The following is a 57,376-nucleotide window of genomic DNA, read 5'->3' as shown; positions in this document are numbered from 1 at the left end:
CATGTCGTTCTTGGAAAAAACCTTCAGGTTCATGTTTTTCCCAGACCCTGGTGGTTAGAGGTCCAGTGTACTGAGATATTTAGAAGAAAGAGCTGCCTCTCTCCAAAACATCTGATGTGGCATTGACAGCCTGTTGGCCATGGGGTCTGTCACTGCCAATCAGTCTCATGTCATGTTTTTCCCCCACATATTTATAGGGAATTCCCATTGAGCTTATTAGGCCAAAGATGTGGATATTTAATCATGTCTGTCTGTCTGTCTGTCTATCTGTCTGTCTGTCTATCTGTCTGTCTGTCTGTCCTGGGATTTTCATGCACAACAGTCTCTAGAGTGTATAGAGCAACTACCGAGCGGCAGTTCTGTGGATAAAAATGCCTTGTTGATGTCAGAGGTCAATGGAGAACGGCCAGACTGGTTCATGCTTACAGAATAGTTATAGTGACTCAGATAACACCTCTGTACAATCGTAGTGAGCAGAATATCATCTCAGAATGCACAACATGTCGAACCTTGAGGCAAATGGGCTACAACAACAGAAGACCATGTTGGGATCCACTTCTGTCAGCCAACAACAGCAAACCGAGGCTGCAGTGGGCCTACCATTTGTGTACCTCAGCAGAAATCCAAATTTGTCAGACCCAGTCAATGCTTTTCCATTCCTCTACTGTCCAGTTTTGGTGAGCCTGTGTCCACTTCAGACTCAGTTTCCTGTTCTTTGCTGACAGTAGTGGTACCCGGAGTGGTCTTCTGCTGCTGTAGCCCATTCGCCTCAATGTTCGTGTTGTATGCTTTTATGCATAGCATTGTTGAAACGTGTGTTTATTTGTGTTACTCTCATCTTCCTGTCAGTTTGAACAGTTTGTCCATTCTTCTCTGACCTCTGCCATTAACAAGTCGTTTTCATCCACAGAACTGCCGCTCACTGGATGTCTTTTGTTTTTCGCACCATTCTGTTTACATTCTAGAGACTGTTGTGCATGAAAATCCCAGTAGATCAGCAGTTACAGACATATTCAAACCAGCCCCTCTGGCACCAACAATCATGCCACAGTCAAAATCACTGAGATCACATTTTCCCCCATTGTGTATTACTGTAGAATATACCGAACAATTTGATATTCAGTATATTGATATAATTTAATATTTAGAGCACATTAGGAGATATATATATATATATATATATATATATATATATATATATATATATATATATATAGAATAGAATCCTTTATTTTGGTCACACATTATACACACAGTTTTTTGCATATATACAGTGAAATTTATTAGTTTTCACATATCCCAGCTAAGCTGGGGTCAGAGTGCAGGGTCAGCCATGGTACGGCGCCCCTGGAGCAGATAGGGTTAAGGGCCTTGCTCAAGGGCCCAACAGTTGCATCTTGGTGGTGCTGGGGCTTGAACCCCCAACCTTCTGGTCAGTAACTCAGAGCCTTAACCACAGAGCCACCACTATATATATATATATATGTATATATGAAATTGGTACTTTAATTCACCAAAGTCATGACATTACTGATGTAAAAAACAGCACCATCATTATTTGAAAAAAGTAATTTTGGATCAAATCTAGACAGTCCCCATTTCCAGCAGCCATCACTACAACACCGTATCCTTTTGTAATCATGCTAAATTGCTAATTTGGTTCTTCTCACTTGCTATTATGTCAAATACAGCTGAAAGCTATTTGGTTTGTGAAATGAAGCTTAACATTGTCTTTGTGTTTGTTTTGAGTTGCTACAATATGCAATAGACTGGAATGTCTTAAGGTCAATATTAGGTCAGAAATGGCCAAAAAGAAACAGCTTTCTCTAGAAACTCATCAGTCAATCATTGTTTTGAGGAATGAACAACAGTAAAAGAGAAGACTCTGGTGCAGACCATATGGGAAGAATTGAAACAGAAAAACAAAAAGAAAAGGTTAGAGTGGGCAAAGAAACACAGACATTGGACAACAGATAATTAACTATAATGGACTACTGTAACTCTCTAATTCCAGGCCTTCCTGCATGTGCAATTAGACCTCTGCAAATGATCCAGAATGCAGCAGCACGTCTGGTCTTTAATGAACCAAAGAGAGCGCATGTTACACCACTCTTTGTCTCTCTCCACTGGCTGCCGGTTGATGCATGTATTAAATTCAAGGCTCTGATGCTGGCATAAAAAACACTCTCTGCTCTGCACTCTCAGAAATGAAAAATCATTTCTGCAGAACTACACGCCCACCAGAAGCCTGCGGTCGGCTAAAGAACGTCACCTTGTCATACCAAAACAAAGAGGCACCAAAACACATTCCTGGACTTTCAGTTTTATTTACATTTATGCAAATGGAAGATGCTTTTATCCGAAGCGATTTACAGTGCATTTATTACAGGGACAATCCCCCCAGAAAAACCTGGAGTTAAGTGCCTTGCTCAAGGACGAAATGGTGGTGAGTGGGGCGATCGAACCATCAGCCTTCTGCTTACCAGTTCTGTGCTTTAGCCCACCACGCCACCACCACTCCAGTTTCATCATACCATGTTGGTGGAATGACCTTCCCAACTCCATCTGTGAAGCTGATTCACTCTCTGTCTTCTAAAAACGACTTAAAACACATCTTTTCCATAAGCACTTAACAGTCACTAAAACAAAAATGTATAATAATAAAAATAAATAAATAAAATTCTTGTTGCATTTTAATCTGTTTTGAATACTATTCTGATGCTAGTGAAACATTGTAGTATGGCACTTTTCGTATTACTGTCTCCTTAAGATGATTTGCTCTTTTGTAAGTCGCACCTGCCAAATGAGTAAATGTAAATTGGAAAAGAGTGTTATGGATCTTAACCCCATTGATCTTTTGTGGGATCAGCTAGACTGTAAAGTGTGTGTGAAGTGCCCAACAAAACAGCCAAATCTATGGCAAGTGCTACAGGAAGTGTGGGGTGAAATGTCACCTGAGTATCTGGACAAACTGACAGCTAGAGGATCTGCAAAGCTGTCATTGCTGCACGTGGAGGATTTTTTGATGTGAACTCAAGTAGTTTAAGTTTTTTTTAATTGTAATAGTAATTTTTCACATTATTTATGTCTTGACTATACATTGTGATCAGTTGAATGCCACTTTGGTGAATACAAGTACAAATTTCTTTCCATAAGAGCAAAATCTGTACATTATTCCAAACGTTTGACTGCCAGTGTATATATATGATTTAATATCCATATCTTTGGCCTCAGGTGCCATGTAAATTCCCTATAAATGTGAGACACATAAATTGGTCATTAAGTTGTTTACGGTAATTCCAGGTCCATGACCTTTTCCTGACTAACACAATTAACTTTAAATGTAACATCTTAATTTCTTTTCTAGCTACAAATGCTGTATGAGGCAGACTTTGAACAGTAATAGCCTAGAGTTTGTTGCTTGGAGAATGGTGACCCTCAATTTGGTTGCTTACTATTTTCTATAGAGGTGCAATTGCCTTGAGCCCAAAGCAGTGCTGCTTTTATGTTTGAAATGTATACTTGCAAAGTGACTTTTTGAACTGACCCTGAAAATGTCTGTGCTGTTCCTCTTGGGTCAGTACTTCATCCACTGATTTCCTTGGGATGAAAGAAAATAATTTCCAGCCCTGGACAAACTTCAGTAGCTTGATGGATAATGTTATAATTCTGTAGTGCCAGAAGATAGTGTAATTTGTAATCTTTTATTTAACCTATATGGTGAAATGAATATAATCACTTTATTTTTCAAGTATAAGATTGACAGCAGTAAGTTTACTAAACAATCAGCTGCACAGGTCAAATCTAAAGGTTAAAAAGTTAAATCTTTCTATATTTGCACGGCTGAAGCAGTTCTTAATTACTCACATGCTGTAAACAGTTAAAACTTTTGTTAATTTTAGAAAATAAGACACATACAGTGCCACTCGTTTTGCTGTACTGAACTGCTGACCTGCCTCTTTCAAGATTGGTTGATATTCCTGTACAAGTCTTCATAGCTTCAAAAGTTCAGCACCTTTATGTGTGTCTGATTTTCTTTTTTAAGTCATTTATGATGATCTAGTGACAGGGAATGAGTTGCTTTGATTCTAAACAGACTAACAAGTTATAAAGAAGTGTTTTGTAATCAGATTACAAAGTAGTTAAAGTCATTTAAGTTACTGTAATCTTTTAGTCAAAAAGGTTTACATTTCAAAAAGAGAAAACACTATGTGTACTACAATGGTATCAAAAAATGATAGACACTGGTGCTCAAAAGGAGTAACAAAAATTCTTGAAAAATAGAAAAATACATGGCACTCATGTGGTATGAATTTAAAAAGCCTTTATTTAACCTTTGATTTATATACAAGCCTTTTTTATATTATATTTCAAATTTGTGTAATTAGATTACAGTTAATGGCTTGCAATGAATTTAGTCACTTTTAAGTACATTAAAGGGTTACACAGATTTCTAAAATATTTGTGTATAAAAAATTAATTATTAATAAAATACATTTATAAATGTATAAATAGTTTGTGTTTCTGTGACAGCTGAAGAGTCACTAATAAGTCATTTTAAAGGAGAAACATGCGGTGCTGACTGCAGGACTTGTGCAACAGTGAACAATGAGGAAATCTATACATTATTTTGTGGAAAGTCTTTTAGAAAGTAAAGTAAAAGTTTCTAATGATTGAATTAGAATTTTAGAGACGTATTTAGTCATTTGGAGTGGATTACTATTAATTTACCCATTACTGATAATAAAAGCTCTTTTATTTACCAATTAAGACTTATAATCAATGTTAAATATCAACTTTAGATTAGATCATTAGAAGAAATATACAATATATGTCAATGTTATTTTAAAACAAAGATAATGAAAAAATAATCAAATAAATATTAAAAAAACCTGCTATTTTTAATCTGGTTTAGTCTGTTGTTTTCATTAATTCTAATATAATATATTAATATGATCTTACGTTATATTTATGTTTGTTGCACCTTATTCATTATTTATTATTATTCATTATATGATTATTCGTTTTTTGTTATTTTGCAAAGTTTTCAATTGCTGCATTTTACAACACCAGCAGTTGCTATTTTCTGTTGTTGTTTTCAATTAGGCTCCAGTCTTTAAAATGTCCTTTCCCATTTAAACCTGCTGATGGAGTCCCGGTTCTCCCTATGGCCAGTCCGACCCTGCATGATTGATATTTGATTGCTGCCAACATGGATGTGATTGTGGCCTCTGGGATTCCCCCAAAGAATAAACACACCATTATTATTATCTCTCTAAGGTTGCACCACCTGAATTTTTCACAACAGAGCATTGCTTGCCAACGGCAAGAGTTTTTAAAGTGTCATGTTTTAACAAGATAGGGGGGAAAACGGGCCTTTTCTTGTCATCTATTAGCATTTGCCCAGGGTAAAATGTTAAATATTAAGAATAAATGTTTGAATTCTAAAAATTGTACACGTGATCAAGGAAACATAATTTTGAATGGGGTGTGAGACAAAATAAAGATTAAATATGCCTCTTATAACCAAGATAACCCACTATAAAGACAGCTTTGCAGATGCTTGCATGTTAAAAAAATGCATGTTAAATTTATTACTGTAAATTACGGTAGTGTGCAATACACAACTCTTTAAAATATTAATTTATTTGATGAGGAAATGTGATCTTTATCTCATCACTTTCACTGGCCAATACACAAAAAAGCAAGAGAATGAGAGAGAACAAATTTGACTTCAAGTTACACACAACTGTCTATTAATCTTCTGCGTCTAATGGGTCAATGTATAGTCAGTTTGCTTTTGACATATGTGACGATGTTGGTTGGGGTCTCTGCACAATACTTATTTACACACCGTCACACATATGTGATGCTGTAATTGTGCTAATCTAATCAGGCAGCAATTTATAGGTATAAACTTAAATCATGTTGCTCCAGTTTCCAACATAATAATAAAATAAATGTTCTGGAAACTCTAAAAAATCTGCTAAACTAGTGTAGAATAAATGTTCCCTCTTTACATTAAATGTAATTACCATTTAATGCCAGAATATCTTGAAAATTACAGTGAGAGTCTTACTGAATTATTAGGGCAAGGAAGAAAACAGTGACTAATGGGTTCATTAGCAATACGTACAGTTTACTTCAGAGAGTTTTCTAGATCTTCAGGGAGCAGTCCAGTGTTATTTCACAAAGCAAAATATAAATACATTGGCAAACCTGCAGTGCAATATGCAAATAAAGCGAATGAATAGAATGGGTTGCTCTTAGATTTTGTCTTCATTGCAAACAGATTTGTTCGTAATGAGGAGCAGATTATGTCACAATTCTGGTCTGAATTAAACAGCAGGCGTTAAGAGCTGAGAGAAGCAGAAACTAATATGTCTTACTGTATTACTAGAAGGTTTTATGTGTCTCTGCAATAAATCATTTCTAATGAGAAAATTAGATTAATATTTTCACATATTTCCCACATGTCAGAGTTCAGAAAAAAAATACAAAAAATAAGGGCTTTATTTTTAGTGACACTAAGGGTGCTATCAATATGCTTCAGTTTTAAGGAGAAGACAAATCTTCAGACAAATAACATTCCACGGTATTTCTTGCAGTACTGTGTCTTTGAAATAATCCATTGTGTTGTAACCAATCAATAATAATTCACAGTGGTTTCTATAAATGCTGTTCCAATTAGTGATAATTGCCCCTTAATAGGATACAGCTGAACATATGCTTCAGATTTATTTTCTAAGCTTTACAACATAGATGTTCTTAATAAATATTTAGGTTGGATTTTTCCACTGGGCACTTGCAAGTGATGTTCTACATGACAGGAGAGTGAGGCTTGAGATGAATAGATCTGAGGTAATACTGAAATGCTTTTCACATTAATAAATGAATGAACTGCAGCTTTAAATATATAACTGGATAAAAGTATTCATGCCCATTAGCCCTGATTTGGCAATAATAAACTACCTAAACTATTGTATTTAGAGAAAAATAATTACACTGAATGACAATCAAATAAAAATAATAATAATAAATAACAAATAAATAATAGAAAATATCAGCAAAGTTTAACTCCACAAGGTTTTATGCCTTGATGGAGAATGCCAAATAATTGGTATACCAAAAAATTATAAATAATAATAAAAAATAAATAAATCTATCATAGTTTGCACACTCTCATGTCAACCTGAATCTTCTGTGGAAAGAAAGAAAGAAAGAAAGAAAGAAAGAAAGAAAGAAAGAAAGAAAGCAAAGAGATATTTTGAAGAATCATCACACAGATCTTTTCCATACTGCAACAGTTTATAGTGACCATGGCTCCAAAATGACAAAAAGCACCATAAACTAGCCGATATGAATAATTCACTATATATATCCAAGTATTCTGAAGCCATATGATTGGTCTGTGTGAGGAACAAACCGAAATTGAAGTAATTATTCACTGGTAATCTTTCCTTCCAATGAACTTAACATGTTAACTGTTGCAACATGATTGTGTGTTAACATCCAGTTGATAACTATTTAATGTCAACACAAAAAAAGTAGCTTTTACACGTCATTTGAAATGATTGGGATAGCTCTGCTTTTGACGTCAAAACAGACATTCGAATAATACTGAATATGCCAGACCAGTGTTCATATCCAGAATAAAATTGTGGAAATGGGTAAAAATGTACCTTTCCCCGATAAAGGAAACTGTTTAAGGTGTTTACATGACCTTACACACAATCTGTGTAAGAAAGATTAATTCAGTAATAGATCCTGTTCATTACGGAGCGCACTAACATGCATGTGCGCAGTAGTGAAAAGGATCCATTAGTGAATTCATCTTTCTTTTGAGTTGGTTCATTTATACTTGTTCACAAATGTTTCTGAACTATTCATTCAAAGTTTATATACTTGGCATCTTTTGTCATTTTTGGAGCTTTGCTGACATGGTCACAATGAACTGTCATTGTATGGAAAATCCCTGCATGCGAATTCTACTAAATATGTCATTAATGTTCCACAGTAAATCAGTCATACGGGTTCAGAATGACATAAGCGCATGTAAATAATGACAGCAATTTTATTTTTATCTGTACTAGACCATTATTAGACGTTCCAAAGCTGAGGTTTTTGCAAACCACCTCTTTGACTTGTGTGCCCCCTTGGGGACAAAAATTACACAGCAAGCAAGCCCAAACACATGAGCAAAACATAAAGGTGCAAAAGGCTTTAACTGCTGACCACCTTTATTAGTTTACCAAAACAGGACGATTGTTTTTGCATCACATGGCAGTCACAAGCAGGGATGTCTCCCAGGAATCTTCCACGTGTTGCCTTGTCATAGTCTCTGAGCACCTCCTCCATTTTATCATGTTCACTATGAATTTAGTCTGTAAAACTACAGAGCAGCTTCATGTACAAGTGATTAGTATATCACACTGCATCCATAGGAAATAAGACCATCAGGTACCAGTGCCCCCATTTCTTGGGATAATATTTTTTTTTTAAAGTGATAAGTTTGGCATAAATGCAATTTACTTTTTATTAAGATTTTTGGAATAACATGCAATGCTGAATTGTGCAAAAATAAGAAAATAAACATGTATTAAAAAGGAAATAGGATGAATTATGTTTTGTTATGCTTACTTTAATTGTCATTAATTGAGAGTACATTTGTGTGTGTGTATGACTATAAATACAATTTGAAAGAAATGTATTCGGACACATGGCAGGCCCCATTAGTATTATTGTTTATAATAGAACTTGCATATACCTTCAGTGGATTTTTATACTGAATACATCTATATTAACAAATGCTCCCAGACAGACACTTTGCACTTCAGAAAAAAGTTTTATTTAAAAGCCATTATAAACAAGGACTTTAAAAGTAATATAACACAACTTCTGTCTTTTAAAAACATCCTGATTTTGTGAGATAATATAGTTTAAATTACAATTGACTGCACTCAGTTATAACTGAATGACAGCTTTTACAACTTCGGTTTTTCAGTGTTTAAAGTCAACAACCATTACACAAGATCAGGTGACTATATGTAGACTCACACTGACAGTGCAACATTTGTAATTAGTAACATGTTGTAAATGACAGGTTACAATGTATCAACTCAAGATACAAAAATGTCTGTTTGTAAAAACATTTATTCTGTTCAGTAAATTGTATGAAGAGAAAAAGTGTCAGACATAATTCTCTCACATATGAAAAAAATTATTATGCATTAAATATAGCTTCTTGATACAAACCACTTAAGTGTTTTACAAGGTGAACTGTACAATTCTTGGAACTTTGGTCCCATTTAAAGCAAGTATCTACATCAGAGGTGGTAACACTGGCTTTAAAGGGATAGTTCACTCAAAAATGAAACTTCATTTACTCACCATGCCATCCCAGATGTGTTTGTCTTTCTTTCTTCTGCAGAACACAAAGACTTTTTATAAGAATATTTCAGCTCTGTAGGTCCATTCAATGCAAGTGAATGGTGACCAGAATGGTGACTAAAAAGCACATAAAGGCAGCATAAAAGTAATCCTTAAGAGTCCAGTAGTTAAATCTGTCTCTTCAGAATATTTAATTACTTTTTTTTACCATAAATTCTCCTACCTGCCATTAGGTGGCGATATGCACGATGTGAACCACCAAAAAACGAAAGAATGTGGAAGTGAAAGTAGAGATTGATAGTAAAAAAATTACTTAAATATTTATCTGTTTCTAACCCACATCTGTCATATAGCTTCAAAGGACATGGATTTGACCACTTGAGTTATATAGATTACTTTTATGCTGCTTTTATGTGCTTATTGGAGCTTCAAAGTTCTGTCCACCATTCACTTGCATTGAATGGACCAACAGAGCAGAGATATTCTTCTAAAAATCTTTTTTTGTGTTCAGCGGAAAAAAGAAAGTCACACACATCTGGGATGGAATAAGGGTGAGTGTATATGATGAGAGAATTTTCATTTTTGGGTGAACTATCCCTTTTAATCCCTGATTAAAATGTCAGCTCTTCCCTTTTCTGAATTCCCTTATAGGTCAGCAAGATGGATTCCTTTTGATTATGACACGCAATGATGCATTCATCATAACTTGTGCGTCCTACTGCATTATAAACTAGTGATAACGTTTTCATAGCAGGTGGATACATATTTTCCCTTAAATTTCCAAGTTTGATTTAAATAATTGTTAACTAAATATTAATGTTTTATATTTATAAATCATATATAGTATTGTCTGAAAAGAAATAATATAGTGCGTAATAAAGTTAGTCCCTTTATAAAGTGTCTGTTTTGAGCAGACTGCTCGGTTAAATGATAACTAAGGAATGAGAATCCATAATAGAAATGATGAGAGATATTAACGAATGATAGACCTAACATGAACTTACCACAACTTTGGCACTGAGTGTGCATAAGACATCAGCATCTGTAAAACCACTTTCACAACACAAAATTGTCCCACATGTCAAGATTGGACAGCTCTTCGGGCTTTCCGAAAAACTGAAACTGGCTTGCGTGAAAGATCATTCTAAACCAAAACCTGAATTAAAGTCAGCCAAAAGGTTTCGGCATCAGAACTGACGATCTGTGGAGGCTGGCTGTTTTTCCCTTTCGAATGTTCAGTTGATTGAAGGCTGCTCAGAGCTCTCAGAGTCTTCTCCATCACTCCCCATAATGCCAGTCACTTCAGGCAGATGTACAAAAACAGAAGGGAGTCAAAATATATGAATTTTTCCAATTTGAAATGATACATTGATAAACAAGACTTGCATTTCCTAAAGGAAATACCTGTGATTGCAAGGCAGCAAAAGAATAGTGTTAAGGTTTTGCTTCTGTGCATTAATCATCAAACATCTTCTGATTGACTGTGCTTGTGCTGTGTCCCGCAGAAGTTTAAAGTTCAGTGTGGACAGACAATTTAAGTGTCACTGGAATCAAACTACAGTGTATCTGTTTAGGACTTGGTGTACAGTGTCTATTCAATAAATGGTTAAATATATGCAACAAAGACAAGACCATTCCCAAATCAGTATGCAAAAACGATGACATCGAAGTCAATTACATTTTGAATGCTAAAAATAAAGTCAATGGGAGACTGGGAGGAGCATTTCACACCTAAAACTGAAATTATTTACAAAACTAAATTTGAATGGACTGGTTAAGCAGTTTTGATTGAATTACTAGCAGAAATGTCATATTTAGGGTTAGGCGTTTAGAACGAATCTCTAACCTGCATGTTTGAGGAATATCAATACAATGCTGCCTTGCAAGCACAGCCAAATGTGAATGCAATCAACTTTTTATCATCTGCAAGACAATCACTTTAAAAAGTTAATTTTTAATCTTTTATAAAAGGCGTAAGAGGCAGCTGATTGACCGTACTGATAATGTATTACTCGTTTGTTGATCCAAATCATTTACTTTTGATTCCTGATTGTTATTTGTGAGACCCTCACCCTTATAGTCACTGCTGTTTACTGAACCATTATGACCTCGCTCAGACACTGAAATACAAAACAGCAGTGCATAAGGAAGTAAAACTCAGTTAAACTAGAGTAAAAATCAGGCCCTGTTTCCAGCTGGTATTAAAATGCATTTTTTATTAAACTATAACAAGTGGTCAGCGCCAAATACAGGTGCATTGTCTTACCAAGCAGAAACAAGAATGCATCTCGGTTGACCACATGTGATTGGAATCATGGCAAATGCATCTTAAAAACAGGGCTAATTAAACACAGATTTCTTAACACATAAAAGTGAGAGACTAGGTCAATGAGGAAGTGGTTGTATGTAAAGTGAGAAAGACAAAGATGTGTTGCGTTTCTTACGGTGAACAATCTTTATGGGCCAGATAAAGATTGTGCAGAGGCCAAGAGCTGCTAAAATGGCCACTCCACCAGTGACAATGACCATTACATAGTGGTAATACCATACGCAGGCTGGACAGCATACTATCGTGCTGAATGAGAAAAATAACATGCACACACAAATTGTATTACTCAAAGCATCAATTGAAACAGTTAACAGACTCCATCTTCACACTCTAGTATCAATACAAGTAGGCAAGTATACACACTTACCGGCACGGGTGCAGGGCTTGGATGATCATCACTCCCAAACCATTAGCAACCTTGTCTGTGAAGCTCATAGCACCATACACAAAAGCCCCACTTTGCTGTCAGGGGAAACATTTATTGATTCAGAATTATATGCACAATTTAAGAGCATGTTGATTTTGTTTCTTAAACTTCCTGAGACACCGTTTTTCATGCATTACTGTTAAAGTTGTTCATACTGTGCTCTGGAGCCCTGATGTATGAAGGACTAAATATTAGGGCGGTCAACTGATTACATTTTAATTAATCACAATTAATTGTATATATTCAAATATATTATAGTTTCAAAAATTCTAACAAAATGTAACATAAAACAAAGGCAATCCAAGTAAACACAAAATACAGTTTTTAAATGATAATGTAATTTATTGAAGCAAAACCGTGATCCAATACCAACTGGGCCAGTGTGAAAAAGTATCTGCCATTAGTTACTAAATGGCCAAATCTATGAAACTGCATTCATAATGGGGTTCAGCTGGACTAGCAACACCCAAACCTGTTCAATCAAATCAACACCTAAATAGAACTTTTTCAGCAGCATGAAGTTGGCTAAAAGGTCTCACCCAGTAGCACACTATCAAGGTCCAATGAAATTCCAGAAATGATGAGGAAATAGGTGATTGAAATACATCAGTCTGGGAAAGGTTAAAAAGCTATTTCACATGTTCTGGGACTCCAAAGAACACAGTGAGAGCCATTATCTCCAAATGGAAAAAACACTTGACACAGTATTGAACCTTCCCAGAAGTGGCCAACCTTCCAAAATTCCTCCAAGATCACAGCGACGACTGATCCAGGAAGACACAAAAATGCCAAGGACAACATCCAAGGAACTGCAGGCGCTCTTGCATCAATAAAGGTCACTGTTCATGACTCCACTATCAGAAAGAAACTGGCCAAAAATGGCATCCAAGGAAGAGTGGCGAGGCGAAAACCACTGCTAACCAAGAAGAACATTACGGCTAATCTGAATTTTGCCAAAACACACCTTGATGATCCTAAAAGATTTTGGGAGAATGTTCTGTGGACTGATGAGTCGAAAGTGGAACTATTTGGAAGACAGGGGTCCAGTTACATCTGGCGTATATCAAACACAGAATTCCACAAAAAGAACATCATACCTGTGGTCATAAGCATGGCGGTGGTAGTAGTGTGATGTGTGGAGATGCTTTACTGCATCAGGGCTAAGGTAACATGCAATAATTGAGGGAAACGTGAATTCTGCTCTCTACCAGAAAATCCAAAAGGAGATTGTCCGGTCATCAGTCTGTGAGTTGAAGCTCAAGCACAACTGGATTATGCAGCAAGACAATGATCCAAAGCATAGGAGTAAGTCCACCTCTGAATGGCTCAAAAGAAGCTAAATTAAAGTTTTTGAGTGGCCTAGTCAAATTAATGACTTGAACCAGTGTTATTATAATTAACGAAAACAAAATAAAAACGAACAAACCATTTTCGTTAACAAAAAAAAGAAATAAAATAAAAATGATCTCGAATTCATTTCAGTTTTATTTTAATTTTAGTTTTGGGCAAAGTACGACACTTTTGGAAATTGTACATTTCTTGGCACTTTAAACTATGATCCAAACACACATAAATTGACATTATACCTTTAAAGAAAACTTAGGATGTCTTCTACCTTAGACAAAAGAAAAATGATGAAATTCTTAAGACTGAGAAGTAGAAGACCCTTGTTTGACCAAACCATAGAGGAAAAATTAATTGTCTAGAAAATATCTACAAAGTATTTAGCATTTTTTTTTTATATTTTAGAACACCTTTACATCATAAATCATAATGTAACATTTACAAACATCACACCTAAAATTTCTGTTATTTTCTTTAGCGTTGCTTTTCCCAGAGAGTGGTCATGAAATTAGATCTGCCACACATCCCAATGTAAAAATCATCAATTTAAAACCTCAAAAAGGTAAAAATAAAGAGACATTTTGCCCAAAAACTATAATTATCTTATTATTTACTCACCTTCATGCCATCCCTGAGGTGTTTGACATTCTACTGCTGAACACAACAATTTTATAATAATATTTCAGCTCTGTAGGTCCATATAACACGAGTCAACAGGGTCCAAAGCTTTGAAGCTCTAAAAAGCAAATAAAAGCAACATAAAGCAATCCTTTAGTAAATTAATTAATGTCTTCTGAAGAAATCTAATCAGTTTTGGGTGAGAACAGACCAAAATGTGACTAACTTTTCACTACAAATCTTGCAAATGCAGTCTACAGGAAAGATCGCCAATGAGAATGCTGATGTTACAGTAAAAAAGGATGCAGAACTTCAAGGTTTTGTACAGTGATGACTTGCATTGTATGGAACTACAGAGCTGAAATATTTATTTTAAAATCTTTGTGTTCTGTAGAAGAAAGAAAGTCATACACATCTGGGATGGCATGAGGGTTAATAAATGATGAGAATTTTCATTTTTGGGTGAACTATCCCTTTAATTGTTTACTTCCCAAAGATTAAGAAATTATTTAGAATCATCTAGGGAAATTCATATGGATACAATGGGAATCAACAACGCAAAATCAAAGACTGCCCTGAGAAAAGTAATGATGTTAGACATTTTTAAATGATACCAGTAAATGATTCTGCATTGGCAGCCATGAAAAATAAAAACTAACTAAACTGAAAAAACTAAAACAGACAAACTGTGAAAACTAACAAAAACTAATTTGGAATGACAGATTGATACAAAATAGAAATAAAAACTAAATTAAAAACATAAACTTATAAAAACACTGACTTGAACCAGATAGAGATGCTGTTGCAGGACCATAAACGGGCAGTATATGCTTGAAAACCCCCCAATGTGGCTGAACTAAAGCACTTCTGCAAAAAGAAGTGAGCACTACTCTCAAAAGTGTTTGGTTGCAGATTTTGCTGCTAAAGTTGGCACAACCAGCTATTAAGTTTAAGGGATCAATTGATTTTTCACATGGTGATATAGGTGTTGGATAACTTTTTGCTTCAATTAAAAATATATATATATATATATATATATATATATATATATATTGAAGACTGTATTTTGTTTTTACTCAGATTTTGCCATTGTTTTATGTTACATCTCGTTTGAAGATCTAAAAAAATGTGGTATGAAAAATACACAAAAACAAAAGAAATCAGGATGGGAGCAAATACTTTTCCACAGCAGTGTAAATGGCACTGAATTAACCCATTAAATCCACAGCCCTACTAAATATACAACATAAAACACTCACTGTCTGATCTCCTATGAGTTCAGCGGTCATGGCAAGTGACATCACTAGGATGGTGGCGGACCCCACCCCTAATAATACAGCTGCCCCATACACCTTGTCTCCCATATGTGTGTCCAGAAGCACCCAATAGGAGAATGCAAGAATCAGCAGCAGTCCCAAAAAATAGGTAATCTATAAAGAAGGAAAAAGGAAACATTCATGGAAATAAAGTTCCAAGACCTCCATTCTATTAAACAGGCCCCCAATACTTTGAATTGTCTAATGTTTTGATTTTCATTTCAATAATTTTAAATTATCTTCTGACAACTGGATGGACAAGAACAGAACAGACAAAGAAGCCATCTTTTTTATTATCAAGATCAGGGCTATTGGGAGGTCCTTGGTAGGTTATTTTATACCCAAGTGGTAAAATAGCAAAGCAATTAAAGGAATAGTTCTCCAAACATTTTAAATATTGTGCTTTTTATACCTTTTGGAGCTTGACAGACCCAGTCTCAAAAAAAATAAAATAATAATAATAATAATAATAATGTGTGTTTCACAGAGGAGAGGAACAACATGCGGGTAAGTAAATGACAACAATTTTCATTTTTGGGTGAAGTATAACTTTGGGTAGTCAAAAACGTTGAGTAGTCAACAAGTATATAAATTATTGAATCTCTTGGTACATCATTAGGCTCCTCAAACGATGCAAGTTTGAAAGTGACAGTAAAATGCAAAGTCATACTTACACATTTCCCTATCAGTTGGCTTAGAGGCTTCATGATAAATGAGGAAGCAAAGCCACTCACATACATAACCAGGGGAATAGTGGCAATGTACTTCTGCAAGACAGAACGGGAAACAGATATCACTGAGAAAAACTAAAAAAAATGTGTGTTGAACTGTATGAGTATCACTATGGACCTTATTAAAGGTAGCACCATATCTAATTTTTTACTGGTGTGAAAGCAAGGCTTTGAGGGACAGAAATACAGACGTTTTAATATGTCGTACTATTATTAAAACTGGTGGATCATCCAGCTGAAGATACATTGAGAAAAAACATTTCTAAAAAAATTCAGTAGACACAAAAATTAAGAAAAGAAAATAAGATGTGATCTAGGACATTTCTACACATAGAGACATTTCTACACATAGTTTTCTCACGTCAACATTTAAATATGATGCTACTCTGAATAAGGTCTACCTTTGCTGTCTTACCTTTGGCAGCAGTAGTGTATAGGTGAGGTACATGGAAATGTATGTCTGTGACAGGTTCACTATCAGTCTGGTTGACATGTAAAGCACAGCCACCTGAATAACGGAATAGGTTATAAAAAAATTACATGAGATATTAACTTCAAAATTGGGTTCTGACAGCTAGTTATAATATATATTTTATTCCTTTCTCTGTAAACATTACTATTGTCAAACCACTGTGATTTAGTGATAGCTTCGATGCCCTATGCAGATAAGCTTAGACTAGTATAAAATTACATTTAAAGTATTAATTACATGCATATTGACTAACAGTTAAACTCACCTGGTAGAATGAAGGCTGTCTCAGCCAATGTTGCCATTGCAGCAGATTGGTGGGAGGGGCCACAGTGGAGTTCTTAAGAAGAGGCTGGCGCTCACCAGAACTGGACCCATCCTCCTCCTGACTGGGACGTGCTCCCTTCTCCCGTGTGCCCAGGTGAAACAGCAGCGAGAACAGTGCTCCAATGCCCACCACTATGAAACTTAAATTCTGTGTGAAGAGATAACATATTACTGAGCCAGTCAGAGATATTTTACTAGGTTTGACCAGGCCTACATTATGCAACCTGCTAGGTAACCCTCAATAGGAGTAGAGTCAGGAATCAATCGTCAACCATAAGCCCTTGATTACATGTAGCAAAAAGTGAATACAAAAGCAAACCTCACCCTCTTCAAAACCACCAAAATCCCCTGAAACATGGCATCACCTCTTCTTTAGAGGAATAGAAGGGGAATATTTGTGTACAATACTTTGAAGAACGCAGTTTTCTTTTCTGTGTTTACAAATCCCCTCAAAACAGGAAGTTGAGGCTGGACATACTGAAGATCTTGTCAGTTTTGTTATTAAATAGCCAACAGACTTTAGTTCATGCCACAGCCCAACAAAAATCTAGAATTATGAATTATGGTGAGGGGACATTCTCAATCTAGAGAGCCTTTTAGTGGACAATTTCTTTTTTTAAATGCCCTCAGTGCACAAGATGAGCCATCAACATTTTCCTAGAGGAGACCGTCAGATTTAAAGGAATAGTTCACAGAAAAAAGATCCTTCTCTCTTCCTTTACTCACCTTTAAGCAGTCTCAAACTTTTAGAAATTAGTTTCTTCTGTTGAACACAAACTAATACATTTTCAAAAAATGTATGATGTGTTTAGATCCATACAATGCAAGTCAATGGGGTCCAAAATTTCAAAGTGTACACAGCGCTTCGTGCACACATCTAGAGCAAGAAAGTGTAACTGAGCTTCTCTCATAAACATGCCAAGTAATCTGCAGATGTCAAGATTTATAGTGAAAAAAAAAAAGTTACTGATGGGTCAGCAAAAACCAATCATATTGCTTAAGAAGACATTGATTAAAGCACTTGAGTTGTATGGATTATCTTTATGCTGCCTTTGTGCTTTGTGGAGCATTTAAATTTTGGACACATTTGACTTGCATCATATGGATATAAAGACATCATACTCACAGTGGCCAACATATATTATCTTTGTGTTCTTCTGAAAAAGTCATAAGAGATTGTGTATATCTACTTGTTTGTCAACTTTAAGGAGTACAAGAACATGCAGATGGTCTCAAAGCTAAAAGACATGAACAAAACAAACCTATTTAAACCCATTTTGATTTTATTGGATCTATAAATATGTATTTTTAAAATGAATGATGAAATGACCAGAGGTTTGATTCAGTACAATTAAAGGAAGACAATGCCACTTTTTGCTTATTAAAGATGTTTTAATTTTTTTTTTTTTACTATTTATCTTTTTTTATGTACCTTTTTCTCCCAATCTGGAACGCCATATTCCCACTACTTAGTAGGTCCTTGAGGTGGCGCGGTTACTCATCTCAATCCGGGTGGTGGTGGACACGTCTCAGTTGCCTCCGCTTCTGAGACTGTCAATCAGCGCATCTTATCACGTGGCTCACTCTGCATGACATCACGGAGACTCACAGCATGTGGAGGCTTATGCTACTCTCCGTGACCCACGCACAACTTACCACATGCCCCACTGAGAGCAAGAACCACTAATCACGGCCACGAGGAGGTTACCCTATGTGACTATGCCCTCCCTAGCAACCGGGACAATTTGGTTGCTTAGGAGACCTGGCTGGAGTCACTCAGCTCACCCTAGATTCGAACTCGTGACTCCAGGGGTGGTAGTCAGCATCTTTACTCGCTGAGCTACCCGGGCCCATTAAAAAAAACTACTAATAAATCAGCTTCTCACAATGCACCATTGAGGATCTTTTTGCAGCTTACACCAAATATTTTGAAGAATACTGCACATTGACCCATTTTATGATCATTTTTAGTGAAGTTGTTTTGTTGCTATAGTCATTTAATTTTGGTCCTTGACATCCCCAGTCCTCATTCACTTAAATAGCATAAATGAAAAAGAGTGGCTAAATATTCTTTTAAAATTCCCCCTCTGTGTTCTAAAGTAGAAAGAAAAGACATACAGGTTTGGGAATGTTATGTATGTGAATAAACGACAGAATTTTTTGTATATCCCTTTTAGTAACTGAACCTACAGTTTGTTAAAAGAAGAAAAAAAAAAATTAATAAAATCAGTCTAGCAGCACTCACTCTGAAAACAGAGATGTCAGCAGGGCCGAGGTTGTCTGTAAGGGTGGGGTCATCCCCTTGAAAATGAAACATCAGCCAGGCAATGGCATACACTGTGATGTTGGCTATAACTGTGAAGGCATACCTGAGGGATAAAATCAAAATACATTTAAAAGCCAAGACAAAATCATTAACTATATAGATCTAAGCCCTGGCAAAGTCCTCCAAGCACTTCCATCACGAGACTGATTGATCATTACATGATGTGCACCAGCACGAGTTTACCTGTATGCAGTGAGCTCCACTTTTTCATGCTCACAGGACACCAGCTCGGGAATGAGGGACAGATGGGAAATCTGGGTGGCCGCCCAGCCAAACTGGAAGATCACAATGAAGGGGGTGAAGTAGGTGAGACTGACCCACTGTGGTGTGTTCAGATCACAGCCCAGGCACTGGTTAAATACAAAGGGGAAGGACAGCAAGACGCTAAAAGTTCCTATGTGGGAAAAGACATGTAGAATAGGTGAAAATGCATTGACCTACAATGTGCATAATTTCAATCTTAAGTTCTAGGTCACTTACCAACTAAATGCCACGTCTTTCTCTTTCCATAAGAGCCACAGCCGGGTGTCTTATCAGACTCGTAGCCGATGAGCGGTGTACACACTCCATCTGCTATCTGCCCCACCAGCAACAACACACCGGCATTCGTGTTCTGAAAGCCCAACACTGAGTGATAAAACACCAGCAGGTATGTAAACCACATAGAGGCACACAGGTCATTGAGAAAGTGCCCCACCGCGTAACTCAACTGCCTGGTAGCGGGTAACGAGTTTTCGGAAGTGTCCGACATGACACAACAATACAATGAATTTCCAGTCGGCTAAATGTACATATCTTTGTGTATTCACTTCAGCATCCCGTCCTCTCCAGCTTCCTCATGACAGGAAGAATACGTCGTGTGTGAAGCTCAAAGCTCGGTCCATCATTTTCGCAGATCCTCAGGGTTTGACCCAAAGTCAGCTGACTTTGTAAATGAGTCACCATGGAGGAGGGGGGAATTGAAACTCCATGAATCCTCACTTACCCCGTCTGGTGATGTTTACCTTACAATTGTAAATATTAGGCACAACATGGTTTATGTGGGAGATTTTGCAGCATACATAACGCTGGAGTTGTCGACTGTCTTGTTATTGTGGAGCCATTTGTGATGACGTATTTATTAAGCCCCGCCTCATACAATCCACAAGATTCCCATCCACACGCGTATCTGTGTTAAAGCAATAGTTTACTCAAAAATGAAAATTCTCTCATCATTAACTCACCCTCATGCCATCCCAGATGCATGACTTACTTTCTTCTGAAGAACACATCCTTCCTGAAGAATATTTCAGCTCTGTTGTTCCACACAATGCAAGTGAATATGACCAGAAATTTGAAGCTCCAAAAAGCATATAAATGCAGCATAAAAGTAATCCATAAGACTCCATTGGTTAAGTGTATTACTTCTGAAGGAATTTGATAAGTGTGGGTGAGAAACAAATCAATATTTAAGTCCTTTTTGTTTTTTAATATAAAGTATCCTCCCTGCCCACTAGGTGGCGATATGCACGAAAGATGTTGCCAAAAACAAAATAATAATGTGAAAGTGGACCCTGTAGTAAAAAAAATATCTTAAAGGGATAGTTCATCACAAACAATTAAAATCCTTTCATCATTTACTCATCCTCATGCCATCCCAGATGGGTATGACTTTCTTCAGCAGGATACCTCAGCTCTGTTGGTCCATACAATGCAAGTGAATGGTGATCAAACCTTTTTAGCTTCAATTGATTTTCTTAAGCCATCTTTACACAGCAAAGTTGTACATACACAGCCTGTTTAATGCTGCTCAGAGCACCATAAATGCATTTACACAGCAGTTACATGTCTAATGTTCTAAGATGAATATTTTAACTATACAATTATGAATACTGCACGATTAAATGAATGACAATATGAAGTTATACTTTAAAATATGAAACAAAATTATGAACTATAAGCTCTATCATCATAACAACAAAGTACAAGGCTGCTCTGATGCTGCATTTCATTTTCACAGAACAAAAGCAGCATCAGAACTAGGGGATGAGGTGGGACAGAGCAGGAATAATTTAGTCTGGCTTTTATGCAGTATTGCTTCTTTACACAGAATTTTGAACCAGCACAGAAGAGACTTAACTCGACTGTGTAAAGATGCCTCAAGTAGAATGGTTAAATTAGATTGTGTACCGCTAATACATTCACCTTAACACCACATCAATACCTATACACAACCTTATTGTTAAAAAAAAACAGCCCATTCATGTTTTCTGACTGTCTGTTTTAAAGAGGTTAATGATTGAATAATCACAGGATATGACCAGAGTAAGGATCAAAATATTCTGTTCCTACACTATACAATAAAACAGTTATTGTTCAAAGCGTGAAATAAGGTTGTCCCACCTGCTTTTATGCCTTTGTTTTCTGTAAATTGTATTATTCAGTCTTTCAAATGTAATAAAAGCATTTTTTAAGGCACTTGATCTGTAGCTTTGCAGATCTGATCTATGTCACCACATCCTGGCAACTTATTGTAACTGCCTCTGTTTTCTAGGTCATGTCACTTAATGCTGACACAAAGGTTGAGAGTTGAGGATAATACACCACAACAAACAAACTCAATATAGTGATTGTGCATACATAAACAAATGTAACATCTTATGAAGCATAGAAGAAAAGCAACATTTAATAGGTATGTAAATCAATACACATCCTCACCCTCTGTTACTGCGTATTAACCCATAGACTCATGTCTTGTGGATCTTTGCTATGATACACTTTACAACAGTGAAAAGAAATCTTAGCAATGCCAATGGACTCCATTAGAAATGGAGCACACAGTAGAGAATAAACCATCTGAGAGGGCCATCGACAGCTCGACCTGGATAGGAATTTTAAAAGGGACACATTAGTGTTAAATTAATTACTTGGAAAGGCACAAACTATGTTTCCCAGGTAACTTAATTTAATGCAAAAAAATAAAAAGCATTTTTTATGCTGGCCCCCCCATTGGGAGAGACCAGCCTGCTGTATAAATGATCCCATATCTGTCTTTATTTCTGTTACTTTGTTCATTTCAATGCCAGACGGTTTCCTTTTTCCCCCCAAAAAGTGCAATAAAAAGAGGAGAGATCCCATATAATTATCTTCATCTCCCACAGTACCTGAGACCAGCCACTGTGCTACATCATCATCCACATTGACAGAAAAAAAAAAAAAAAAAGAGGAAGTAAAAAACTAAAATAAAGAGCATTTAAAAAATGATCACACATTCTACAACATGAGTAAAACTGTCCAACTCAGGGAGAACAGATCTCGAAAACAACTTATTTTAAATTGCAAAAAAAAGAGGCAGAATTTACATTGGTTGTTTGATTCTGGTGAACATTTCTCAATACGTCAGTCAGCAGGCTTTCCCCACTTATTTTGACCCCATCAAACAAAACACCATGGGAGATCACGCACTCATTCAGCCAATGTGTCGAAGTGAATGGATGTGTGTGTATGGAGCTTCTGGTTGCCTTTTAGTTCTCAAATATTGGTTTTGCATTTCATCTAAAGCACAAGTTCAAACAGTCCATCTGGGTTTAAGTCACATAACATATATCATATTATGTACGACCATTTAAGTCTCTTCTGGTGTCCCACGTTGTACAAATATATTTATTTGTTCCACTGAATTGTTTCCTTACAAAGAGTGTCAGAGCCCAGAGTACTGAGGTGTGTCCTCTCTGAGCAGATGCCAAAAGTGAGGCAGTGAGTTTGTGTTCTGAGGTGGAGCACAGCACTCAGAGCACAGATAGAAATGGAGGGTGCTCCACATTTCATATCGAGTCCTTTGATTTATTTATTTTTCTTTAAACGCACCAGTGACTCTTAATGTTTCAAACATGTTCTTCCTCACTTGTGCCGCTGGAGTGTTTTCCTCTTCCTCCTCTTGAAAAAACAACAGCACCTGAAACAAGCACAGAAGTTAAGATGACTTTGCAGTCTCCTTCCCTCAGTCTCGAACTAGTTAAGCACAGCCTATTTTAGATAGAAATTAACGCTATAACTGCATGTGTATCAAATATGATACACAATGTTTGACAGCTCCTGTTTCATTGTCTGTTCAAGCTGAAAAGACACACACACGCATGGTATACGATATGTAAGTTTCACCTGTTTATGGCACCATCTAGTGGTTATTTGTGAAAATAGAGGTTTCAATGTTTATATTGATCTATTTAAAATGGTGGCGGATGTTGGGATAAATCAAAGCTTATTTTAATAAAGTAAAAGTGACAGTAATGATTATATTGTTACTGATATTTTAAAATGAGTATTTGCTGAATATAAGCAACTTATGCTTGGTTACAATTTTGTATATAAATTTATTGAAAAAGCATATTGAAAAATACATGTATCAAATATGATACAACAGGCTTTTGAGGTATATCTCTCAATCACCATTACATTACATTCATGCCCACCACCACACAAACACACACACACAAAAAAAATGGAGTGTCTACTTGCACCCCGGTGTAAACAGCAACTGCCACACAGTGTAGCTATATGCACCCCAAAAGTCAAACTAACCAGTAGATGTCACTGCAGTGCTGCAGGGAGTAAAGACAGTGTGAGAATGTCCTATCAACAGTGATTTGAATCGGCCTTTATATTTAAAATGATAGTTAAAAATGAATATAAATGTTGATGTCATCATAGTGATTTGGTTACGGCAAATGTCGAGGAGTGCAGAGAAGGGTTTGATCCGGAGGCGGGGTCTGTTGATCACACTGGTTCCCGCCTGAAACCATGGTTACTGTAGTAAAACCAAGGTTGTTTTTTCTAAGGTAAGGTTAGGTTTAAGGGTAGGGGTTAATGTAGTGTGTCTGTGGGATACTAAATAAACAATGCAGTGATGCCCATACTGATATGTTAGTATTTAAATACGCAATTAGTATCTACCATTATTTGCACCAGGATTGGGGTGAAAATAATATCTGCCACTATTTGCACTGGAGTGTAAATAGCATAAACCATTATTTTGCACCAGGGTGCAAATAGCATCAAAGAGCTTTAAACATTATGATATATACACTGATCAGCCACAACATTAAAACCACCTACACAATACTGTGTAGGACCCCCACCAAAACAGCCCAAACCCGCATCTTAGAATAGCATTCTGATATTCTTCTCACCACAAATGTACAGAGCGGTTATTAAGTTACCATTGACTTTGCAAGTTCGAACTATTCTGGCAATCTCTGTTGACCTCTCTTATCAACAAGGCATTTCCATCCGCAAAACTGCCACTTACTGGATTTAAATTTTTTTCCCAGGAGATCAACAGTTAAAGAAATACTTAAACCAGCCCATCTGGCACCAACAATCATGCCACAGTCCAAATCACGCAGATAAAAAAAATTCCCCATTTTGATGATTGATGTGAACATTCACTGAAGCTTTTGACCTGTATCTGCATGATTTTATGCACTGCTGCCACAAGATTGGATGACTAGATAATCGCATGGATGATTGTTGGTGCCAGACGGGCTGGTTTCAGTTATTCTGTACCTGGTGATCTCCTGGGATTTTTATTCACAACAGTCTCTAGTATTTACTCAGAATGGTGGCAAAAAAAAAAAAAAAGAAAACATCCAGAGAGGGGCAGTTCTGCAGATGCCTTGTTGATGAGAGAGGTCAACAGAGAATGGCCAGACTGAAAGTGAACTGAAAGTCTACAGTAACTCAGATAACCGCTCTGTACAATTGTGGTGAGCAGAATAGCATCTCAGAATACTATTCTGAGATGCGGGTTGGTGCTGTTTTGGCAACACGAGGGTTGATGCTTTTAATGTGGCTGACTGGTATAAAGGTCTCATTATTTTACATTACAAGCTATTATGATGTCATCTTATCATAAGTTCCTGAGACCCAGCAAAAAAGTTTTAAACTTTCCCTTTTTTAATTGTCAATATAGTGTTTGGTGCATAAAATACATATGATCAAAATTATTTATTGAAAAATAATATTTTATACATATTGTATTTGATGCGCTGAATTGAACTGTGATACATTTCAATCCATATTTATAGACCAAGGAGATGACACTGTCATGGCCAAACTCTCGAACATTTGGCATCTCTGAAAAGCCCTCAAATAATACCCCAAGATTTACCACTGTAGCATGTATGAGCTAATAAAACTTAAGTAAAAACCATCCTATACATAAATTAATTGCAGGGCCTCAGGAGGATAATGACATTTAAAGCCTAATGTATCAAATATGATACATAAAGACATTTTTTGTGAACGATATAATATTTTGTATAATGGTACTAAAAACAGTTTAACGTAAAATAAAATGACCAATTCTTTCATATGCTATACAGGGTTAAAATAAATAAAGCAATAAGCCAAGAGAGGCTGTGCATTACAGACATTTTACTGCAGATAAGGGGTGTTTTAAGGCACAATGCAAAGTGGAGTGCTTAAAACCCCCTTATACATTGTAAAATCACTGTAATGCACAGACTTGAGTGACTTATTACATTTATTTATTAATAATCATCATAACAATAATAATAATTCCTTGCATTTATATAGCGCTTTTCTAGGCACTCAAAGCGCGTTACATAGTATAGGGGGAATCTCCTCAACCACCACCAGTGTGCAGCATCCACCTGGATGATGCGACGGCAGCCATAGTGCGCCAGAATGCCCACCACACACCAGCTATTGGTGGAGAGGAGAGAGTATAGTTATGTATCCAATTCAGGGATGGAGATTAATACGATGCCATGGTAGATAGGGGCCAATGGGGGGTATTTGACCAGGACACCGGGGTTACACCCCTACTCTTTACGAGAAGTGTCCTGGGATTTTTTAACGACCACTGAGAGTCAGGACCTCGGTTTAACATCTCATCCGAAGGACGGTGCCTTTTTACAGTATAGTGTCCCCGTCACTATACTGGGGCATTAGGACCCACACAGACAGTAGGGTGAGCACCCCCTGCTGGCCTCCCTAATACCACTTCCAGCAGCAACCTTGGTTTTCCCAAGAGGTCTCCCATCCAGGTACTAGCCAGGCTCAACCCTGCTTAGCTTTAGTGGGCAACCAGAAAAGCGATGCAGGCTGATATGTATGAATCATAACAAACAATTATCCCATTAAGTAATGTAATTCATTATCCATAACTGTAAACTATGGCCAAGCAATGCATTATTTTAAATGTGCCACATTAATATAAAATGTGCAGTCACAGGTGTGAGTTTGCAATCATTTAAAAAAAGCTTCGAACACAGGTTCATCCAATCAAAACTATTCTTTTTATAAGCGAATTTAAAGAAACAACTTTGAATTTGGCACAACCATCTGTAACTGGTAATTCTGCAACAAATACATTAGACATAAATGCAATACAAGTGCTTTAAAGGGGTCATGACATGAGAAACCAAATTTGCCTTGATCTTTTGGTATATAAGAGGTCTTTGTATCATTAAAACGTCCTGCAAGTTTAATATTTTAAGACGTCCTCCCCATTCTAAACGAATCATTTATTTAATCAAGCTCAAAATACAGCTCGTTCTGGATTCATGGTTAGAAGTGACGTGTCGGTTAGAAGTGACGTAACAGCGTTTGCATATGACCGCCTCCAGCACAAGATAACTACGCTTTAAGCGCAAGACAGCTACGCTCATTTCAGTATCGCCGTCGCCTCACAAGTGTTCGGTCGATGGACAGCGAGCTCTGACAGAGACTACTTGTGCACAAGAAAATTACGATGCCACACAGATGTGCTGTTCCTGGCTGCGGTCAAACAAAACCTCTGAATAAGCTGCCGAAAGATCCAGACGTCAGGGAAAAATGGATGCAGTTTATTTTTTGCGGACGTTCCAGTCACGGCAGTGTTAACTTAAGCGTTTGTTCTGTACATTTTAAGGATGACTGTTTTGAGAACAAATCTCAATATGATGTTGGCTTTGCCAGAAAACTGTTGCTCAAAGATAAGTCCGTGCCGACTATTCTGGGAACAACGACGACGCAAACTGTAAGTAGGCTATTTATTTTAAACTTTAAACTACTTTTTAAAGCGCAATTTCATTCATTATGAATAATCACAGTGTTTTTACTTAGTTTACTTGCATATTGTTCTGGCTGGGGGCGTCAATAATTGATACATAGGCACTGACGTTAGCCAATCATAACAGTGGGCGTTAACACTGAAGTCTTAAATGGAAAACGCCCCCAAAACAGACTGTTTGAATCAGAGGATGAGAAACAGGGTGGGAAAAGGTCATAAATCACTAGATTTTAAAAGTTTTTCTTAAAATAAAATATATTAATACTATAATTGCACCTAAGGGAACATAATAATACAATAAAAAAAACCATGTCATGACCCCTTTAAGACTTTATAAAAAATTCCTTACTTTGTATCATCGGCCACCTCCACCTCAGCAGGTGCAGTAATGGGAGCGTTGGAGTGTCCCGCCGTGGGATCATCTGTATTCACTTCTCCATTGGTCGAGCTCATAACCTGAAGAACAATTGAAGGCAGCAGGCAATGTGCTTTTAATATAGACTGGCAAAAATTAACTTTAATATCAAAACCACAGTAAACGGTGACATATACATTTTTCTTTGTTTGGTACTTCACGTTCAACAGTTCTTGCAACTCTATGACAACTGGTTGGGGCTTAGTAACCTATTAAGGACACTTTGTATTAAATTGTTTAAAAAACAAGTTGCTTAGCACCAACCAGGGTAAGTTAAGAAGAAAGGGAAAAAGTAAAATGACAGTTTGGGAGGGCTAATGAATTACGCACAAACCAACCTAACAGAGCACAAACATTTTTTCCATATGGATTTGATAAACTCATCATAAAAGGGTTCTAAGCCATGAACCAAACCAATCAGCTACAAGGTGAATCACAACTTTACAAACTTTGAAGCAAAAAGTATTTGAAAATAGGACAAAAAGACAAAGGTGCAAGATTGTGTACTTAACGTCTTTAATGAAAGAATGAACTACAATCCCATGAAGCATTGCAATTGACACAAATGCCAAAAAAAAAAAAAGAAAAAAGTAGATGACACTTTTGATTTTAAGTTGTTGAGTGCAAGTATAGAAACAAAATGTTTAAAGTTTATTGCTAATTAAACTTTGTGTCATGGGAGTGGGCTATTGCTACTAGGCTAGTTTGCAGCATGTCAGATAGGTGGATCTTTCTTTTCAGGATTCATAGGTAGTATAGCTATTTACCACAATTTCCACAATTGAACACGTTTATTTAAAAACCAAGTTGGAATAATGCAACTTCTATTGATGATTTCAATAGAAGCTTACACCGTCGATAAACATCATCTGAGGGTCTGTATTTAAAGGTTAAAAATATTTAAAAATCAATTCGCCTATGGAAAGAAAAACATTTATGGAATTTTTACTTCCAGAACACTCTTGGGAATAACAGCATGATTTTGAAATCCTAAAATGGTGAAAATCACAAAGTTACATCCTGGATTAATAAAACCCCTAAGATCCTGAAGTATATACACAAACAAATATCCATTTTGTTTAACTCATTTAAAAGCAGTATTTTCACACTGAAGTCACCAGATCCCGATCATAACCATCACGGGCGTGCAAGTGCGATGTGTGTTAGACAAGGGCGAAGAGAGGAAAAGACTGTTTAACCATTCACAGCTGGAAAATGAACAGAGATGTCTCGAGTGACAGGACGAGAGGGACAGAAAGACACTTAAACCATGCAGTACTGCGCAAACACCCAGTACCTGGACAGATCCCCCCAACCTATCGGCTGTGAGGTGCGACCCCAGGAGCTCCCTGTTGGTCACGGGAGTGGGCTGAGACTCACTTCCTTTGGGTTCTGGCGACTGGCATGACAGCAGTGGGTGGAAGGGGGAGGGTGGCAGAAGGTATAAGGGATGTATTTGAAAGGAGGTGAGGGTGTAAAGAAAAAAAGAACAGAACGAGTTTAAAGAGGAACGTCTTCCATGCACAAGCAGACTTCTCTAGCTAACAGGACAGAGGTGGAAAAACAAGTGTGAGTGAAGAAAAAAAAAACAAAAAAAAAAAAAAAAAAGAGCATGTGACATGCAGAGATGGAGAGAGGGAAGCTAAGCTCTTATCTTTCAGAAACCGCTGCAGCAGATCTTTTCAAAATGTATAGGCCTAAACGTAATTTAAATTTACTTCTACAGAAATACTCAGTTTCAAGGAACTGTGACCAAGTCATGGTAATTCCATCATCTAAAATACTGAAATTTAGACTACCAAAAGCTATTTTGGCTGCAGGAGAGCAAGATGTCTTGTGTTTGTTGATGACTTGGACAAAAAAGTAGACACATGCACTGCTTCTAGGAGTTAAAGAGAATCATGAAATTCTGTGATAACATAAAAAGTTACAATGCATAAAGCAGTTAGGGTTCCACAAAACAACCAGAGTAAAGAAAACAAACAAGGGAAGCTGGTACTTCAATGTAATATCTGTGACCCATTCTTCCTTGTTTACATCAACAAGGATATAACTGTAAAACTGAAAGTGAATTTTGTCAAATAATTCAATAGTTACATGATACTGGAATTCATGAAACTGGTATCCATGCAATGACACCTAAACCTATATTTTTCATTGACTGTACACTCCATAAACTGCATAAAAGATATACAGTAATATAGGATGTGTATTAGACAAACATCTAATTTACATTTGTATAGACAGTATAAGGGTGCATTTTCCCTATATATATGCGTGTTTATCTCACCTGGTTTTTGGTCTGTGGTTGTGCTTTGTCTCTGCTGCTGGATTGCAGAGGTGTGTCACCAGGCGTGGGTCCTATTGGAGTTGGCTGTACAGACATGAAAAAAAACTCAACACTTGCTTATTTTGGTACATAATACACAGGAGGTTAATGCTATGACTTCCAACTGAGACTTACCAGCGGCTTGCCGACCCAGTCGTATTCATAGTCAAAGACATAGCCATTTCTGTCAAAGAGGTCTGTAAAGAGTTTCCTTAAGTAGTCATAATCCGGTTTTTCAAAGAAATCCAGTCTCCGCACATAGCGCAGGTAGGTGGCCATCTCTTCTGTCAGATGAGGTCAGTTAATGGTATGCACATAAGTCAGGGTAAGAGAAATGTATCTGACCTTTTGAAAGCAACCGGCACGTTTACCTGGAAAACTCTCACAGAGCACTTCTATAGGGGTTGCCCTTTTGGTATCTCCAATTTTCTGGTAGCGCTCCTTAAGTGTGTCAGCCTTAACAAATAAAATGGAAAACTTAAAAAATAATTTTTTAAATATTTATAATGCTTTTGGGAAACACAGCCAAGTGCATTTGGTTCTATCAAGAAATGTGTATAATAAATGGCTTTCTTATGCAATTGCGTCTTTAAGCTTATAGGCCAAATTATGATTTGTTTGCATATATATATATATATATATAATTATTTAAAGTTGCATAGATAATGAATACAAAATAAATATACTGCTTAAAATCGTTTTAGATGGAGTATAGCATGCCACAACCACAGGACAAGTTTCATGTCAACTACCCATGTATCATTCAACAGGAAAGTCACAAAAAACAAATAAAGCTGTAAACACATTTGAGTTCTTTTAAGTCTTCTAAATAGGTCAGCCTATCTAGGCTGTTTAGCAATCAGTTATTTTGCTGACTTTCCATGATAGTGACTGATAGTGGAGCACGGCAGTTTCGGATATTAGCTAAGTGAGATAAGACTCTCAGACCAGAAGAATATCATCAAAACAGAGTGTGAACTGAATGGACCGGAGATGAAAGAGATACCTTTGTATTTCACCTTATTTGCAGTCTCTTGGGACAAAAACACTCTAGAGCTGATAAACCACACTAGAGTACCATGTAATAACCTCTAATAAATACCCTTAATTGTACTACTTTTATTAAAGGAATAGTTCACCCAAAAATGGAAATGTGCTGATGATTTATTTACCCTCAGGCAGTCCAAGACTTATCAGAGTTTCTTTCTTAAGCAAAACTTAATTTAAGATTTTTAGAATTCCAGTCGACAAATAAAGTTAATCTGAACCCAAACGATTGATTATTTTTAGAAATAAACTATACTTGTATACTTTTTAACTACAAATGTTCACTTCCGTACATCTCTGTGACGTGTGCTCATGAGACAGATGACGTAAGCTCGTTGGTAAGGTCATGAGTCACGTGGAGGAAGCAGGAAGTGCATCATTGTTTACAAGAGCAGCAGCACTGAACAAAAGTTAAATTGTCTTTGCTGTAGATTTGTATTTGTATAAATGTATTGTTCATAATGTTCATTTGGGCGTGTGTATCCTGGATGCTTCAACCTTTAGTAGTCCCAAAGAAAATGCATGCCGGGAAAAATATTAACTTTTCATCGATTGCCTATACATGATCATGAGCGATTGAAGCTATGGCTTATTGTGCTGAACCTGGATGTCAGTACACCTCTACATTCTCTCAAATATTGGAGGGTGTGTGCAGTGAACATTTTACCCCTGAGGATTTCAGACCATCGAAAGAAACAAAGGGTCGATATTTGAATTCATCGGCTGTGCCCATGCTGTTTTTCAAGCGAACTCATGTATGTGTGAAAACTTTGTCATTGTCATGCCTCCATCGAGCTCTGCACCTCCCTCAGCACTCTGCTCCTCATCACCCGATTTCTAATTCACCACACCTGCACTCAATTCACTCGCTCATTACTGCCTGCATAAATAACTCACCTTCACACCACTTCACTGTCAAGTCTCACAAAAGGACTATCAATGTTTATTTACCTGTTTGTATTTGCTCTTGATCTTTGTCGATATCGGTTTAATGTTTACCCTGCCGTTTCGCCTGTAATCTCTTCTTCAGCTTCTCTTCTGTGATATCACCTGTACTCACTCACTCACACTAAACACTCTCACACTTGGTTTCACTAACTACAACTTGTGTGGCTTGAATTACTGACAGTCATATAGCCTATATATTTCTGCTAAAGAAAAAGCACAAGTAAATAACGCAACGGCATTGCTCCGAAATAAAGTATGGTTATTTACTGCAGTCATTTTTTATTACATAATAAATGTTTTATTTTATATTGTTTTGAAATAGTTTTGGACTGTTTTGGTTTGTAAACGGCGCTTGGTCTGTAGTCTGTGCAAGCTTCTCTTGTAAACAATGACGCACTTCATGCTTCCTCCACGTGACACGTGACCTTACCAAAGAGCTTATGTCACAGAGATGTACAGAAGCGAACATTTGTAGTTAAAAAGTATAGAAGTATTGTTTTGTTTCTAAAAATAATCAATTGTTTGGGTTCAGAAGAAATGTATTTGTTGACTGGAGTCGTGTGGATTATTTTGATGCACCCTAAATATAAATTTTGGACCAAAAAAAAAAAAAACAGAACATTCACATGCATTGTTTAAAGGAGGAGGTCTGAAATGAAATCCTAAATTTTTTTAATTCAGTTTTGATTAAGAAAGAAACTCTTGGATGGCCAGAAGGTGAATAAATTATAAGCAAATTTTCATTTTTGGGTGAACTATTCCTTTAAATCTTGTTTATCTAAAATGTTATCCTTAAACACAAAACAGTTTATATTCATAGTTTTCAAGATAAACCCTTAAATAAAATCCATGAAAACATTTATTTCACTCTAACCAATGCAATACCTTCAGGCCTTGCCAGGGCAGACTGCCTCGTAGGAAGTACATGAACATATGACCAAGAGCCTCCAAATCATCCCGCCTGCTTTGCTCTGTAAAAGAAAAAATTATGAAACTGCTAGCTAGACTAAGAACAGTCTTTGGTCATATAAGTTTTATTCCACTGTGTAACCCCTGCATTTTCAACAAGTATAAAACAAGTTTTATCCTTAATAAAATTGTAGTTCTTTTATCCTTGATATGCTGAATCTTTCCAGTGTCTCAGGTAAAATGTTATCCAGGTGCAGATTCTTACCCTTCCCCAGGTGTGTGTTGATGCTCATGTAACGAGCTGTGCCTGTTAAGCTCTTGTGCTCCCTGTAAGGGATGTGTTTTTTGGTCTCAGGGTCAATGTATTCTTTGGCCAACCCAAAGTCAATGATGTGGATCGTATGCTGCCTCTTGGTCCCCGGCCGGCCCACCAAGAAGTTCTCAGGCTTAACATCCCTGTAGATAAGACTTCTTGTGTGCACATACTCCATCCGTGTGATCTATAACAAAAGGATGAGATCCTTAAAAGGAACTACCTACCATTCTAATTAATTTTGTTGAATCACAAACCAAATTTTAATTCTATATTAACATATTTGTTTCCTCTCTCACATTTGAGCAATTACACTAACCAGCTGAATTGCAATCATGAGGACGGTCTTGAGCGAAAAGGTTCGATCGCAGAGGTCAAACAGGTCCTCCAGACTGGGCCCCAACAGCTCCAGCACCATGGCATTGTATTTCCCACAAGGACCAAAGTAGTACACCTGAGGAACGCCCTCTGCTAAAACATATATAAATGCAGTTCAGTAATGCAAATACAAACTGGCAATTCAGTACAGCTTTTACTAACAAATAATTTTCAGAATCAAGAAGATTACTTGAGAAAGCAGGCGAACAATTAATCTTTTGTTATATGGTTTTGGGCAATCTTACATTTTATGGGAACAATTGTCAAAAACATAGGTAGAGTGGTGTAACGATATTTTGTGCCACAATATAGCGAAATACAAAATGCTATGAACCGCATCGTGGGTTTAAAAAAAATAAATAGATCGCCAAGTAAAAACTTTTGGCCAACTAAAAGTTTGAACAACCGAGGGTGTAGTCAGCATAGGCCTTTGCATCATTTGTTGGTATGATAAATGATGCATCACTGCCTTAAATAACCATAATGTGTAACAGGCATATTAAATTATAAAGATTTTAATTGAAGTACAAAGCTCCATTTCTTGTTCACCATGAGGATTCAGATAAATCGCAGATGATTGATTTTCTCCCCTTTTTCTCCCCAAGTCCACGTGGTGGTGTAGACTCGCCTCAATCTGGGTGGTGGAGGACGAATCTCAGTTGCCTCCGCTTCAGAGACAGTCAACCCACGCATCCGATCACGTTGCTTGTTGAGCGCATTACTGCGGAGACATAGCACGTGTGGAGGCTTCACGCTATTCTCCGTGGCATCCAAGCACAACTCACCACGTGCCCCACCGAGAGCGAACCACATTATAGCGACCACAAGGAGGTTAGCCAATGTGACTATACCCTCCCTAGCAACCTGGCCAATTTGGATGCTTAGGAGACATGGCTGTATTCACTCACGCTGATTTTCTCTTTAACATGATACAGGTTTACTGCATTTATAGCTAACATTTGACAAGGGACCATTTTGACACACTTTGCAATTAGAACTGCACTATGGAAACATTGATCATCTAATCTAAATGTTCACATTCAAAGCTACTTCTGAAAGGTAGACTCTGAACATACTGGCCCCAATGAGCAACAATGACCAGTATCCATTCTAAAGCGGTGCAAAATGTTTGTGAATATCACAATAATGTTGTATATAACTAAAATTATATAGTTCTTCCTTTTCATTCATTAACAAAGTGGAAAACATGCCTTAATTGCATTTCACTTTTTTGCATTAAGCATTCTGAATCTATTTGCAACAATAGATGTTTGATAAAAGAAAAAATATATATATATATATATACACATTGAATATTGTAAAAAGGCTGAAATTTATATCGATCTAAATGATGACATTGAGATATAATTTTTTAGCTACATCACCCAGCCCTAGTCTGGCCTGATACTAACGTGCATAAAGTAGATCACACAGTAACCTGAAAATAAGCACACAAAAAAACACAAACAAGCCCATTACCAGATTCTGTGTGACATAACACAACTTCAGCACAGAGGAATGAGTGAAAATAAGTTCTAAACATGAAAAATGTATGGCAGAATTTAAAGGGCCTGAAGCCTAAATGTAGGGAACAGAAATCTCCTCTGGCTCAAAATTAGCAAGAAATACAATGCTTGGGTCCGAAGCCAGCAACTATAAGCTTTATGACATCTGAGCAAAAGATAATGAACAGTATATGAATATCTCATATCCTCCATATCAGCTATACATTAATGTCACAACCTTCAATATTACTAAGTTAACCTCTTTCTGTTCTACAAGTCTTTTTCAAAGTTGTGTGGGAAGAGCACAGTAAGTAGAACAATCGATGCACAGCGACCACAGTTTGTGCTGATGAAAATTATTCCTCCATACTGAAGAGAGGATGTGAACAGGACAGGCTAAAGCAACTCACGATTGTAAATAGCTGTGGACAGCATACACTCTAGTACAGGGGTGCCCACACTTTTTTGTGTGATGATCTACTTTTAAAATGACCAACTCAATAAGATCTACCAACTAAAAAAAACACAGTTTCATTTAAAATAAGAAAATGCTCGTTGGGACTACTGCATGAATCCCTAAATGGAATTAATCTTCTAATTAATAACAAAATATATAATAATATTCAATGTTGATATCATTCAGTTTTAAAACTAAACCCAAAACACCTACAGCACAATAGATTACAATAGCCAGGGCATTTACCTTATTCTGATGACTTGCACTGAACGGAATCAGACAGTTTTGCCTAATCCGGGAAGTAACATCACAATTTCGCGCTCTGTTCTCAGAAGTCCTTGGAAGGCGCGTATGCGCAAACTTAGTTGTCATGGCAACTGAATAAACAAAACCTCGCCTGGTCAATATTTACTCGTCAAGTGCAAGTCAGACAGAAACTAAAAGGAAAGACATTAGATTTATTTGTATTAAAATTTTGCGTAAGTACATTTAAATTTTGTGCGATCTACCAGCATTGCCTTTGCAATCGACTGGTAGATCGCGATCGACGTATTGGGCACCCCTGCTCTAGTAGAATATAAAATAAACTGGCACCAAACTATGGCCAAAAAAAATATGTATAAATATGTGTTAAATTGTAAATTCAAAGGATTTATGGTAAATAAATTAGTAATGTATGGAAGACAATATAAGAGAAATGGCAAGAAACACAAACAATTGCTTACCTGAGTTTCCCAACTGTTTATAAAACCTGTACTCAAGGTGGAGCTGAGGTGCTCTGGATTTGATTGGCTCCTATAAATGAGAAAAAATGTAATGATATATGAAAATGGCAACGAGGACATAAAAACGTTTTGGTAACCCTCTTAACATTAAAAATCCAGTTAGCTTGCATTATTTAAAGTAACAAACCAGTCAGATAAATGATGTGGTACGTATTTGTGGACGCTGGGCAGCTAGATAATGACTTATAATGAACATATTGCTCAGCATAGTATGTTCAGGTTATGACATCCCAAAGGGATCAAAACAAGGTAGTCCATTGAACTTAATATTGGTGTTTACATAAATAATGTGAGTGAGTGAAAGTGTGTGTGTACAGTTAAGTGCAAGATCGGCCCAAGTTAAAAATGTGGCACCAGCAGTTCTGAGCATTTGTAGGAAGAGCTGCCAAGTGAAAGGCATAATTTAAGAGCCAGATAAATAAATAAATATAGCCAAGCAAATTGCATAAAGGGCCACAGGATGTATTAAAACAACTAGCTGGAGAGTGACATGTACAACAACTTTATTCGTTTAAAAATCAGAGTCTATTTCCAACATGACACAACCATTGTATAGTGTTTCTCAGTCAGATCAGCTCACAACCAGGAGCAACATCAAGGAATCATCCAATCAGTATTAATATTAGCAGCAATTAGGTATTAGACCATTAACAATAACAAAGAATTTAGAACACAACTGACATATTACCGTATCCTTTAAATAAGGCTCTGGGTTAACATATTTTCGCAAAGAACATGAAACCTTTACCTGAAGTGACTTATCCAGATGTGTTGCTGATACTGAGCATCTAGGCGATGATATTGTGTCATAGTTTAGATGCTCACACTTATTTCCTCAGCGCAGAGCTCGGGAATTTGATCGCTCCGATCATAATCAATGAAGCCGTTCAATGAAGCAGTCTGTGTGACCTGCGGACAAGGATTTCTTTTTTTTGTGTTCCTAATTTGTAAGTCGTTTTGGATAAAACGTCTGCAAAATGACTAAATGTAATTGTAAATTACTTGAGCATCTTCATTTATTATAATGGGAGCAATCTATAGTCACTTTTAGAGCTCTACCTCTCAACCTTACAATTAGTTGGCAAAAATATAGTTCAGCTACCAGAGATAAGATGTGTGCTACAGTTGTTTATACAGCACGTCTTCAGCCATCTCGCTTATTGCAGCGATACATGTGTCCATTTGTCGCCACTTTTACGGAGATTTAAACCATTTGATTTCCATTAGTTCTAGGCATTAAGGGAGCATCCAGTAACCAAATAACATGGTCCATATTTTAATAATGACATTTTATTTCAATCATGTTAATATTATGTGTTGTTTGTTCATTTATCAAAGATGTCACTTCCTTAAACCAATGAATAGTCAGAAAAGAATATATCATGCCCTGCAGCTATCTTTGTGTTCTCTAGCTGTGTTCCTCAAAAGACCTATAAGCTACAGTAAATTTAGTTCTGTCATTCTTTCACTTGCTAACTCTTATCATTAAATGTAGTGGTGGGTGATATACAGGTATACATGATAAACTGGTAGAAATATGGAAATCGGTATACATTTTAGATTATCGCCTGTACCGTATTAACGCAAAATCACCACTGCGTGACAAGACATTTGCGCCTCATTCTATTCACGTCACATGTATGCGGTATACATTCTGTTGGAGAAATAGAGGGTGGAGCAGCTTCAGTTGAGACTAAGTGAATTGAAAAAAACAGGGTTCGGTTTCATTCCTACTGACCGCCAGAGGCAGTGTTAAGCACTAATGGATAATCGCAGCGCCAGCTAGATAGGTCGAGAAAAACAACAAAGTCATGATGTGACAAAGACTGAGCAAGAATATAATCCGCAGTAGCCCGTTTCTCAGTCTCTTTCGCTTTCTCGCTCTATGATAGGTCGTTTCTCCACGCTGTTCAGTGCAGCTTACCCGAGTAGCGAAGACTCAGTAGCTGTGACAGCGTGCTCTTCACTATTTACCTGGACTTCATCTTGAAGTGCATATTATTTCATTTTCTGATTGTTAGTGCTGGAGATACACTGCTCTTCACAATACTATCCGAAGGCTGGTATCTGACCGCGCTACGGTAACGGTTGTCCTGTAACCTATATTATTTTTCGATTCATCAGCCATCACATGGTAATTTCCAGTGATAAATTATTGTGGGTCATACGGTGCTATCTGACGGCCGGTTATTTCATTCTCTTATGTCTCTGGCTTGCTTGTCATTCAGAACCAAAAAGAGTAAGTTGTATCCAAAGATATAATTGAAAGTCTTTTTACTGATTATCTTGGCTGTCTGATTCCCTACGGTCCTAACAGAGGGTGTGCAATAATCGGCTAACTCATGGCTCACAGCTCCATTGTTACCAGCTTCCCGCTGAGTTGTAAGCTGTGCCCGAACACATTTCTACCTGATGACGGACACGACCGTTGCCCATCGCGTTTAGGAATCCAGCCTTTAAGAGAAGCTTTAACAGATCCGTGTTTGCACTTTAGTATGCTGCCCATGTCAGAAAGACAGCTTTGCCTCGCCGAGATAGCTCGGCCGTTAGTCTCCCACAGCATGATTCAGCCCCACAGCTCGCTCAGAAATCTGTTCAGCAAACCGATAATTCTGAGCATTTGCTGTTGAAGACTGTCACTTATCTCTCATCAGCAATGGCAGAAAAAAACCATCATCTTCAATCTAACCAACCTCCAGCGTTACCAACGTCCTCTGGGAACATGCCAGTGAAAGAGGGTGACTTCCAGCCTCCACATAACACTGATTTGGAGTTTCTTTCCATGAGTGCCTCCAATTCACATTTTCATGACGAGGAGTTGGTTGATGCTGTTATAAATCTTCCTTCACAGGAAGTTTTTTCCAGCCTGTCTGTTACAGGTGGTTCGCATGGGAGTTCGGCTCATTCGCCCAGGACAGGCCCGTCCTCTGCAGATGACAATTTGACTGTGCTTCAGATGGCGGTGGCACGTTTGGGCCTGGACAAGTCGCCTGTCCAACCCATTCAGCCTAATGTGTTTTTCAAGCAGACATCCGATACAAACACATTTGCCATGCCACAATTTGTTTCAGAGTTTTCAAGAGCTCTGATCTCCTTTTAGGCACATTGGAACCTGTCAAAGATGGCACGTACCCTAGCTTCAATGGCTTAGGCCGACATCATAGATGTGGGGCGGGCTCTGGAAATTGAACAACCAGTGGCAGCTTTATTAGTTTCACCGGATGAGGCTTTAAGAGGCAATGTACAGTGTCCAAGCGCACAGTGTGGACATACTGACACTCTATTAAAGAAGGCTTATGAATCAGTGGCCTACATAACTCGAGCAGAGAATACTATCTGACAGCTGCTTCTTGCCTTCAACACCAAATTGGGGTCGTCAAATGTAGACACTTCGGTACCTCAGTTCCTACAAATGGCTTTATTGGCCATGGGTCATGTGACTCATGAACTGGGTACACTTTCAGCAACCGAGTGTCCTCTTTTAAACAGGTCTCGTTTAAACTAGACGGCTGTCTAAAAGTTAAAGGCGGCAAATGGGAAAGGGTGGCAGAGGCTGTCTCCAACTCCATGAGGATTTGGGGGCGCGGGTGGTGATAGAGAAAGTCTCAACTTACTAATGTTATAATTATTCTAAAGATTAATTCAGATCTTATTCAAAGATTCAAAGATTAAAATAGATCTTAAAAATCTAAAGATTGCGGAGAAAGAGCGCTATATGCAGCGCATCCATTTGAATTAGCATGACTGGTCACCACATTAAGAAGCTTCTAACCAACATTTATAGTTTGAATTTGGTGTTAGATTTACATTAAAATAAAACAAAAGTAAAAAAATATGTTTTGTCTAAAATAACATTTCTACGTAAACAGCCCACTGCGACTTCAGACTCAACATGTAAAATACAGTAAATTCATTAAAGATCTTACCTTTTAGGATTTAAGAACAAAAGATAAGAACTTTAGTAGTATATTCGGGAACACAAAATATTCATAAATATTTTCTTAAGTTACAAATTAAGAAGAAAATGGTAGTTAAGAGGAAATTTCTTAAGAATGTTTTGTGAATCCAGCCCCTGGATCTGAGACATTTAAATAGCGCACTTATAAAGCAACCATTCAAAATGATTACTCCGAAATGGATCTTATCGCATGTCAAGTCCTGCCCTTCGGATGGTCTCTGGCTCCTCGCACATTCACAAACTGCATCGATGCAGTTCTCGCCTCTCTGAGACTGAGCGGTGTACGCATCTTGAACTACCTCAACGATTGGTTTATACTGGTGCATTCAGAGGCTCTGTTATGCCAGCACAAAGACTTACTGCTTCAGCATCTAAACAGCTTGGGACTCAATGTAACTCAGGGAGATTGAGTTGGGAGAAGAGTATGCTCTCCCCCAGTCAACAAATCTCCTTTTGGGAGACCACCTCAACTCCATGAGCGGGTGTGCGCACCTCACGAGCGTGCGTGTTTAGGCCATTCTACAGTGTCTGTCTCGGTTCAAACTGGGGAGAACACTTCCTCTGAAGCAGTTTCAGAAAGAATTTAGATTTATGGCGGCATCATCCCATTAGGTCTCTTACACGCGAGACCTTCGGTGCTGGCTGAAGCGTTGCATGCCACAACATGCTTGGCGCCAAGGGCGCATGCGCATAACTTTATCCCGCCACTTTATAGCTGGTTTAGCAACATGGACAGCTCCTACATTTTACTAGAGAGGTGTCACGCTGGGGCAAGTTGTCAGGTGGAAAGTGGTGACTACGGATGCTTTCAACACAGGTTGGGGTGGGTGGGGTGGGTGTGCGATGAACACCCGAATTTCTGCACCTGGACAGGAGCGAGGAGGGCGTGACACATCAACTGCCTTGAGCTATCGGCTGTAATTCTAGCCTTAAAAGGCTTTTCAGTCAGAAAGGGCAAGCTGCACGTCCTGGTTCGATCAGACAACAAGACAATTGTGGCATATATAAACCGCAAAGGTGGAATTCATTCACCACCACTGCTGAGACTGACGCGTCGCCGCCTCATTTGGGGTGAGCATCATCTCCTCTCCCTGAAAGCGACATATGTCCCAGGCCACCTGAATTACAGCACGGACCTACATCACACCATGCGGTGTTACTGGGCGAATGGAGACTTCATCCTCAAACTGCATTGAGGATTTGGGAAATATTCAACAAAGCAGAAATCAATCTATTTGCCTCAGTGGAGAATGCTCACAGTCCCCACTGGTAATTGAAGTCCCAAGCCCCACTGGGAACGGACGCAATGGCACACAAATGGCCGGCAAAACAAATATGCGTTTCCCCCGATATGCCCGATTCACTCATATTGTCATATGCAAAGTCCGAGAAGACAAGGAAACAGTTCTATTAGTTGCACCGAAATGGCCCAACCAGCCATGGTTTCCGGAAATGATGGTGATACTGTACAGCTCACCATGGGAAATACCACTGAGGAGGGATCTCCTCTCTCAGGCACAAGGTACAATCTGGCATCCACACATGCAGCTGTGAAACCTGCATGTGTGGCCCCTGAACGGTGCGCACCACACGCGCCAGAATTGATGCGTTCAGTCGTGAACTGCTCCTGACCAACACGAGGATCACTCACTGTGGCACTCTCATGACGGTCGCCATCCCACAGGACGGCGCCACCATGTTTCCTCTCTGGAAAATTATGTTGTGTAGTGTGGCGTGATGGGATTCTGTTCCCCATATGCGTAACTACGCAATGTCAAGTGTCCAAAGTCATAAGGGAACTTTTCGGTTACGTACGGAACCTTGGTTCCCTGAGAAGGGAACAAGACATTGCAAACGCTAGCCGCATGACAAGATTCAAGAGTTCGTGAGGAACGAGCAATGGGGTCCTTGTTTTTAAAGCGGACAGTTTTGTGCCAAAACAAGTGGGGCTCAAACATCATAGCCAATATTATATAATATTGGCGATATTGTAGAGAGGTTTCAACTAGGTCATGTAAGAAGGCACTCCCCATATGCGTAGCTACATAATGTCTCGTTCCCTTCATCTCAGGGAACCGAGGTTACGAACGAAACAGACATTTGTGCCCCACAGACAGGAAAGCTTAAAGCGGGATCACGCTACTCAAGTTTCTCTCTATTGCGGCACAAAGTTCAAAACTTGTGAGACTTGTATGAATTCTATTGATTTTAGAGTTGGTTTTTTTTTACCTTAAAAGTGCAATGGAGGATGTCAAACAGCTCAACTGGCGAGAGAGTCCGAAATTCTAACCGACACTGACGAGGAAAAGCAAATGTGTCATGTGCCAACAATTATGTGTCATCTGTCATGCAGATTTTTGAACTATACATCATAACCCTTAATTAAATTCAGTTAGAATGATGTTAGATATTATAAACAAAGTCAGCATGTTTGCTTTCTGATTCTTCACAAAAATTCTCTACAGCGATAACTTCAATAATTTAGAGCCAAATGAAGTGTTATTATATGTGTGTGTGTGTGTATGTATGTATGTATATACACTCACCTAAAGGATTATTAGGAACACCTGTTCAATTTCTCATTAATGCAATTATCTAATCAACCAATCACATGGCAGTTGCTTCAATGCATTTAGGGGTGTGGTCCTGGTCAAGACAATCTCCTGAACTCCAAACTGAATGTCAGAATGGGAAAGAAAGGTGATTTAAGCAATTTTGAGCGTGGCATGGTTGTTGGTGCCATACAGGCTGGTCTGAGTATTTCACAATCTGCTCAGTTACTGGGATTTTCACGCACAACCATTTCTAGGGTTTACAAAGAATGGTGTGAAAAGGGAAAAACATCCAGTATGCGGCAGTCCTGTGGGTGAAAATGCCTTGTTGATGCTAGAGGTCAGAGGAGAATGGGCCAACTGATTCAAGCTGATAGAACAGCAACTTTGAGCCGAGGTATGCAGCAAAGCATTTGTGAAGCCACAACCTTGAGGCGGATGGGCTACAACAGCAGAAGACCCCACCGGGTACCACTCATCTCCACTACAAATAGGAAAAAGAGGCTACAATTTGCAAGAGCTCACCAAAATTGGACAGTTGAAGACTGGAAAAATGTTGCCTGGTCTGATGAGTCTCGATTTCTGTTGAGACATTCAGATGGTAGAGTCAGAATTTGGCATAAACAGAATGAGAACATGGATCCATCATGCCTTGTTACCACTGTGCAGGCTGGTGGTGGTAGTGTAATGGTGTGGGGGATGTTTTCTTGGCACACTTTAGGCCCCTTAGTGCCAATTGGGCATCGTTTAAATGTCACGGCCTACCTGAGCATTGTTTCTGACCATGTCCATCCCTTTATGGCCACCATGTACCCATCCTCTGATGGCTACTTCCAGCAGGATAATGCACCATGTCACAAAGCTCGAATCATTTCAAATTGGTTTCTTGAACATGACAATGAGTTCACTGTACTAAAATGGCCCCCACAGTCACCAGATCTCAACCCAATAGAGCATCTTTGGGATGTGGTGGAACGGAGCTTCGTGCCCTGGATGTGCATCCCACAAATCTCCATCAACTGCAAGATGCTATCCTATCAATATGGGCCAACATTTCTAAAGAATGCTTTCAGCACCATGTTGAATCAATGCCACGTAGAATTAAGGCAGTTCTGAAGGCGAAAGGGGGTCAAACACAGTATTAGTATGGTGTTCCTAATAATCCTTTAGGTGAGTGTATATTTATACACATTATTTTATTTTTTACAATGGATTACTTCCTTTATTGCATTACTTTCGGATGATGTCAAGTTTGTTGAGGAACATTTATAATAATAATTATAATAGGCCTTCTAGTCACCATCAGACTACAATTTGGCATAATGTGAAATTTAGCATTATGGTAAGGTTGATTTAAAACCAAACCTTTTTTTTTTATTATTATTACTCTGACTATGTTTGTCAAATAAAGAGATAATCATATAAGAGGAAGTCGTTTTTGTTAATAAATTACTTAAATGGCTAGATTATTCAAAAATAGGCATTACAATAAGGTTATTTAATATTTAAATATTTTTGTTCATATCGCCCACCCTTAATCAAATGTATGACTACATGACGTGAAAGTGTGATTACAGTTACACCAAGGCGCAACACTACGTAAGTGGCGCTTTATGCATCACACATTTTTTTCAAACAAAGAACAACATGGAATTGAGATCAATGCATTTGAGACTTCTGCAATATGTTGAAATTCTACACAGTATAAAGTGGCTGGCACTGTATTAGTGTAATCACAGAAAACTGATACGTTTCAAAACTGAGACCAGTGCTGCAAATGAATGCTTTATGTAGCTAATAAAATGTCCCTAGATATCCTCCTAATTAGTAATTAATTTTTTCCCAATGTATTATGGATGTGATCCAGACAAATCAACCTGTAATGAAAAACTGCTTTTAAACCAAAGAAAATCGCAGTAACAAAAAGCTCAACTTCTCTTGCGCATCTGGACCCATCACAGCAAATTGAGTGCAGTCTGAACTTACAGCATGCACGCAATTGTGTGAGAAGTTCTCGCACACAGTTGACACCTCTTGTCATTATGTGTTCGCAAACTCATCCATGGATTGTGCCATTTTTGCATTAATTTCTAATTGTTGATTCTGCAATTTTGTAATCGAGTAATTGGATAAAATCGAGTAATAGTGACACCCCTACTTGTCACCCAAACAATAAACAATATCCCATGAATTATTCCATTAGATTACACATGGAATATCTCCTCACATTAAATCCCAACTCGCTCGCATCTCTCTCCTGTTTTCTAATCACTATGTGACTCGCGTGACACTCACGTGAAACCAAGTTTTACTCACGCATTTCAGACAAGACACATTTTTAGCACGCACAAATCACCGAACACAAAAATAATATCATTATGATGCTAAATTTAGCCTTGGCGTGTGACAAAAAAATGTATGCAGAAAAAACCTTGACTGTCAAATTGATGGAAAGCATTTAACCTTAATTATTCAATGAAATTACTAAAAGACAGAAAATGTTCAGTTACTATGGCCTCTGATAATATGCAAGTAGCTTTTTCCATTTGCATGGGTACCTTTGATTGGAACTCTATCCAATCACTATGGAGACAGATTTGTCTGAAAGGTGTAAATGCAATCCAGCTATAAATATCCAAATCTGGATATGAAACGCATGTTAATGCAAGGTGTAAATTGGGCCAAAGGTTCATCTACAGGACTTGTTTTCACATGCTTCACGTGCATATATTTGCATTATGAAACAAATTATGTTATATATTTTTGTGGAGTAGGTTAAGCTGTTGGTAATTTAAACTACACTTAAAATACACTTAAATCACAACCTGCAGTACACTGAAACAACTTTTATCATACAATGATCCTTAAGGCATTTGCTCTTCATTTAGTAGATTTTAGTTTTTTCCTTTTTCTCCCTTTTCTCAATTTGAAATGCCCAATTTCCACTACTTAGTAATCCTCATGGTGGCGCAGTTACTCACCTCAATCTAGGTAGTGGAGGACAAGTCCCAGTTGCCTATGATTCTAAGACAGTCAATCCACACATCTTATCACGTGGCTCATTGTGCATGACACCGCAGAGACTCCTAGCATATGGAGGCTCATGCTACCCATGCACAACTTACCATGCGCCCCATTGAGAGCGAGAACCACTAATCGTGACCACAAGGAGGTTACCCCATGTGACTCTACCCTCCCTAGCAACCGGGCTAATGTGGTTGCTTAGGAGACCTGGCTGGAGTCACTCAGCACACCCTGGATTCAAACTCTCGACTCCAGGAGTAGTAGTCAGCGTCAATCATCGCTGAACTTCCCAGGCTGCCCGCTCTTCATGTAGTTTAAGGAAACGTATATATGAAATACTGTACAGCAGAGACAACGGTACTTTGACATATTACAATATCATTACTCGTGACAGAGACAACAGTCAGTGTGACAAGGTTTTATCCTTTCAGATTAAACTGGGTGAAGAGGGGAGAATGCAAACACTTATGTGGTTTAAATGTTATAAACTTCAGAGGTCATTTCCTCCAGCGATTGTTTAACTGCATAGACACTATAGTTAGCAGCGGAAGTTATGTTCACCATGTACCTGAATACTTTCCAATATCCTAACATCATCACAAAAAAAAACGTATTCAACAATGAATTTCTATTTGAAATAAACCATACACTTTTGAGATTTAGCCAAGTTATAAAAGAACATATAAAACTGGCTTTCTTGAAGCACTTACCAGTTTAATGGCCACATATTCATTAGTGTAAAGATTCTTCCCGAGTCGAAGCTCACCAAAGTTGCCGCAGCCGATCTTCTTTCCCACTCGGAAGTTGGGGCCAACCATAAGCACCCCAGAATTGGTCCCGGAGCCTCGGCCCCCTCCATGCCCTGTCCTGCTCCCACCAGTCTTAGACATTCTCTTTCCTTCCTCCACCTCTCCTTTTACTCCTGCTCCTCCTCCTCCTCTCTTATCAAAATCCATAAGCTTGTGATACCCCGGCCTCTCCACGATTACTCCACTGCCATAAAATCACAGAGCCACCAAAACAACTAGCAACAGGGGAATGGGATGGAGGAGATAAATTTAGAGAGAGAGAGAGAGTGGAGGGAATGATTGATCCACAAAACAGTTCTATGCATGTAGTTTAAACTAGACATGAACTGCTTTTATAGGTGGGGAAGTACTGACAACAGCAGACAATCCAAGGAAGTGATATCTGACACAAGACATTGCAATCTTCCTAAAATCCAACTTCAGAAGAGCACGGTCATCAGTAGATGGTCACAATAACATGTGTTTACAGACACATGCACACACCTTTGCTTCCACGCAGCACTAGCTACTGAAAGCAAGGCACTGTCTGGCATCGTTTTCCATCCTTAGCGCCCCTTCCAGGTGGTTTTGCAGTGACGTGTCAGACATTCCTTGTGTCCACATACGAACGCAGAGCATGTCAGTTTGCGTTGAGAGGAAATAGGCAGTACATCAGCGGCGCATCTTAGAATATCTAGGGCAGAGAAAAACACATTAGCATTAAAAGTCTTACTTAACGTGCCTCCACACTAGACCTACAACTCGATTTTGGCTGGATTATGTCACTCATGCAGACTGCTTTGCTAAGTTCTTGCTCTTTTCAGTCAGAGGTACGACACAATTGCTGATTAAGCACGGTGGAGGTGTGCAAACAGACCTACTCATCGCAACTCTCCCTCTCTGTTTCCATGTCATGTGGAGCTTGCCGAAATAACAACAGGCGTACCGCGTGAGCATAAACAATTGTATTGGATTGATTTAGGAAGCAAGTCATGGAGTAACTTTACCTTCTTAAAGTGTGTGATTGTGTATTTTTCCCCTCAAGGCTTGCAGTAGAATGTGTATGACCATATGCAGCTTTCAGTGAGTACAAAATGATGATCAATAAAAACAGACTGTGCAATGAAAACATTCAGATCAGCTTGATGTCTTGTCAGTTCTTTGGTAAAAGAAGCTCATTGGTCACTTGACGAGAACACAAGAACCTGCCTTGGCGACAGAAAGATTTTTTTTCAAGCAAGCCTGATGTGCTTTTACAGTTTTTGAAGCCATTAACTCAGCAAGGAGTCTCGACGGTCAAGTGATTAACGACCCCCCACTGGCAAAGGCTAATGTGCACTTAGTCTCCCTCCGCCTGGCTAATGATTATGTAAATTAAGCTCAAAACTGAAAATCACTGGTAAAATCGGCTACTGTGGCACCAACTTTAAAAGTAGACATGGAGAACTGCATTCTATTGGCACCTGTTCTTCTAGATCAGGGGTTCTCAACAGGGGTGGTACCGCTCGCCAGTGGGCATTCAAAGGATGCCAGGGGGCGCTGAGAGCAAATTGGTAGAGAAGGGGCCATTAGGTTACAAATGGGGGGCATTTATCAGTCATGTTAATCAAATCGTCAAGTTCCTGTTTGCATTAAAATTTTTATCTTGACTCCATTATACGGGTTGGTATGCATTTGTACCACAGTTCATCTGATTTTGAAGTCTAGCGAAGCATCTGAAGTATCTGGTTAAGCAGCGTCAAATAGTCAGGCAAAGCCACAACCTCTGCTAAGCCATCTGTATGGCTCTTTAGGTGGATAAGGCTCAATGGTCAGAGCAGTGTGAGGGCAAAGCAGGTGCATTTTTACTCACAGACCTGTCTCTAGCTCTTAAATGCACACTTCTGAGCATTGCTGCGCTCGAGAACCAGTGAGAAGCACGGCGTGAAACACTGAAACCATTTGAATTTGGCACAGAATTCTACATGCTTCCATGTGTTTACTATGGTCTTGTTACAAATACCACTGTTAAAACTATAGAAATGAATAAATACATTTAACTTTTAAGGGCAAATTCAAAATACACCATTTTTTTTAGATGAAATAGAAATGTGTAAATCCTAAAATATTTTTGTTTGAGTGTACGAAAATATAACTGGTTTTGTTTCCCTTCAGAAATTCCAAGAGATTACAATATTTTAATAAGATCCTGATGAAAGGAGTTCCACCTCAGTCACACTTATAAAATAATTTAGTCACATAAATTAGGTGTTAACTTTTTACTTTTTATAGATAACCTTACTGTTGTTAATACCAGTAAATATACATCTACGTCAAACTCAAAATCAATGCTATAATGCAGAATGAGCATTTCAGTAGGGCAAAATATGCAATATCATCGGTGATTTCACTATAATAACAATACCACTTTAATTATTTGTTTCTGTCTTCACATTTTCATTTTATAGGCCCCAGATATAGCCCTCCAACTGCTTAAATTTAAGAAATGGTTTGGTCTCACATTCATGGCGCGTAAGCCTGATGAATTTATTAACAAAACTTAAAAATGATGCTATACTTCGAAGCTTTGAAAAAGAACCACTGTTCTAGATGGTGGGAAGAGCTTATGACCACAAGCTGCACCGCTCATTTTGAATGGCATTTCACAAACACTGAACATGAACGCATTTCTTGATTGTGACTTTGCGATATAAAGTTGTCTAGATATAAAGAATTACCCCAATAATAATAACAACAACCTAAAATCGTATTAATTCAAATTTGGATTGGATGCATTTGTCCGGCTTGGGTTACTTAAAGTTTTGCCTATTACAGCTTTATAGCCCAGTGCAGTGAAAACCAAAACACTTAGTGGTAAATGTCTTAGTAACACAGTCATTGTGTTATTACACTTTGCCAATTCTCACAATCCCTAAAAACAATTTAGTTTTTGAGCCTATAAATGACCTCAGATAAAGCAGAACACATGCAATGAAAAGTGAAGGGAGAAAAATCCATCAGAAAGGGGGGAAATATGCATTGCATCACTCCCTCTTTGAAACACAAAATTTACTAGAGTTCGACGGTTTAAAGGATGCAAAACCAGAAACTATCTCCTTTCAGAAAATGATATCTAGTGTTTCTGACTTCCAGGTCTAAAAATACATTCCGCAGGAGCTTGAGATGAGGCCTGAGTTTGTGTGAAGTGGAGTCGGAGTCATCTCGGACTGAGTGCCTCTGTTGTGTTGTGAGTGAAGTGTGGCACCTCTCCAGATGTTATGGATGATGCTGACCTTGTGCTGGTTTAACAATAGATTGTCTCCTTAAAAACTAAGACGGAAAAATTAATACCCAGGATACTCATGCCTATTTAGCCACTGTGATTCTAATAGAAAATTTGCTCATCTCATTAGATAAATATATTAAGCACTAATAGCCACGTAAAGCTATTAGTACTTCAAGAGAAATTGTGAGAAGATGCAAGCCAATATGGCAAGTCAACATGAAGGCTAACACATTCATTTAAAATTGAAACTATAAAGACAGGAGAGATTTCTCTTGAATATAACAAAAAGTAAAAGTCCAATTGGTTATAAATCACACTGTGTATTTGCACAAACCAATGTATAATCTCAACTCAAATGCCAATATTTGACACACTAATGACAGAAACAAAGTTCAGACCCTCCCATTGCATGCGTTCCTTGTGTAATGAATATCACACTAAGTACCATAAACCATTAACTAGAAATACAAGACTAACAATGTAAGCACTCTTGTCTCAAAAAACTGCTTCAGCGTTAACAAGGTATCAGCTCTTAAGGAGCTCATGCTGAAGATGTCTATTCAACGTGAAAACACATACTCTCACGCAAATTCCAACCAAAATGTCTCAATGGACCCCCTGAAATGTTGCAGTTTAATATAATGGTACATTTTTATTTTATTTATTTTAAATCTTACACCATGTTAGTATAGTGCACAAGTTACAGAAGGAATATCAATAGAAATATGAATTCTGTTTGGCTTTAATTGCCTGTGGATCTACAGCATTCATCCAAAGACATCATATAAACGATGGTTAAAATATATTCAATTAACCGTGCAACTATAGTCTATAATGTCTCATGTCGAATCAGGCTTGGTTTGCAAGCATCGACAATTACATTTTTTAACGACGCCAACAAATGTGACAACACAGGCCTATACTTCACTGGCCTACTATCTAGATTTAGCACGACTGGTTCTTAGGACACTCAAGTCATGAAAACGCACTTAATTATCCAATATTTAGAAAATGTCGAAAAGTTGTCTAAAGTGCTAACATGAAAATAAACTGGTCAATTGTGCCAGCTAGCATCATTTAGCTCGTCACCAAAGTATGAGTAACTCGAGTTCTCACGATAAACTCAAAAACATTGGGTGTTCCTTGCAGGAGTATTATATGGAAGTATAAATATCAATGAAGTGACATTAATCTGAATCATCGGCTGTCGATGGACTAATGTTGTCAAAAGGGGGTATTAAATAGAAACCGAGTTGCCAACTAAGCAACAGAAATGAGTGAACACACAGCTAGCACGCTAACTAGCCCAAACAGGCTATAACGATCTGTGGCCTGCGCTTCAGCGAGACAACGAGAGTTAGAAAAAACACATAACAACGCAAACGGGGTTGGGGAAAAGAAAAGACAGCTTGTTATTGTCTACACAAACACAACGCATACGTCAAAGCGGCATTTGTTTACAAGCACATAGATAGATCAATTTGAGTGCTGGACGTACAGCTAGCCAGCCATTACCCGGGCAACTCCTTAATCCCGCACACTCGAAAATAGTCCGTTACTTACACGGAATATTCATCAGATCGTTCAAGAGGACAACTAACTAAAAGATTAGACACTTTTACCCAAATCTGTGTATCACCAATCGACGACAGTTCCCACTGTGTCCGTGTTATTGCACATTCTTTGAAGCCATTATCATGTTTTCTCCCTCTACGCTGATGTCTCTTTAAGCCTCTCTGTACAGCTGGCGCGTTTCCTACGCTGCCACTCGATCGCATTAGAGGATTTAAGTTGTAAAACTTGCGCAGTTCCGTTTGGAGAATAGCGGGTCATAACAATTACTCGTTCTTCGAAAAAAAATAATAATGCGCAGTTTTATTCAACGTAAAACTACGTGAGAAACTGATACCTGATAACGAACTAGGCGAATTGCTTGTACTGTACGTGCTTTCTGAATTTAAGTTCAATAATCGCAATAAATAAATAATTCTCGTGATTAAAACAGGAAACCTATAAGCAATGGGCTAATGCCATATGTGTAAGAATTACAATATATTTTGATTGAAAACTGAAGTTTGTATTATTATTATTATTATTATTATCAATATCAATATTTTAGGTTCAAATGTATGTCAAAGCATTTGGGGAATCTTTTTCAGGTGCTCCCTGCATTTCCATTAAGTTTTCACCATTTTAATTATTCTTTTGCATTTTGTATTTTGTTTTAATCACACTAAATGATAGTGTGATAAATGGATTTGCTACTTCATATCAAGTAACAATTCTTGTGTTTTTTAAGTACACATCTTCAATGTAGTCTCTCAGTTATTATGTTATCACATAAAACTGCATGCACAATAGTTACAAAACTATTGGCAAAATTCTACAACATATCATGTCAGTTTACCAAAAGTAGGATATTTCATGTCAGATTTTGAAAATGAAAATTTGCCCACTATCTTAAAAAACTTTTAGAAACACGTTTATATATATATATAAACGTGATATATATGATATGTCTCATCAGCCTGAGGATTTCTTTATCTGACCCTGCAAAATGCCTTTGATGTTAGGGATTTTATGCTATTGCTTCAACTTATCGCATTGCTCATCACCTGAGAAAATAAAATGCCTCAGTACAGGTCATTTCCTATTGTTCATTATATGCATGTATCTGTTTCTCTGCAGACTCTATTTCTACTTGAATCTCAACAGTTAGGGACAGTTAAGTTCAAGCATGTGCTGTTTAATATTCATTTTGCTGGTGTTAATTCCATCAAATACAATGAGTAAGTTTATTTATTTATTTATTTACCAAGTAACCTTTTTCCTCCTAGGTGCATGTATTTAAAGAAATGCACATCTGTTATTTTTTTGTATTATTTTATGTCAAATTTTTTTTTTTTTTAGGTGACTGTGTGTCCAAAATAACTTTAACTGGAGAGCAGAAAATATGCTCTGGTCAGAACTTCACCCTCTCATGTCAGTTTAATTGTCAAGGATCATCAAACCTAGTACAGTTGTTAAAAGATGGACATTCTGAAAAGATTCTACAGTCTTCAGAGCATACAATCACAATCCCTTTACAGGTTAACTGGGCAAATAAGAGTCATTCAGGGCGATATAGCTGCCAAAATAATCCACAGCGTCTTAACATTATTGATGTAACTGTATATGGTAAGTGTAAAATCTTCTCAGCTCTTTAATATGTTCTTTATAGTTTTGTTTTTTGTATTTATAATACTTGTTTTGAATTGTTATTGGTCACAAAGTATTTGGATATCTAAATTTAATTTATAACAGTCTCTAAGTTATAAGTGGCTTCTATTTTTAAATAAAAAATAGCAGAAGAACACTTTTCAAGCAAAACCTTTCAAAAAAAGGATAGGATTAGTTTTCACATATATATTGTTAAATATAAATTGTAAAAAATTAAGGCAAATGTATTTGGACACTACCTGGTTGTCAGGTACAGAACATGTCCAATGTATTGACCTTCACCTGTGGATACTATGCTTAGACACTTATGTGAAATTGAGGAGAACTGACTTTAGCAAAAATTTGTTTTGAGGAAATTGGTTCAGGGAAAAGGTCAGATCTTTGTTTTCAGATGCCACTTGATTTGATATTTTGTTATGCAATGAAATTCCAACTGTGACTTAAAATTGTGCAAATACTTTTCTGACCATTGTAGGTTCTCTTGATGATATGAAATGTTGTTATAGTTTGCAGAGTTGTTCAAAATAATATTGAAATTTAAATTCTTGCGATTTCCTCTTTTTTGGGGGGATTCAGACTGTAGTGTTTCAACAGAATATATTTCCACTGTACATACTACCTACTCTCCGATTAATACCATATACCAAGCTCCCACACAGTCAAGTGAGTTTCTCCAGTTTACATCAGATTATGCTTAATAAATATAATTTAGAACTGAATGAAAAATGCATGTTGCCAATTGAAATACAATGTTGGTGTGTTTTGAAATGTCTTTATTGTAGACTCTCCAGTTACTAAATGGGTGTATTTTCTTATGAAGGGATCTTGGAGCCAGTACTGATATGGTACATATTGTTCAAGACAGGGGTTTATCTCATTGGATCAATAACTGCAGCACTGACAACCGTATACCAGAGGCTCTGAAAAAATTATCAACATTTTTATCATCTATCCATTAATTAAAAACTATGCTTCCTTTAAATCATGTTCCTCATGTGTCTTGTTTTGTAGGCCACACTTTAATACAGAATTCAATTTTCTTCATCATATACTGAATTAGGAAATGTTAGACATCTACTAAATTTGCAAAATAGGTAAACTCAGCTATAGTGCCTTGTTTTGTTCACCAGTCTAATGTAAAAGAGAGAATACTAACTGGGCTGATTCTTGCTTTCTGCATGCTATATCGGTACATTTTTGCATGTGATTTGGTTAATGGATCTTCAGAGAAATGGAACAGTTATTGCTGTTGATGTAAATAAACAACACATTTTCATGGTAAAAGTTCTGATCTAAAGTCATAAGTGTTTGGTGTTCCTGGTCTGCTTCACAATGACAACAACCTCCCCATTTGTGGAACATTAGATTTTAGTGTCTTACTTTATGCACGCATAAAGTTAACAATCAGGTTTATGTAGTTGGAGATGATCTCTCAGCATTTTTTTATGAAGACCTATACACTTTTGTTAATTTAACAATAATACATTAATCTAAATATATTTGCACATTTTTGCTTTTTTATTGTTTGTTTGTTATTTAATAAGAGAAAGGTTGAGGAATACTAAAAAGCTGGGGGCATAACTCCAAAAAATATATGAGGTCCTGGGTCACTAAAGTATGGAATGATTTTCCAGACATTATTCAAAAGGAATTGCAAATTGTATTTGCAATTGCGTTTTCAATTTGTGGACGCATAAAATGTGACATAATCCAAACGCAATTGCAAATCGCGCATTACGGTTTGCATTTTCGTTTAAGCGAACGCACAGAGACTGCCAGATTGCAAATGGAAAAGCAAAGTCCGTTTGCAACTGTGTTTCCCATATCTTACGAGTTTTGGCCCTGTCATATTTAAATAGCAATTTCAATTACCACGTCTGCTTTTTCACTTTCTCAGCGTCGCGTATGTAGCCAGCCAAAACTCAAGTGGAATACTAATTCCCTTAGTATTTCCATTTCCGATGCCTTACACAGAAACCTGTCAATCAGGGTCAAGGGTGGGATTATGCTATGGGGCGTGTTTGTCTTGGGAAGTGACGTCACTCACAGTCGACGGTCAAGAGTCATTATATAAACAAGCATTAAAAGTAATGGACCAGAAATCTGTAAGATGGCATCACTGCATCATTCTAAGGAAGCATAATATCTTGAGTTTTGACAGTTTTGTAAATTTTTCTTTTTTAAAACTAATTTTTAAGTGTGTGAACAACGTTGCACCAGAAATATTCTGTCAACTAGTACATAAACAAAAGAGCGGAATAAGAACTAGAGGCACAATAAGTGGAAACTATAGCCGCAAAACGTAGAACAACATTTGGTCAGACATCATTTTCAGTAAGAGGCATACATTTGTGGAATGCATCTGAAATTTAAACATTGACAGACTTCAAGGTTTTTAATACACATTTAAAGCAATGGCTGAAACTGAAACAACTTTGTGAACACTGACTGTACAGGACATAACACAATGCATACAAACATAATGTTGCATATGTGAGCACGCACAGACATATGCACACTTTTGTGTTCTTGTATTGTTAAATGTGTCTAGACTTTGATTTATAGTGACTTCCACATCTACTTAAGCCCATATCTTATTTCATATATGGGATGTATTTGTTGTATGTATTTTATGAATTATAAACCTTAAACTCAATACTCTGTAATTTTTGTTTTAAATTTATAAGCCTAACCAGGGACAGGGGTTGCAAATTAGTCATGGCTAGAAACATGTATGCATGGCATCTACTTTGTATTCTTTATAAAGCAATGTTCTATGCATTTGTCCCTGTCAAATAAACATTAAAATAAATACAAAATAAATAAAGAGGTGATGCCCTGAACAGACGCCGGTTTATTTGATCTTGACCGTGGACTGTGAGTGGTCTCTTCCCAAGACAAACAGGCCCCATAGCATAATCCCACCCTTGACCCTGATTGACAGGTTTCTGTGTAAGGCATCGGAAATGGAAATACTAAGGGAATTAGTATTCCACTTGAGTTTTGGCTGGCTACATACGCGATGCTGAGAAAGTGAAAAAGCAGACGTGGTAATTGAAATTGCTATTTAAATATGACAGGGCCAAAACTCGTAAGATATGGGAAACACAGTTGCAAACGGACTTTGCTTTTCCATTTGAAATCTGGCAGTCACTGTGTGTTCGCTTAAACGAAAATGCAAACGGTAATGCGCGATTTGCAATTGCGTTTGGATTATGTCACATTTTATGCGTCCACAAATTGAAAACGCAATTGCAAATACAATTTGCAATTCCTTTCGAATAATGTCTGGAAAATCATTCCATACTAAAGACCCAAGGAATGCTTCTAAGTGTTAAATAAATGAGATGTCATTTACTTAGTCTTGCTAAAGTATGTCGTGGACACAATGTATTGACAGCTTTTCAACACTTGGGGGCGCCCGTGTCAAAAAGGCCTGACGCTTCCACAGATGCCACACATTAATCTTTCAAACAACTGCGAACTGTTCCTTCATATTTAGAAATGTTTTTTTTTTTACTGATAACATGGTGTCAATCATATTTTCCAGATCATACACATTACTTATTGTCTGCAAAAATAATGAAACAAGTTGGACATTTGTGGGTTTCGCCACTTGCTTCGAACTTCTGTAGTCTCCGTCATGGTTACAGTATCTGAGATTATTGTACACGCAGTGTTCTGCTGCTGTCTGCTTTGTATAAGAGCTGTGTATTTCTATTGGCATACACTCGAAACGAATCAAACGTCTTGAACGAGGATGGGGACATCAAAGCCGGTGTGTGCCACTCATGTGAACATTTTGTGGTGAATCTCATGAAACCTGACTGAAAGTCTGGGCCATAATCACTCCAGATCAAGAGATAGATTATAATTTGCTTCCAGAAAACAAAGCCTGTTTTTATCAACTTTGACATTAGGCTTATTAATGACAATTAAGCACCCCAAGTTTCCATGACTGTGAAAACAATGTTATTTGCATTTCAATTTATGATTTAATTTATATTATTGCATTATAGTAGTATTGTAACCATTTAAATATCTAAATTGAAACAAGCAAACATCGTTGCACTACATAAGAGAAAACTTGCTTAATCATGAAAAAAATTATTCTAAATAATTTATGCCAATTTGAGATCCTATAAATACTG

The 57,376-nt window shown here is 37.5% G+C and overlaps 2 protein-coding genes across 10 annotated transcripts; both read right to left on the bottom strand.

The window, feature by feature from the left end:
• Nucleotides 1-8,832: 8,832 nt before the first annotated feature.
• LOC127644498 (major facilitator superfamily domain-containing protein 12-like) lies at nt 8,833-21,001 on the bottom strand. 3 transcript variants are annotated; one of them, XM_052127675.1, is made up of 12 exons: nt 19,975-21,001; nt 19,758-19,890; nt 19,461-19,671; nt 19,197-19,320; nt 16,893-17,099; nt 16,571-16,663; nt 16,099-16,191; nt 15,368-15,538; nt 12,087-12,181; nt 11,835-11,965; nt 11,463-11,510; nt 8,833-10,690 (listed from the first exon to the last, which is right to left on the bottom strand). In XM_052127675.1, exons 1-12 carry the CDS (start codon nt 20,026-20,028, stop codon nt 10,626-10,628), a joined length of 1,425 nt encoding a protein of 474 aa, XP_051983635.1. In that variant the 5' UTR covers nt 20,029-21,001; the 3' UTR covers nt 8,833-10,625. The 3 variants fall into 3 exon arrangements, with proteins under 3 accessions (XP_051983635.1, XP_051983633.1, XP_051983634.1); XM_052127673.1 differs by having other exon boundaries at nt 19,758-21,000; XM_052127674.1 differs by lacking the exon at nt 11,463-11,510 and having other exon boundaries at nt 19,758-20,996.
• Nucleotides 21,002-21,054: 53 nt separating this feature from the next.
• Nucleotides 21,055-51,745, bottom strand: LOC127644501 (casein kinase I-like). Of its 7 annotated transcripts, none has more exons than XM_052127677.1 (12): nt 51,629-51,745; nt 46,664-47,435; nt 36,360-36,429; nt 33,614-33,765; nt 33,247-33,481; nt 32,958-33,043; nt 30,449-30,533; nt 30,213-30,361; nt 30,039-30,122; nt 29,046-29,147; nt 27,683-27,789; nt 21,055-23,211 (listed from the first exon to the last, which is right to left on the bottom strand). In XM_052127677.1, the coding sequence occupies exons 2-12, from the start codon at nt 46,907-46,909 to the stop codon at nt 23,157-23,159; spliced, it is 1,371 nt and encodes a 456-aa protein (XP_051983637.1). In that variant the 5' UTR covers nt 46,910-47,435; nt 51,629-51,745; the 3' UTR covers nt 21,055-23,156. The 7 variants fall into 7 exon arrangements, with proteins under 7 accessions (XP_051983637.1, XP_051983640.1, XP_051983638.1 ...); XM_052127680.1 differs by having other exon boundaries at nt 30,213-30,358; XM_052127678.1 differs by having other exon boundaries at nt 33,614-33,762.
• Between the last annotated feature and the right edge of the window lie 5,631 nt (nt 51,746-57,376).

This window comes from Xyrauchen texanus, chromosome 6 (assembly GCF_025860055.1).
Source record: "Xyrauchen texanus isolate HMW12.3.18 chromosome 6, RBS_HiC_50CHRs, whole genome shotgun sequence".
NCBI lineage: Eukaryota > Metazoa > Chordata > Actinopteri > Cypriniformes > Catostomidae > Xyrauchen > Xyrauchen texanus.
Note: the sequence above shows the minus strand (reverse complement) of the source record. Positions and strands in the feature narration are given on the sequence as shown.

What these genes read in the sequence shown, in the direction of transcription:
- LOC127644501 (XM_052127677.1), bottom strand. Translation starts at nt 46,909, where the DNA reads ATGGATTTTGATAAGAGAGGAGGAGGAGGAGCAGGAGTAAAAGGAGAG. An exon ending in AATATGTGGCCATTAAACTG is followed by an intron (nt 36,430 to 46,663) that starts GTAAGTGCTTCA and finishes TCTCATTTATAG; the next exon opens with GAGCCAATCAAATCCAGAGC. An exon ending in GGTTGGGGGGATCTGTCCAG is followed by an intron (nt 27,790 to 29,045) that starts GTACTGGGTGTT and finishes ATTGTTCTTCAG; the next exon opens with GTTATGAGCTCGACCAATGG.
- LOC127644498 (XM_052127673.1), bottom strand. Translation starts at nt 20,028, where the DNA reads ATGTCGGACACTTCCGAAAACTCGTTACCCGCTACCAGGCAGTTGAGT. An exon ending in AAAGACGTGGCATTTAGTTG is followed by an intron (nt 19,672 to 19,757) that starts GTAAGTGACCTA and finishes TTTCCCACATAG; the next exon opens with GAACTTTTAGCGTCTTGCTG. An exon ending in AACTCATAGGAGATCAGACA is followed by an intron (nt 12,182 to 15,367) that starts GTGAGTGTTTTA and finishes TTCCCCTGACAG; the next exon opens with CAAAGTGGGGCTTTTGTGTA.